A 71,449-nucleotide genomic window follows, 5' to 3' on the forward strand; every position below is an offset into this window, starting at 1 on the left:
CCTTATATATCTTTAAGGTGAAATCTTTTCAAACTCCAACAACTTATATCTCATAATTGGACCATCCAAAAAAACCAAATTTTTATATGAAATATTGATATACTTTCAACAACTACCATAATAAAAAAAATTAACTCTAAATTCATTATAGATCTTGAAATATTGCCAAAATTCTAATAGTAGCTTCAAATCCTTGCTTATATACACTTGTGTACAATTTTCTTTATATTTTACAAATGAAGTACTCAAATACCATATAACTTTGATATATAGCTTTTTAGTCTAATAATATTTATTTTTAGAAATTTTGAGCCAAAAATCTGTTCAAAATTCTAAAATATGGCTCTAATTATTACTATCATCAAAATGACTTACTTATTGCCTTAGAATTACATGTGCTATCTTCAATGTTCTATAACTCCATAAAAAATTTAAATATAAAAATTCTTTTACAAAAGATATAGGATTTAAAATTATCCCTGTGGTTATATCTTTTGATTTCCAAAAGCTATCATAAAACTCCTTGTATCTTCAAAAGAGCAATAGTATATCTTTAAAAGATACCTTAACTTCAAATGGCTATAATTTTATCACCCTAAGTCCAAATCTTCTATAATTTTTGTACAAATTATAATCCAAAGCCTAAACCATATTACTCTTACTTCTAATTCTTACATACTCCTTTTGAAGTTGCCAAAATCCTTGTAATGGTCGTAGATAGCTTCTTAAGAGCCTATTAGGTATGATTTTTGATTGATAGGAATGAAGAACTTCATTCCTTGCCTTCATCTATCCATACCTTGCTTTCATCCTACCAAATAAGTTTTTTTTAGAGGTTTGAATCTTTATCTTTGAAATCCAATCATTTCTTTAAATTTTATATTAAATATCTAGATCCTATATAATTTAAATACTATAATCAAATAGGTAAATTTAAAATAAATTTTCTTATATCAACTTTCTTTAAATTAACTATTAATCATTCTAATGTGTATTAATATTTATAAATATATAATATATTTAAGTTAATTTTTACATATTATAAATAATTACAGTATGATAATGCAATGACAAAATGAGAAGCATGATTGCTAAAGAAGATGATATGTTAAAAAATGAGTTTTTTTAGGTACAATAGAGATTATGTGGCTTAAATCATGTACAGCATCTAATAAAGGTCATATTCTTTCTTTAGATTTCTTACCTTGTTTCACAATAGTATTTCATTTAGGACCAAAAAATTACAAAATCTTAGCCTTGTTAGATTCAAATGCCTCAAACTATTTATTAAAAAAAGACTTTATCAAAAAAAAAGAAATATTTTTAGTCAAGAAAATTAAATCCATATATATAAAAGTCATTGATGGTCATTTGATGTCTTTTAGAAATATTATTCATAAAATTATTCTTTTAGATATATCAATTAAAAATCATAATAGCATAATAATATTTAATGTAATAAGATCTCCCTCTAATTAAGTTATTTTAGGATTATCATGTTTAAAAAAGTATAATATTTAAATAGTTTGTATTTCTTATAACCTTATTTTTTCTTATAGTTTGATCCAAAATTTTGTTAGTTAACTAGAAATATATAAGTCTAATATAATTAAATCATTAGTAGTAAGTACAAAAACTTTCATTATTATAGCAAAAGAAAGGTCATCTTTTGTTATATATGTCACTCTCATTTCTCATTGTGGAAAGATGTTCAATGGTATTTCTAGCTAGTATTAAATTTTTAAGGATTTTTTTGATAAGAAGAATGCAAATATTCTTTGAAAATATCTATCTTATAATTTTTTAATTAATTTATAAGGAATTCAACCACCATTTGGACTAATCTACAGCTTATTGCAAAATAAATTGGCTACATTAAAAGATTATTTTGATGAGAATTCAACTAAAAAAAATATATAATATATAAATTCTTCAATAAGAAATCTTATCTTATTTATGAAGAAAAAAGATAGAGCTTTGTGGATGTGTGTAGACTATTGAGGAATTAATAAGAATATCATCAAGAATTCAAAAGGCATGAAATTATATTTAATACATCAATTATTTTTTAGCATCTCATGAATTATATTTTTTGTGAATTTTTTAATGATTTTATTGTTTGTTATTTAGACAACATTCTAATCTACTCTAAAACATAGAAGAACATAAACTTCATATTTTTTGTGTATTAAAAAAATTTAAAGATATAAGATTATATGCTAAGATCAAAAAGTGTATATTTTATATTATTCAAGTTGACTTCCTAAAATACATCATTTCCAACAAAAGAATAATAATAGATCCAAAAAAGGTCCAAACTATTATAGATTGGAAGATCTCAAAAACAACCAAAGATGAGTAATATTTTTTAAAATTTGCTAATTATTATACAATCTTTATCAAAAAAAAATTAATTATGGATCTTTTTATATGTTTGATATGTAAAAACAAACTTGAATGGAGTAATGAAATTAAAGAATTTTTTAAAGCCTTGAAATCAATATTTATTTTAATATAAATTTTATATTGCATTGATTTTTTGAAGGCATTGTTCATGAAAATAGATGCATTAGAATTTGCTATAGGTGTCATTTTGTCACAAATAGGAGTAAATAACAAGCTCTATTTGATAGCTTTTTATTCCAAGAAATTTTCAACAATCGAGATTAATTATGAGATCCTTGACAAAGAACTTCTTGGAATCATGGATTCATTTTACAAATGGCATCATTATCTAGAAGATACCTCAAGTCTAAATACCATGTATAAAAATCATAAGAACTTTGAATATTTCATGTTGGTATATGTTTTGAATCATTGCGAAGCTTGTTGCAACATATCTTTATCAAGATTTGAGTTTAAGATTATTTATTGACTCAAAAAATAAGAAGGTTTGTTACAAGCCCTTTTTAGATGTTCTTATCTTGCATTAAAAGAAAAAAATACAAATTTTGATTAACAAAAATTAATTCTTTTGAAGCCAAAATATTTTCATCTTTGAAAAATAAAATCAACATTAACTATTGATTCAACCATTTTCAAGTAAGTTCAATTAAATATGTCTTCTAATCCTCTTATTTATGATATGAAGAATAATTCTTTCAAGTCTCATGATACCTCTAAGTTTGAGTTAAAAAATAATCTATTCAATTTTGAGAGACAATTATACATTGTAGAAGGCAAAGCACAATTATATGTTTTTTAAGCTTGTCATAACTTTCTAACAGTTGCATATTTTGGATATAATAAGACTTTAGAGCTAATATCTATAAAAAAAATTATCACTTCAAATGCAAAAGATAGTCAAAAACTTTATACAATCATGTGATGTTTATTTATGATTCAAAATTCTTTGTCATTGAGCTTAACTTCTTCAACTATTATCTATTTTGGAACAATAATGGTCTTTAGTTTCTATGGATCTTATCATAAATTTTTTAGTCTCAAGTTTTTATAATTTTATATTTGAGATAATAGATTGTTTTATCAAGATAGCATATTTTGTACTATGTATAAAATCTATCACAAGTAAAGAAAAGACTAAGCTTTTCTTAATAATATTTATTATTATTATTGATTATTCAAGGATATTATATTAGATAAGAAAATTTAATTTATATGAAGATTTTAAAATTTTCTTTTTGAGATTTTAAAAGTGAATATAAAGCTCTTTTCAACTTTTTATCTCCAAATTGGTGGGCAAATAGAATAGGTGAATCAAGTTCTAAAGTAGTATTTAAGGTATACCATCAATTATCATTAAGATGATTGGACAATTCTTTTGCCATTAGCAAAATTTGCATAGAATAATTTGATATATTCTTCTACTCAACAAACACTTTTTTTTATCAATTATGATTATTATCTATAATTTGATATTTTTGACTTTTCAAAAGTTGATAAGTTTATAAGTCTATCGTAGGTAAAGTTGATTTTAAAAATCTTCTTTGGCAAATCATTTGTCAAAGCTATATGTAACAATAAAGGCATAGTTAAAAAAAGCTTAAGAATAATAAAAGATCAATATGGATGCTTATTGCAAGAAACAACCATAATTCAATGTAAACAATAAGATGTGATTATTTCATTATAATATCAAGACCACTCATCTTTATAACAAGTAGGAATATTATAAGCTTGATATTTTTTTATTTATAAATAAATCAATCTTGTTGCTTATCAATTATATTTATTAGAATCTATAAAGATTTATCTTATATTTTTATATATCTCTTTTTGAGCCATATAAGACAATGAATATCTTGGAAAGAAGACAAATGCTATATCCTCTTGTAAAATTAGATAATAATCAAGAATTTGAGATAGAAGTTTTAGATTCAAGGTGGCATTGAAATAGGTTGGAACATCTTGTTTATTAGTAAAAATATGATATTAATGAATGTACATAGAAGCCAATAAATAATCTTATAAATGCAATAAAAAAGGTTGATGCTTTTCATCAATAACATCTATCAAAAAAAATGAATAATAGCAAGATCCAGAAAAGATAATGATTGCTTTTCATAGAATTTATTTCTAAAAAAGAAGATAATGTCATGAATATATACATATATATTCCAATAATTATCTATATAATTAGATAAAAATACATGAATATAAATTAATTTCATAATATCTTTTAAGAAAGCTTCTTAGAAGCTTTAGAGATGTGGTTTTGACTTTATATATATTTATAGTTGACTGATACATTAAAAACTTGATCAACAAGTTAATCACATGTAATACATATTGATAGCTTGTAAAACAAGCTAACTATGTAGTACATATATAGAAACTTATCTTGTAAGTTAAAACATATGTCTAAAAAATTCAATATGTATTGGAGGTCCTATAAAACATTGCCACATAGCTCTTAGTTAGATACTATATGAGGAAGTAAGAAAGAAGCCTTCTTTATTCTTGTCAATTCCTTTCTAATCTTTAGTCTTATTTTAAAACTTTCTAGTCTTTTTGTCTTTCACAATAGCCATTCCATTTCAATATATTACCATCTTAGAGTGATTTTCTAGTATTTTCAAGTGACATAAGAGTATATTAAGGACTTTTTTGTGAAATTCATGTCTTTGATAACTTGATGGAATAAAAGCACATAAAGTTGTTGTAAGAGCCTTCACAACTATTATTAATATTATTTCTATTTTTATTTCTAAACTTCTAGCCTTCATAACTATTATTGATGTTATTTCCATTTTTATCTCTAAACTTTTAGCCTTCATAAGTTGTTGCTTGGAAATGACACTAACTACTTATTTTAATTTTCTTCAATTGGTAATAATTCTATTTTTTTGTATCTCTTCTTGAAGATAGAGAAGCAATCTATTTTCTTATGTCTCATATATAGCTTGTAAAAAATACTCTAATTTTTTCACCTCCAAAAGGTACTTTTTAGATAATGGAATTTGTCAAAATATCTTTTTAAATTCTATTAGTAATTTGTTTGGTTTCATGTATTTACTTAGTTGTTGCTCTATTCAATCAAAAAATAATCTTTTAGATATCTTTTTATTATCATCATTAAAGTATTTACATCTGAATCTTTCTTCAAATCAAGTCCTTGTATTTACCTCTCAATCTTTCTTCAAATCTAGTTCTTATATTCACATAAATGCTTTCATATTGCTTTCTCATACTTTCTTTGATTTATAGAATAGCATCTAAATCAAAGGTCTTAATCATCTTGTATTTTGAAACTTGATAGATTTCTATTTCACAAGTATAGATCCTCAAAAATCTAGTAATTTTCTTTCCATCAAATCTTTTTATATTATCAATGACGTCCTTCAATGCTTTAGTTATTCCTTGTCTATTTGTATTGGTAATTTATTAATCCATAATCATTTACATAGCCCTTAAAAATTCTTCTATAAGATTTTGACCACCTCTTCTATTTAAATCTTGTTGCTTCATATATTCCATCTTATCTTGATCAATTTTGTAGTCCTAAAGATTCTCTCAATCAAAGCACCTAATATCAAGATAAAAGTATTTGCTTTAAGAAAACATATGGTTTGTGGCTACAATTAGATATAGTCAAATAGTATATTTTATTCAAATGAACTTGACTACTTCATACTTTCAATAATATGTAGAAATTGTCATCCATTCTTCATTCAACTAGGTACTATAGCTCCATACTTCATTAGATTTGAATATATTATGATTCTTTGAAGAGCTAATTAATCTACATGTAAATCATTAAATCAACTCACTGATTGTTTTGGAACAAAAGGATGCATTTAAAATATCAAATTAAAATTATTAGGTGAAGTTTAATTTAATAGCTTTTAGATGATGAAAAATTAATATGAGTATGAAAAATTGGTGATTATATTAACTTAAAAGATATATAAGCTCTAAATGCTTAAAATTAAATTCTTTCTTATGTAAAAATGACTATATTGGTATTAATTTTTAATTCTTATTTATTTAATTTATTTCTATTAATTGTTTTTTTCTATTTTCTTCTTTTAAACTTCTTCTATTGAATAGATTCAATCTTTTATTTTCAAAAGAAAATACTATCTTTTAGTACTTTTTTAATTTTTTAAAATTACTAGAATTTCTAAAGATTATATCATAGAGATATATATATTTACTTCAATAATTACTTATATGATTAGGTAAAAGTAGTTAAATATAGATTAATTTCATAAAGTCTTTTAGTTAAGCTTCTTAAAAGCTTCATAGACGTGGTTTTGACTTTAGATGTGTTTGTAGGTCAGAAACTTAGCCAACAAGTTAATCACATGTTGGTAGCTTATGGAACAAGTTAACTCCACATAATAGCTTATGGAACAAGCTAATCATGTCGCGCATATATAGATAACTTGCCTTGCAAGTTAAGACATGTGGCTAGCAAAGTTAACATGTTTTGGAGGTCCTATAAGACATCGCCATGTAGCTCCTAGTTAAGAGTATATATAGAAGCAAAAGTGAAGCCTTCTTCACTCTTATCAATGTTATTTTAGTCTTTAGTCTTGTTTCAAGACTTTTTAGTCTTTTTGTTTTTGGCAATAGCCATTCTAGTTAATATTGCATTAACTTTTGAGTGACTTTCTAGTTCTTTTCAATGACACAAGAGTGTATCAATGATTCTCTTTCTTTAAGATTCATATCCCTGACAAATTAATAGAATCATAATTTATCAAAGTCCATGATTCTTTAAAATAAAATTAATTTAATTTCGTGTTAAAAATTCCATAAGTTCTTTGATAAAATTATAATATGATTTGATGACTAATTTTTGGCATTGAAATAGCCAATTAACTTTAGATCATATTTTTAAAAAATTATATAAGTATTATATTTTGGCATGAATTTGGACAAGTAAAGAAGCAAAATTGGGATAAAAATATATTTTGAATACAATAGTTGCATTGGTTTTATTAAAAAATATATTTATTAGATAGTTATAAGGACTTCTAGCCCTAGAATTAGATTTAAATTTAGGAGGCATTGTAAACCATAGATCTTGATTAGAATTATGGAATTTTAATAAAAGAGATTTGGCTTCTATTATTAAAGCCTCAAAAACTTATAAAAAAGGATTGAATAGCTATGTACTTTTCTTTCTTTTTTTTATAGATGAACAAAGCCATGCCAATTTTTCCTTAAATTATGTAGATAGCTTGGTTGTTTTTATTTTTTAATTTAATTTTTAAAATTAATTTTTAAAATTTTAATTTGATAAAATCTTATTTTAGATAAAAAATCAAAGAATTTCAAAGAACTTATTTTTTTTAATTCTTTAGATATAAAAATCTTAGAATTTAGACTTTTTATAGAGAAAAAACCTTTAATTTAGTAAAAGGTGGTATTCTGCCTTTATTATTTGGTAGTACCATTTTAGGAGGCTCTTCTTCATTACTTATAAGCTATAAAGAAACAAAAATTATGTTTCTAGAGAGTTGAAAAAGTTTAGTTTCTAAAAAGCTAAGAATTAACTATATTAAAGTTGGGACATGATAGGAGTGTTGATTCTTTTGAAGAAGATTTGCTGCCTCTAAATTCAAGTAGCTAAATGAAGGCACAACTTTAGATGACAAAATAAAAGAAATTGGCATAGCCTAAGGATTCAAATTTCTATAGAAGGTGTCATTTAGAGTTAGAATTCTAATGAGTTTAAATTTACTAAAGGATAATCAAGGACTAAGGTGTCGCACTGAATTTGATAGAAGTGAATCTGTTGCCTTACCAAATTGAAGTATCAACTTTGAGAGGCGATATTAGATTTACACAAATAAATTTTAAGGTGAAATTTAAAATATGGATGAGCTTTTAAGTCTTCTTTTTAACAATACTATTTTTATTCAATTTGAAGCTTGCAATCAATCGTAGTACATTAAATTATGAAGATGGGTGCAACAATGGATTTAGGAATGCCAACTACCTTTGATCCTTATTTGGATAATATTTCAAGTCGATTAATTAACTATTATGGATGAATCATGTGGATTGAAATTGACAATAAAATTAAATCTCATTAGATAAAAATTATTGTATAGATGAAACTAGGTCAAATTGGATGAATTTTGATGAATAAAATTTTTTTTTAAGTAGATAAATTTTTATTTGTAGATGAATAATTATTCTTAGATAAAAATAGTTATTAGAAGTCTTGGATATAAATCAAATGCTAAGAAGATTTTTATTCTAAAACTTAGAAAATTAAAATTATTATGAATTAGATTGAATTTCTAATTTATAGGAATTTATTTTAATTCATACTATATATATATATATATATATATCAAATTTTACTTCTTAAATTTTTCTATTACCTATTTTATGAACAAAAAAAACTAATAATCATATTAACTCAAGGTAGTTGATTCTTTTTAATCCAAAAACTTATTCTATCTTCATATTAATTCTCCTTAGACCAAGTGAGAGATTTTTAAAAATCTAAGAAAGAAAGAAAAAAAAAAAAAAAAAAAAAAAAAAAAAAAAAAAAAACTTTTTTCAAAATCTGTGAATAAAATACTAAAAACACTAAAAAAATCTCCAAAAAAAAATCCTAAAGAAGCCTTTGAATAGCAATTATCTCTTTTTTTATTCATAAATAAATTCCATCTTCATAACAACTCTTCTTGGAGTAAGTGAAAGCTTTTTGAAAAGCTAACAAAGAGAGAAACTACTCTTTAAAAGATTTGAATAGAATATCAAAAATATTTTGAAAAAATCTCTAAAGAATAGCTGGCTATATATAAAGCAAGAGAACCTAAGCAAAGGAGAATAAGTGAAGGATCTAAAAGTTGATACAAGTCTATGTCACTCTACCTCAACCTATATCTCTTTACCTTAGTATTTTATCATTCCATTTCAAATTCATACTAATCTATCTTGATTTATCTTTAGAGATAAACTATGAATATCTATAATTATTTTTTTTCTATTTTTTTATTAAAAATAAAAATCTTATAATATTTTATGTTATTTTTACATATTATACCACTTCCAAGCATGATACTATTTGATTGACTTCAAATTTATAAAACATAATAAAAATAAGTGCAATAATAAACTCACGAAATTATACTAGTAAATTTGCTATAATATCCACAAATTCCTTAATTATATAAGCTTCTTATTATTTCTCAAAATCCAAAATCTTTAAATACATTTCTTATTTTGAAAAACTCTCAAAAAATTACATGCATCTAAATTACTAATAAAATAACTTTTTTAAAGTTTATTCTCAAATCTTGCTCTTTAATTGGCTAAAGAATCCTAGAATTGCTATAGATATGTATTTTTATGCCTCAATATTTGATTTTGATATTGATTCACAATCCATTCTCTTTAAATATCAATTCTTTATTTCTTAAGATAACTTCTCTTACAAAATATTTTAAACTCCCTTTTAAAGATAAATAAGTAAAATAAGTAAAATAAGTAAAAACCTTTTTTACAAAGAAATAGCATCAATACTAAAAAAAATTATTACCTTCCTATCTTTTATCTAAGTTTTACTATTATATCTTTCAACTATGCTCTTTTATAATAGAATCCATATTTTTATCTTTTATCATATACTTGAGTTATAATAAGATATTTAGAGGCCTTATTATCATATATGATCTATAATCAAATAATCCTATTATTATAAAGTACCATAAGTTGTCATTATATGCTACAAAAAGCCATAAAGAAATATCATTGCAACTAGTATTTATCACTATATGTTGCAATGAGCCACTACCTTTGCCATTGCAAGCCGTGGCTAATACCAAGTTATTTTTTCACACCAATGTGTATACAATATTGCCATAATAGTGTTGCTTCTTGTCTCTAATTTGTGATTCTTATTATATCAAATGAGCATTGCACTAGAATCCTATTTTAACAATAATAACATCACAAATACATATATATATATATATATATATATATATATATTCAAACAAAATATTCCACTTTTATTATATCCTTAATAAGAAAAAATATTGGAACTTGTGCCAAAATTTTAACAAGCACAAAAAGTATTCATCTAAAAGAATGCTTCACATTGCTCTATTAATTGGCCTCTATATTTATCCTATTGTACACCTACAAGACCCTTGCAACCTTTTCTCAACAAACTATTATAATTTTATATTTTTTGTTCTAACTTTTTACACTACAACCTCCATCTCTCTTTTCTTCTCTTTCTTCTTATAATGCACTCTTGCTTAGCCTTTTACTTCTACACAAGATAATAATCCATATATACACTACAAGCTTAACATGTTATGATGTTGTATTATCACACAATTAATTGAAGGAAGATATAATCATAAATATTATTATTGAATAGCCTAAGTAAAAAATATAGTAAAAAAAGATACATAAACATAAGGACGTAGTAAAAATATTTAGTGTTAATATTTTTTTTTTGTAGATTGAAGCATGAGTTTAAAAAAAATTAAAAATTAAAAATTAAAAAATTAAAATTAAAAGGGTTTTTTAAAAATTGGTTATAGGAGATTTGGATACAAATTGAATTTTTGAGAGCTTTGTAAAATTGAAGATGTATGCAATGATATTGGATTTTGAGAAATAATAAGAATCATACATATTTGAGAAATTTGTAAGTATTATAGCAAATGTACAAGTGATGTTTTGTAGATTTGTTAATATATTTGTTTTGAATGCATTTTGTAAATTTGAAGTCAATCAAACAATAAGATTGAAGGTTATGGGAGTTTAATTGGAATAGGAACTTAGATATTTGAATTTTAAGATCCATTAGATTTTATATGATTCTAAAAAATTTCTTGATTCAATTGAAGGAAAATTTTATTAGAACATAATAGACTTCAGTTTTCATACTTTTATTAATTCAAACAGGAATTATATGATCCAACAAGGAGCAATTGTTCCTAAAATATCAACCTCTAAATTGAAGAAAGAGGATGGCCACACCTAAGAGTATTAGAAGTTCTTTCTTTCAATTGGTAAATTTAATTTATTTTTTTTCAAATTTTAAGTGTTCTTTTTTTTTTTTTGCTTAAAGATTGAAATTTAAAAAACAAAAATAGTAAAAATAAATATTTAAATTAATATTCATTGGAATTTTAAAAAAATTATAAAAAAAAATTATTAGAAATTACTTACAAATTTATTTAGAATTTTTTAGGATTTTTCTTTTTAGTATTTATTTAAATTTTTTAATTTAATTTTTTTAATTCTTTATTATTTCTATAAGATTTTTATTTTTAGTATTTTTTAAATATTTACTTATGATATTTTTAGGATTTTTATTTTATAAAATTCTTCATGATTTTTATAGAAATTCTTTAGGATTTCTTAATGTTTCTTTTATATTTTCTTTAAGACTTATTTTGGAATTGATTAAGATTTAATTAAGAATTTCAAGATTTAATTGGAATTTATTTAAGAATCTATTAAAATTATTAGAATCTTATTGTTGCAATTTCCAATTTATCTTCTATATCTAAGTATCTGGTGCATTTTTAAGCAAGGCTTCATATAATACAACACTACAAGTAGTATTTTGGCACTCCAATGCTCTAGTATTGCAACATCGTCAGTAATGATTTAAACCAAAATAATATAATATCCAAAAAAATCCAAAATTTTTATTTTTATTTTTATTGTTGAACAACTCCTTTTTAACTTGTTAGAGAAATAAACTTTTACTTGATCTTATCAGAAAAATACACTTTTACTTATTTCTCCTCATTTAATCAAAAATTAAATTAGAAGAAACATTCTTATCAAGTAAAAGATGATGAATTTGCATACAATTAAGTCAAGCTATTTTTTATATTACAAAAGGAAAATATAAGAATATAAGTTTGAGTAGAAAATGTCTTAAAGCTCTATTAAATGGTTAAATCACTATAGCCAATAAAATCCTTATAATACAAGCTTTTTCTTTCAAAAATCACTTATAATACTTGATTTAATAAGAATATCAAGTTGATACTAACAAAGTCAATTAATAGAAAAAACTAAGTCGATAAGAAACTACTAAACAAAATTAAATTATGTACATGAGACAAGATCTTACATCCAATATTATAACATGTGATATAAGTGAAAATCTAATTAAACAAAGTACGGTTAATTTTGTAGTATGTAATAAAATAGCTATATCATCTAAGTGAGAATAAAAAAGATATGATACTTTAATACCTATTATTGCATCCATCTTCTCAAATTGATGCACCATAATTGATTTCAAGCTCTAAATTAAACTTAATTGGTCTTGTTGGAAAGGAAACTTAAAGATGTATCTATTTTCTATATTTTATCTTCAAATTTGGTTGTATGCATCTAACATTGTCTACCATAGTTGATGCTTTAATTTAATAAATAAAAAAAAAAAAAAAAAAAAACTCTTCTTATAAAAATGAGTGTCATTTCTTGGTTCTTAATTGTCCTATGGTATAATTAAGTTTATTGAAATCTCAACTTCAAATGACATCTTCTCGTATAAGCTGAATCTTTGAATTACTTTAATTGATCTAATCTTGTCTTCTAAAGTTGTGTCTTATTTTGGCTCTTTAAATTTGGAAGTAGCAAATCTTTTTCCACAAGAATCAATGTTCATAGAACTTTTTGAATCCAACGTAATTAAATATTAGTTTTTTCAAAGCTAAACTTTATTAGATTTTTTATTGCTTTCTAGCTTATGAGTAATAAGAGGGAGTCTTCTAAAATTTAGGTACTAAAAAAAATAGAAATATACCATATTTTACTAAATTAGATATTTCTTCTTTTTTAAAACTTTAAATTCTTAAATTTTTATGTCTAAAAAATTATAACAAAGATTCCGACCTTTAGTTAAGTTTTGACAATTTGATTCCAAAAGATGAGAGAGAAAATTGAAAAAAAGACTAAAGCTCCTTGCAAAACCTTGTAAAGAATTGGCATAGCTTTACTTGTCATAAAAAAAAAATACAAAAAAAATAATAAAATAAAATAAAATAAAACAAAACAAAACAAAAAACAACTAAACAAACAAACTCATAAAGTCTCTTGTATTCTTGCTCTCAAAATTAAGGATGACGGCTACATCTTCACTCTTGAATTACAAAGAGCTAAAATTAAGATCCATGGCCCTCATTGATCCAAATATCAAAACTTGATATTAAGGCTAATAACCATCAAATGTGCCTTATAAATGATTGCATAAAAAAAACAAATTATATACCTTGGTCTAAAAACACCATGTGTGACTTTAAAATTAAAGTTAAAAAAAAAAACTATGCTTGAGTAGATATTGAAATTGATAAAATGCTTGCAACTATACCTAAAAGCTCTACAAATCAATGTTTGAAGTTTGATGAATATTTGTATTTTGATGGATATATACACACCATTAAAATGTAAAAATAAATATAAATATAAATGAAGTCTATAAATGTGTGTAGAGAAAGAAAAATAAGATCTAATAGGTATCAAAGAAAAAAAATCATATAATAAATGGAAGAAATCCTAGGATTTAATATAAATGTAATCTTTCTTACAAGAAGTTTTTTTATCAAAGATTTTTTAATACAATTTTATTAATTTAAGATATTTTTTGTTTCCAATTATTTCAAAAAAAACAAGAAAATTGCAACCATTAACTTAGCATGATTTAAAGAAACACTCTTTCACAACAGTATATCTACATATTCAATCCCTACAACATGCTATTCTCTACACAATAAGATTTTTTTGTCACAGCTATTGAAAATCCTACCAACAGCAAGCATTAAAGAAATAAATTCCAACTACCTAAAGCATCACCTAGACAACATCACTACCAAAACACTCATTACTAATTTCAATTTTTTAACCATTCTCAGTACTTAATTCCAGTTGGATAAGGAAACAAATACTTACATCTCTTAATGTCAGATATAAAACTTACACGCAATCACATTTTGCAAACTCTAAGGCGCTATTTCCAAAACAATTTACAATTTTCATTGAAGATTCCAAAATGACAGTGGTAAGTTGTTTATATATATATATATATATATATATATATCTATATATAGTGAAATGAGTTGCAAAGAAGGAGTCAATACCATATATTACTACCGAATCATAAGCAAACGAAGAAAGGAATATAGAAAGAAGAGAAACGAGACTTTATTGAGAAAGTTGGACTTCAAGTGCTGAGCGATTAAGGACGAGGGAATCCTGACGAAAGCAACAGTGGCTCGCCCTACTCCGTCGACTTGGTCGCCTGAGGGCCCTCAGGCGATGGTTGATACTGCGAACTTGATTGAGTTCGGCGTTACATGCCTCGACCACTTGTGTTTTGCACCAGTGTGCTTGTTCTTCCTTGTTCCGAGCCAGACAATCTTCCTAGTCGGAATGTTGACGTTTCTATCACATGCTGGATTCTGTGGTAGTAGCGTGCTGAATGAAGTGGACTTGTAACAACAGCTGATATATTCGTTGTAAAATCTGCACCCGATTCTTCTCGGCTATTTGGATGAAACGAGGGTGACCTAGACTCTGAATGTGCAGGAGTCTTGTTCATGTGATAACTGCAGTTTTGGGTTGTTTCTCGTGCTACAAATGATCTGTTACTGAAGCAAGCCAGCTGTTTCAGTTCGGAGTAATTGGTGATCAAGGTGATGAGGCGGAATTCTAACGCCTTGTATGGCTGCAGATCCAGGTGTAGCACCAAGTATCTCACAGTAGAGACGATGTGATGGAAGCAACCAGGGGTTGGTGTTTTCGGGTCGACAGAGTTGTAAGTGGAGAATCACAGAGATATTTAGCGTCCTCAGAGAAGAGAACGAAGACGCGGTGCTGACCACGCCAAATCAGACATTCAGAGCAGCTCTGGTGCTCCACGGAAAGGACATATCAGGGAAAATGGGCTATGACAGATGTATACAGATTCTATCGGTTCTTCTTTTGTGCGGGGCGAGTTGGGCGCAGGGTCCTGTAGCGGCGCCAGCCCCGTCTTTTACACCTGCTGATGCAATTCGTATCGCGTGTGGCTCAGCTTCCGATGTCAAAATTGGTACCCGGGTTTTTTTAGCTGACGTTCAAGGTACTGGACAAGGGGTTGCAGGAAGAACAAATCAGAATAACGGTGCTTTGTCGGCGTACGCTCCACTTCTCACCTCTGCGAGGTTCTTCACTTCTGCATTTAACTACAATTTCACGGTTAGTCCAGGGAGACATTGGGTTCGCCTGTTCTTCTATCCATTTGCGTTCTCATCTTTTCAGCCGAGTAATTCATTCTTTGACATAAGTACCAAGGAGGTCGGTCTTCTCTCCAACTTCAGCGCAGTGACCTTCGTCACCGCAGACAGCCCTTATTTTGTTCGAGAGTACTTCCTGAACATCACTTCAAAGGACCTCGTTCTTACTTTCATTCCACGGTCAAATTCGTATGCTTTCATAAACGCCATAGAGATTGTGTCTGCGCCAGATGGAATGGTACAGGGTGGCGCGCCTACACTGGGTGGAGGCAGTCTTACTTACCCTGGCCTGAGCCAGTCGGCCCTGCAGACTATGTACCGTCTCAATGTTGGAGGAGGCACCGTTGCACCGGATGATGATTCAGCGAACCTGAGCAGGACGTGGATTCCAGACACACCCTATAAACTTCTCAACACTCCAGGAGTGTCGGTAGAGGCAAACGCTACAAAGATTACGTACACCGATGTTGCAGAGTAAGTTGCAGCTTGCCCTTGCATGAACATGTAACAGGTCTTATCACTACATGTGGGTTTACAGTATCTACGATTTGCATCATTATGGTGCAGTTGCCAGAAGTTTGTACAGTTGGAGACATGAGCCATTAACTCTGACGGGTGCGCTTTTCTTTTGGTCTGAGAAAGATATATTGCTCCTGCTACCGTTTATGCGAGCGGGCAAGCGTTGGAAGATAATGATGTGGCGAACGCAAATGCTGCACTCAACTGGAATTTCACAGTCGACAACAACTTCACTTACTTGGTGCGTTTGCACTTCTGCGAGCTTCAGTACCAGCGGCTCTATGAGCGGGTTTTCATTATTGAGATAAACCGTGTAGCCATTTACCAATTTTTCGACATCATAGAAGAAGCCGGAGCTGCCTACACTCCCTTGTACAGAGACTTCATGGTGCCCATGATCAATACCTATCCGAAAATAAATGTTAGGATCGCCCCTGACCGTAGTAATCCAAATGCCAAGAATGTTCTGTTGAATGGTCTGGAGATTTTCAAGGTTAACAACGCGAACTCCAGTCTTGCAGGTCCCAACCGTATTATAGAGCCAAACACTACCTCTGGTGGTACACAAACTACAAATTCAAGCTCGAGCTCCAACTTAGGTGCCATCATCGGTGCGTCCATCGGAGGCGTAGCCGCTGTTCTTGCGGCGGCTGCGTTGGTCATCTTTTGTTGCTACAAGAAGAAGACCAAGTCTGACAAGCCTGGCGCACCAAGTCATTGGCTCCCGCTGCCTCTGCACGGCAGCAGTACTGACCACAGCAAAGTGTCGACTAGTTCGGCGAAGAGTGGGAAGAGTGGTGCAGGAAGTTATGTTTCTTCAGTTCCATCCAACCTGGGCAGGTACTTCAGCTTCGCGGAGCTCCAAGAAGCCACGAACAACTTCGACGAGTCTTTGGTTTTGGGAGTGGGTGGATTCGGCAAGGTGTACAAGGGTGAGACTGATGATGGGTCGAAAGTGGCGGTGAAGCGGGGAAACCCCAGGTCAGAGCAGGGTCTAAACGAGTTCCAAACCGAGATAGAGCTTCTGTCGAAACTCCGACATCGGCACCTGGTGTCACTGATAGGGTACTGCGAGGAACACGGTGAGATGATTCTTGTATATGATTACATGGCCAACGGTCCGCTCAGGGGTCACCTGTATGGAACAGACGAGGCTCCTCTGTCGTGGAAGCAGAGGCTGGAGATTTGTATCGGTGCAGCACGAGGATTGCATTACCTACACACCGGCGCGGCGCAAGGGATCATTCACAGGGATGTGAAAACCACGAACATCCTTCTGGACGAGAACTTCGTTGCCAAGGTGGCTGACTTCGGGTTGTCGAAAATCGGGCCCGCGAATGAAGTCACGCACGTGAGCACAGCCGTGAAGGGCAGCTTCGGGTACCTGGATCCCGAGTATTTCCGCAGACAGCAGCTGACGGAGAAGTCAGACGTGTACTCCTTCGGTGTCGTTCTCATGGAGGTGCTGTGTGCACGACCGGCAATCAATCCGGCCCTTCCTCGAGAGGAGGTGAACTTGGCCGACTGGGCAATCAAGTACCACAAAGCTGGCATGCTGGATAAGATCGTGGATGAGAAGCTGCGGGATACAATCAACCCCGACTCGTTGAAAACATTCGGCGACACCGTCGAGAAATGTCTGCAGGAGCGAGGTATCGATCGACCTTCCATGGGTGACGTCCTGTGGAATTTGGAGTACGCCTTGCAACTACATGAAGCATCTGTGAAGGGCGCCATGTCCAGCCTTGATCAAGGGAACTTTAGCACCGACTCTGATAACAGCCACATGATCTCCGTGCCGTTGGTTGCACCCAACCTTTTCGATGACTCGTTGACGATGGACATAGAACGAAGAATGCTGGAGGAGACCGCGTCCGAGGACCAATCGGCGAGCGCCATATTCTCTCAGTTGATCAACGCTCAAGGAAGGTAAAGCACAGACGATAGGGAGTTGATAAACCACAAGATGAAGGAGGCGGCGAGTATCCAGGAAGGGATTGTCTGACTGCTGTAGACCGAACAAATGTAGTTGTAGTTGATGTGGTTTTTTACATAAAAAAATAATATTTATGTATCGCTTCATTTGGCTAACTTCGAGTTTGATTGGCATTGCGCGAGGTCATCTGGAGTTTGGGTAGTTCTGGGTTTATCAACAAAACTCTGTTGGCTTTGTTTGTGTTGTGGACACGTTGTAATCCGCTTCGTTTGTAATATGTGTGTGAGGTGTACATTACGAAGTTTGTCATGAAAGTTAAGGTGGTTTCACTGATTCGATTCAACGTAGGCGAAGTAGTCAAGAATCTGTTGGCACAGCAGGGTCCAATGACTGAGCGTTGGATGGCTATCAATCTCGTGCACCATCTTGTGAAGTAAAATGCAGGTTCGAATAAAAGTCACTGCTGGGGTTGTTTCTGTGTTTATGTTCCAATGAGATATTAATATGCGAGTGCCTGTTGTGGCTCGATCATAAGCATCTTTCAGCAATGTACCTCACTCATTGTGGTTTACATATTACAGATCTTCCAACTTTTTTATCCACATTTTAAGCATCTCTTTTTAACACCACCCTCCGCCAATTTGAGCCTCACAAACTGTTTGGTGCCTATGCATCTCGTGTGCTGCATGTAGGTGTGTGTGATATTTTCCGGTGTGCTCTGTGGCATGGAAATGGCTGTACTTGAGACTGTAGCAGGTTGTGTTGATTGTTCTCTTTGGGAGCTGCCCGTCGGCCGAAGACAGAATACGGGGCATTTTGATCGCTCCAAAAGGAAGCATCGAAGGGAAGGGCATTGCTCCAACGACGCAAGTCTCTGGATTATCAGATTCCACAAACACACCTGATGAAGTCACAGACGAGGCTGGCACTCTTGTTGGACACGGATTTTGTGTCCTGAAACTAAAGGTAGGCATGGCAGACTTTGATGAACTTCGGTTGAAGTAATGATCTACGAACAGGATCTGTACGAGGCAGAGTCCTGTCCACACTATTCACATTTGGAACAGGTATGGGGCTCACAACCCAATGACATCAGCAGACCAACGGCATGATGTTTTGTTGAATGTAGATGCTCAGCCGACGCATTTTGTCAGCTGCGGCTTTGGGTGATTTAATGCGTTTCTGATAGGGTATGGCTACTTGAATGTCTATCCAGATTGGTCGGCGCGCTACTCCACAATAGGATGCACCAGTCACACAATCAGTTAGAGAGGGTGTAGGAGCTGATGGAAAGGTCTGAGCAGACGCAATTCGGAAGGGGTCTCACTAACAGGCCACTGAGTTTGCAAATCTTGTTAAGGAGTGCGACATAGAATATTTAGAGGTACGGAATCGAACACTTGATCATAAGATGGTCGTTCACTGCAGCAGCACACATGTTAAGAAGACTCCACCGCAAAGAAAGTACAATTGTTGTCGGTAGTTAATGTCAGAGTCGTTTGCATTAACAATTATTTCCCGAGACTCCAGCAAACGTATATAAATCTACTCTTTGACATCCTTTATTCGAGTTACTTCGTGCGAATCAGCGATGCGTAATTTATGTTACTATCTCCTCTGCACAAGAGCAATAGTTTCATTGTTTTATACTGGAGTGTTAGCAATGTTCGCTTTTTAAACTTATTGGAAAGCCTGGAAATTTCATGATACTCGCAATGTGTACGGGCATGGATTTCAGGTGGATAGCACTTATCACCATGTGTAATCTGAAGCAGTTATGTCAGTTTTGAGAGAGCATATTCGTTTCAGAGGACTTCCTCAAATTTTTCTCAGGGTGTGGCATTGTGCAGGAATATGTTAAGATCTCAAAAGATATACCGAGATTTTGTAAGGAGAGTGGGATACCTATTGCTTTAGATGAAAGCGTTGACGAGGATACATCGTTCTGGAGTGAAATGCTTGAAAGAATTGCATCAGAGGGCGTAATGGCTGTTGTAATTTTTCCTGGTCGCGTGGGATCGTTTGAACAAGCTGTGTCATTGCGGAGTGGGCACATAGCCGAGGCATAGTAGCTGTTATCAGCTCAGATATGAAAACAAATATTGGTTTAACTGCTTATGCCCATCTAGTTACTTCTGGTGATGGAAGGTGTCTATGGACGCACACATCGAATCAACAGAAAACCTCACGGGATGGTGCTATTACGCATGGGCTGGGTACTTACAAGTGGTCTGTTGGAGACCAGTGAGAGGAAGGGGATCGTAAAAGTTTTACACTCATGCACAGTGGACAATGAAGAGGGCCGCGAATTGACCGAAGGCTGCTGGGAGTGTGTAACAACCACAACGGCGGGCACTATTTTGAATGAATGGAACTCACTTGCTCCAGATGTTCACCAGCACTGCTTCCACCACGCTGATGAATGGTATTGGTGCCCTTCTCTGTGAGTAATGTTTACTTTGGTAATGTTAGGATTTTGGTATTGAAGCACTTTGTGGTCTTTCAGTGATCTTTCAGCTCCTCCACGTCGTTAATCCAACTCCACCATCTTTCGGTTTTGACAGATGTATGCTCGCCTGGATCTCCAGCGATTCGATCAATGCGCGTGTCTGCATATCCGACGCCCGAGAAGTACCATTCTGGGCACGGTATGATTGTTTTGGTCACAGTAGATGCTATTGAAAATCCAGCCATTTGCGAGGATGAGAGAAATGAACCGAACCCACCTTCATGTATCACCTGAGCAACAGCACTCCCAAGATTCCCTTCACTAATTTCTATCGTTGAAACAGTGCCAATACTTGCTTCCAATATGTAAACGATAGAAGAAAAAAAATCCACGTATCTCAATGCTGAATATAAGACTTCAGAACAAAAACGTGACTTTCACACATAGGAAACTGAATTGCATTATTCCCATCGGCAAATTTACATTTTTCATGGAAGATTTTGAGAAAACTTTGAGATAGTAGCAAAATCTTTTTGCTCTATATTATCTCCTACATGGGTCACAAAAAATTTGCTAAATTCCATGTCACATTCAACCTGGAAGCATTCGAAGGGATGGGGGGGAGATTCTGACGAAAGCAGCAGTGGCTCCGCCTACTCCGTCGACTCGGTCGCGGGAGGCGCACCCCATGACCGCGAGCACATGAGCCCCATTAACTTTGCGCACATTACGGCACGGTAACAGGAATCCCACCTTAGAGGCAGACGCCGGTAACAGCGGTGAAGGGGGGGAGAGCGGGACTGGCGAGGAATGGGGATTCATCCAGCTTCATCGTCATCGCCGAGCTGAAGCAACTGCACAACCAGCTGTGTTGCTGCTGTTCGATGCTGGGCAGGACAACCACGCAGCTCACCTGCCTGCCTGTTGATCTTTTGCTAGGCCCCTCCGAAACCCCGTCCGTCCGTATCCCGTCAATGGTCACTTGCACTTGTGTGAAGCCATAGCCACTGACGCCGTCGCCGCTGCTGCTGCTGCTGCTGCTGCTGATGGTGTGACCGATCAAATGGTTTCGTGACAGTGCCACAGCCCAGGTACTTCGGATCTTTCCTTTCGACTTACATTTGGGTTTCAATCGGTGGAAGGACTGTATGCGGAGAGCGCGTTTACCGTATCGAGACTGTGGGGGGTTGTGTTTAGTAACCGGGTGGGTCTCAGAGTGATCTATGAGGACTGGGATGGAGGTCGGATATGGCTCCGTGAGGTGAGAATGCCGGTATTGTAGCTTATATTTGTGCCTGTCAGGGTTGGAAACGAGGGTTAAGGGTTTCGTATTTGTGTGTGTGTGTGTGTGTGTTTCGGAGAGCTGCCCGGAGGCGACGGGGTGTCGTGTTTCGCTTGAAGCCTTACAATGTTCGCTTCAGCTCTTCGGTAGAGCATATGGGTCATGATGGAAGTGAGGAAGGGTTCCCAGAGTTCACCACGATTGTTTCTTGACCATAGTGATACCCTCAAATGCTTCGCCGCGACTGCGAGGGGCTGGTTGTGGAACAGTAGGTTAGAGAATGTGTCTTGTAATGCATGCGATAGGCCACATTCATTTGCCATTCACGATACGACAATGGCTGGCATCGTCTGGTGTCTCGGAGAGTGCTTTGTACTGTTCGTAAACGATTTTGGCCCGTGCGTTATCATTGAAATGCTCACTTGTACTCTGCTTTAGCGGTTCTTATAGTCATCTGCTCAGTGTCGTTTTCTTAAACCAGGGCAAAAATGCCTGCAACCTAGATGGTTGATCCTGCGAACTTAACTATGTCCAGCGTTGCAAGCCTCGGTTTTATGTGTTTTGGACCAGTGTGCTTGTTCTTCCTTGTTCCGAGTCAGACAACCTTCCTAGTCGGAATGTTAACATTTCTATCACACACTGAATTCTGTGGTAGTAGCGTCCATGCCGAATGAAGTGGACTTGTAACATCAGCTGAAATATTCGTTGTAAAATCTGCACCCGATTCTTCTCGGCTATTTGGATGAAACGAGGGTGACCTAGACTCTGAATGTGCAGGAGTCTTGTTCATGTGATAACTGCAGTTTTGGGTTGTTTCTCGTGCTACAAATGATCTGTTACTGAAGCAAGCCAGCTGTTTCAGTTCGGAGTAATTGGTGATCAAGGTGATGAGGCGGAATTCTAACGCCTTGTATGGCTGCAGATCCAGGTGTAGTAACGAGTTCTGCACCGTAGAGACGGTGTGATGTAAGCAACCAGGGGTTGGTATTTTCCGGTCGACAGAGTTGTAAGAGGAGAATTACAGAGATACTCGGATACATTTGAGAAGCAATCGGAGGCGTGGTTCTGACCACGCCAAATCAGACATTCAGAGCAGCTCTGGTGCTCCACGGAAAGGACATATCAGGGAAAATGGGCTATGACAGATGTATACAGATTCTATCGGTTCTTCTTTTGTGCGGGGCGAGTTGGGCGCAGGGTCCTGTAGCGGCGCCAGCCCCGTCTTTTACACCTGCTGATGCAATTCGTATCGCGTGTGGCTCAGCCTCCGATGTCAAAATTGGCACACGGGTATTTGCAGCTGACAATGTTCCAGGAACAATAAAAGGAATTGCGGGAACGACTCTTCAGAATAACGGTGCTTTGTCGGCGTACGCTCCACTTCTCACCTCTGCGAGGTTCTTCACTGCTGGATCTAATTACACTTTCACAGTGAGTCCAGGGAGACATTGGGTTCGCCTGTTCTTCTATCCATTTGCGTTCTCATCTTTCCAGCCAAGTAATTCATTCTTTGACTTGACTGCCAACGAGTTCGGTCTTCTCTCCAACTTCAGCGCAGTGACCTTCGTCACCGCAGACAGCCCTTATTTTGTTCGAGAGTACATCCTGAACATTACTTCAAAGGAACTCGTTCTTACTTTCATTCCACGGCCAAGTTCGTATGCTTTCATAAACGCCATAGAGATTGTGTCTGCGCCAGATGGAATGGTGCAGGATGGCGCGACTATACTGGGTGGAAGCTCTGTCGGTAACTTTGGCCTGAGCCGGTCGGCCCTGGAGACTATGCACCGTATCAATGTTGGGGGAGTCACCGTCACACCGGATGCTGATTCAGCGAACATGAGCAGGACGTGGATTCCAGATAGTCCGTATTTAATTTTTGGAGCCACAGGCAAAACCGAGTATACCCAAACTCAAGATATCACGTACACCAATGTTCCTCAGTAAGTTGCAGCTTGCCCTCGCATGATCATGTTACAGGCCTTTTCATTATAGCTGAGTTCCCAGTATCTTTGATTTGTATCAGTATGGTGTAGAAGTTTCTAGAGTTGGAAATATGAGCCACTAACTCTGACGGTTGTGATTTCTTTCTTGCCGGATGAAGATATATTGCTCCTGCTGCCGTTTATGCGTCTGCGCTTACATTATCAGGCAGTGATGTGGTGAACGTCAATTACCAACTCAACTGGAATTTCACAGTGGACCCCGCCTTCGCGTACTTAGTGCGTTTTCACTTATGCGAGATTGTGTACCAGCGGCTCAATGAGCGTGTTTTCAATATTTACATCAACAACCAGGTCGCTTTTCCAGATCTGGATATAATCGCTAAAACCACTACTCCCCTCACTCCCTTGTACATGGACTTCATGGTGCCCATGTTCAATAACTATCCAGAAATAAATGTTATGATCGAATCGAGCAAGACTGCTCAAAATTACAAGAATGCTATATTGAATGGTCTGGAGATTTTCAAGGTCAACAACTCTCGCTCCAGTCTTGCAGGCCCCAATCGTGTTGTAGTGCCAGATAATTCCACTGATGGTACACAAACTACAAATTCAAGCTCGAGCTCCAACTTAGGTGCCATCATCGGTGCGTCCATCGGGGGCGTAGCCGCTGTTCTTGTGGCGGCTGCGTTGGTCATCTTTTGTTGCTACAAGAAGAAGACCAAGTCTGACAAGCCTGGCGCACCAAGTCATTGGCTCCCGCTGCCTCTGCACGGCAGCAGTACTGACCACAGCAAAGTGTCGACTAGTTCGGCGAAGAGTGGGAAGAGTGGTGCAGGAAGTTATGTTTCTTCAGTTCCATCCAACCTGGGCAGGTACTTCAGCTTCGCGGAGCTCCAAGAAGCCACGAACAACTTCGACGAGTCTTTGGTTTTGGGAGTGGGTGGATTCGGCAAGGTGTACAAGGGTGAGATTGACGATGGGTCGAAAGTGGCGGTGAAGCGGGGAAACCCCAGGTCAGAGCAGGGTCTAAACGAGTTCCAAACCGAGATAGAGCTTCTGTCGAAACTCCGACATCGGCACCTGGTGTCACTGATAGGGTACTGCGAGGAACACGGTGAGATGATTCTTGTATACGATTACATGGCCAACGGTCCGCTCAGGGGTCACCTGTACGGAACAGACGAGGCTCCTCTGTCGTGGAAGCAGAGGCTGGAGATTTGTATCGGTGCAGCACGAGGATTGCATTACCTACACACCGGCGCGGCGCAAGGGATCATTCACAGGGATGTGAAAACCACGAACATCCTTCTGGACGAGAACTTCGTTGCCAAGGTGGCTGACTTCGGGTTGTCGAAAATCGGGCCCGCGAATGAAGTCACGCACGTGAGCACAGCCGTGAAGGGCAGCTTCGGGTACCTGGATCCCGAGTATTTCCGCAGACAGCAGCTGACGGAGAAGTCAGACGTGTACTCCTTCGGTGTCGTTCTCATGGAGGTGCTGTGTGCACGACCGGCAATCAATCCGGCCCTTCCTCGAGAGCAAGTGAACATGGCCGAATGGGCAATCAAGTACCAGAAAGCTGGCATGCTGGATCAGATCGTGGATGAGAAGCTACGGGGTTCAATCAACCCCGACTCGTTGAAAACATTCGGCGACACCGTCGAGAAATGTCTGCAGGAGCAAGGTATTGATCGACCTTCCATGGGTGACGTCCTGTGGAATTTGGAGTACGCCTTGCAACTACATGAAGCATCTGCTGAAAGTGCCATGTCCAGCCCAGATCAAGGGAACTTTAGCACCGACTCTGATAACAGCCACATGATCTCCGTGCCGTTGGTTGTACCCAACCTTTTCGATGACTCGATGACAGCGGACACTGAACGAAGAATGCTGGAGGAGACCTCGTCCGAGGATCAATCGGCGAGCGCCATATTCTCTCAGTTGGTCAACCCTCAAGGAAGGTAAAGCACAGACGATAGGGAGTTAATAAACCAGAAGATGAAAGAGGCGGCGAGTATCCAGGAAGGGACTGTCTCACTGCTATAGACCGAACATATGTAGTTGTAATTGATTTTTCGTTTTTTATTTTTGTTTCCATTTTTTTCATTTTCCTCGTCATTCGGTTTACTTCAAGTTTAATTGGCATTGCGCAAGGTCATCTGGAGTTTGGGTAGTTCTGGGTTTATCAACAAAACTCTGTTGGCTTTGCTTGTGTTGTGAACACGATGTAATCCTCTTCGTTTGTAAGATGTGTGTGAGGTGTACATTACGAAATTTGTCACGAAAGTTAAGGTGGTTTCACTGATTCGATTCAACGTAGGCGAAGTAGTCAAGAATCTGTTGACACAGCGGGGTCTAATCACCAGGCGCTGGATGGCTATCAATCTCGTGCACCATCTTGTGAAGTAAAATGCAGGTCCGAATAAAAGTCACTGCTTGGGCTAGTCGTTTCTACGCGTCCTTGTGGTTCTCATGACATGTCAAGAAATGAGTGCCTATTGTCATGGAATTTAATGTAGTTGTTTGGCTGTATTCGTTTCCTATCCAATTTTTTGGGGGATAGGTGACTATTTCACGAGCTGTTCTTTGCGTAAGGACACACAGTAGAGGGTGACGACTATGTCTTGCGAATGAGAATACTACTTTCAAATTATCCTGTTTATTTTAATTTACACCACAATCGTGTATTCTTTGCTACATTTTACTACATCTACCTCAAGCTGTGTTATCTCAGTGTATGGCAGGGGCTAGTGTTTAGGTTAACAGGGTCTAAATCACAAGAATAAGTAGCTGTAGGGACTACACCTCAATAGCCAACATAAAGTTTTGGAACGCCTTCTGTTGTCAGAGATAGTGATCAAATACCTGCGTCTAGCCAGAGTGGCCATCAATTTGAGATAAGTCGTAACAATATGAATACAATGGAGAAGAGATGCTTTATGCATTGATTCTTTGTAGAGGTCTTAAGTTGGGTACATCTCACAAGGATATTTGGTAGACTGAACTCAGGACTGGAGTAAGAATTAGTGTTAATGACTTGAGTCGCAAACTTGTTACACTTTGTCGTTCTGCGTAATTTTTTATTTCTGTTTTTTATATGAATGAAAGAAATGTGAGTGTTTCCTACACAAGCAACAAATTATATCAAATGAAATAGAAGAGAGAATCAGAGCAAGAATGGTTGAAAATACAATATCCTGTTGCGGATTGTAGGTATCAAACAATTATTTTTCACTGCACCAATGTCAGTGCCAGGACATGTAAGGCTCACAGTAAGTTAAAGAATAAACACGTTAATTAGGTTCTGAACTAGGTAAAGAAATATTCCATGAAACATGCTTCGATTCAGTCACATGGCAAATGTACATCAAAACCTAGCATGATCAATTGGGTCTTGGAGAATAAGGAAATTATTGCTTACAGTCATTTTGTTTAATAAGAAATGCAGATAAGAACACGAGTATTATGAATTATAGCTGGCTTAAATTAAACATGTGCAAACATCTTTAAATTAGAATGACTCGAAGAGAAATCTACTGTATCAAATTTTACACCTACGTGGTTAAACTTCTGAAATAGAGTGCGATGTAAATCACCGATCAGTTTCTATGCACTAATTAAAATCCAAATGTTTGTTCAATCATCTGCTATTTTATGTAGGTTGCATTCATCACCTGCCTTTTCGTGAATTTTGGTTCACACCGTTGAGTTAGACCAACACTAACTCAGTTAACATCAATTTTAATTTTTCTGACTAAAAAATTTAAATTGAACTATGTTAGAAAGGAGAAAACTTTGAAACATTCTCTCAAAACCAACACAACGAGAATTTTCAAAAGTTAACTATTGAAACAAATCGCAGGTGTGAAAAGAGTTGTGGATAAGACTGAGAACCTATGACCGACGGGTCGGTGGGACCTATACCCGTCTCTTATTGTACAATGTATAGTGTACAGTACAGAGTACGATGAGGACCAGGTGCAGACAGGCGAGCTCGGCCGGGCCCCGGCGAGGCTATGTCCGAACCCGTTCCGAAGAGTAGTGGCGGAAGATCAGAAGGTGCTGCTGCTCCGACGCTCAGTGGAATCACAGAATTGTCATCGTCGTCGTTTCGTTCTCGTTGTGTTTCATCTTGTGCACGTCAATCAGCGTTGCGCTGTGTAACGAGGGATTTTTGCCTTCGACATCAATCCTGGCTCTCTGGGAGTTGGGTCCCGAAAACTAGCAGGGAGGGAAGCGTGAGGTGGTACACCGAGGTACTGTTCTCGAAATGCGCACTACCTTTGTTGCGTTGATTGGGTTTTAGGATGGTCGTGAGTTTCTGCGGTTAAACTCTTAGGAAGAATTGGGCACTTGGGTTGTTACGATTTTCCTGATACATGCATTGGTTTTTAGCGCACATTTAGACCTATTTCGCTGAGGCGGTGTTGATGTAAGTGGTTTCTGTAAGGTGCTTAATTGCCATCGGTCTGTGGAATCGGGATAGGGCGTGTGTTTGGGGGGTTTCCGCGAGCAGAAAAATTTATTTGGGATTCTCTGAAGGAAAAAGTGAATGCATTGCAAGCGAGGGACGATAATTACTCTAGAAAATGGGAAGTGTGTTCTTCTTTTTTATCTAGCCGGAATTTTGTAGGCACTTGTTTTAATCTTTAAAAAAATTATATAAAATGAAATGCCCAATGCTGTGATAATTTTTGTCTGTTTTTTCAAGAAATGATGTTCGTGGATTGTTGGCTGGAGAGCTGATGCCATCCCGATCCTATTCGTGAGTATATTGTAGGTGTACCTCTTAGTGCAAGCAAGATTTTTTTTTATAATAGGTATCTGGAAAGGATCAAGTAGATGTATTGAGTTCTTCTCTTCACTCCTGGAACTTAACAGCTGTTGCAATCAGGTTCTACGATCTGAGCATCGAACTGTCCGGAAACAGTCTTCCGTATTTCAAACAAGGAAGATATCAAATTCGTCGCTATCATAACCTCAGACTTCTTGTGGAAGTCCTCCTTAGCAACCCTCCCTTGCGAGTTCAGCTAGACATCTTCAGTGAGCTCAGTTACTAGCTTGGATACTCCGTCTGCATTGAGACGAGCGAAGACCTAGTCAAGGAGAACAGGAATGACGAGCTTCCGGGAGTTTCGAGGAGTAGAGTCATGGGGAAACGATGCTTGGAAGGCTATGTGTAAAGTCAGAGAATCGCAACCTTTGGTTCAGTGTATCACTAACTTCGTAAGCATGGATATCATGGCGAACACACTTCTAGCCGCTGGTGCTTCGCCAGCTATGGTGCACGCGGTGGAAGAAATCACAGAGTTCACTGCTCTTTCAAATGCTCTCTGCATCAACATTGGGACCTTGTCTCCAAATTGGATTTTTTCCATGAAGGTATGAGATTTCAGTCGATATATTGCAGACTACGACACGCAATCGCAGGAACTAGATTGCTAGGTTTGGTGCTTTTAGGCGTTTAGATCAAGTTCTATGTTGATGAAATTACCTCTGATTCTTCAAGATCCTATGTAGTGTCAAGGGTCGAACAGTCCAGCAAGTACAGATCAAATGCTTAATTGCAGTGCTTCATTCCTATCAAACATACTTTCATAAATGCTTTGACTCAGCTAACCACATGAAGCTAATCCAGTGGTTGTTGTGGCTGATGTTGTCGTAAAGGTTGCCGCTACTCGTGCGAACGAACTCCAAAAGCCTTGGGTTCTGGACCCAGTAGGCGTTGGAGCAACACGATTTCGCACAGAAAAGTGCATTGAGCTCATCCACTTGAAGCCAACTGTTATACGCGGAAATGCATCAGAAATCATGGCTGTTGTCGGGGCCTCCACTGGTCCTACGAAGGTTCGCCCTTTCCAAGCTTCTGTTTTATGTGTGTTATTTATTTATTTGCGTATATCAAACCTTTGTTTTGAACGCGACTTCCAGGGCTCATTGCTTAACATTCCATTCACAATAGTGAATATGCTGTCAGCTCTATGGTAGCATGTTACGTACATTGCTGCAATGAGCTACTAATGGTTTCATGATCGCGTTTGATCCAGGGTGTGGATAGTACGCAAGCCTCTACGGATGCAGTGGAAGCGGCGAAGGAGCTTGCTCGCTTGGCCCATTGTATAGTCGCTGTCTCTGGGGCTGTGGACCTGGTAACTGATGGCAAGCGGGTCCTCGGTGTGAGCAATGGCGTTGCATTGTTGCAACGAATCACTGCTACAGGCTGTGCTGTCACCTCCCTCATCGCTGCTTTTGTGTCTGTCAACCCCGGTCGTCCCCTGGAAGCAACAGCCTTCGCTCTAGCATTGTTTGGACTTGCTGCTGAAATTGGTAATGAGAGAGCAAATGGACCTGCGTCTCTTCGGGTTAATATGCTAGACGCACTGCATTCTTTAGATGAAACTTCGGTTACGTCTCGGATTAGGATAGCCCAAATATGAAAGTATGTTTTTTTTGTGGGAACCATGTTTTACTGTAATTATGTGACCATGTTTTCCTACTTTCTCTTGCAAATCCGGATTCGATTCAGTTGTTTCTCTTAGCTCATCTGCTATATGGTTCATTTGAAAACAGAGTAGCATCTCTTTTTGGTCCGCTGTGAATAGAAGTAAACTTTGTCAAGGCACGTATCGATCATTCGCATTGATAATCGTACTGAAGCAAGCGTCCTATTTTCCTAACTTGGATATAGACTCACATACATTTCAAGGTAGTGTCAATGATTGTATGTGGGTAAGCCTAAATGTGGAGTTAAGTGAATAAAGGCTTCCGAAAGACAGGTACTCAAGTAACTCAAGGGTACAGCATGTTTTTAACAGCTCAAGGACAACACTCACACATAATGAAAACCTTCTGTAAGTTCATTACTCTAGCCAAGAGGAGAGTAATGGCTTCTATTTGAAGATTAGGATGTAATATTTTATTCATTGGTCTTGCAAATACTGGCACAAAACCTGTACCACATCACCAGGTGGGTTGTGCTGCCCCCCCGGCCACACTACCCACACTACCCACACTTTGTATTGACGAATTAGATGTTGAATACGACAGGAAGTTTATCAATTAAACATGAAATTGTAGAAGAATGTTTTGGTTCAGGTACATCAATGAAGAAAATAGTGTGTGATGTGCATACAAGTACATTTCATGTGACTGGTTATTTGTATCTTTCTGCATGCATTTGCTAAAATGCATTATTGCCAGAATGTGTATCCAAAGGCTATGGAATGTATGTCAGAAAGTTTATCCTCTTATTCTCACATTTGATGTTCTTATTTATCATCGTGAGATTTACAATACCTTTTTCTAAGGTCACTTTACCGATTCACAAGCACACAAAAATTGTAAGTAAAATTTCAACATTAGGTACGTCATCTGATATTTTTTTAAGGACCCCCTTGAGATTTTTGATAGAAATGAGGAAATAATAGCTTGAACTTCTAGCTTTGATTATTCATAACCTCATAGCAATGCTTCCAAATGGTATTTTTAATTTATATTTTATGATTATACTAATTACAATTTTTTGTATGTCTTTTTTCTTATGAAGATGTCAATTTGAAATTACATTTTCTCTCTGGATATTATAGACATTCTTTGAAAAGAGTGGCATGATTTTTGTCACTATTAAATAATTTTAATGTCATTATTAATAGTATTGATACTAAATACACAGATTTCAAAATGTTTAACCTCTTTTAATTTTAATTTTCTCTTCTCTTTTGATTTAAAGTCAATAAATTATAAATTTTATTTTTTAAATATAATAGAATTATATAATATGGTATATTTGTTGATTTCTAATGGCAATTCCTCTATTTTAGTTCTATCTACTTCAAGATTATCATTGATTGTAATCCAATTGGCTTTTTTAATTATGATTCACCAATATAATTTTTATGATAACCTTTAGAATTAATCTCAATATTCTACTAAATTTTCTTAATTGCAAGCTTAGGATTTTGTTATCATAATTATTTCATGTAAAACAAAATGCAAATACAAAGTAATAAACAAAATTTGCACAACTTAGAGTTAATTTGATTCTTTGTACTTGTAGCTTTGTACATTCTACACAACAACTTGTACTACTTTGCAAATTGTACTTTTATAAATTTACACAATTATCTTCTTTCTCTCATCTTTCAAAAGATTTACATTTTTGAAAAATTATATCATTACCTTCTCTTCATTTGATCTTAACTTTGATTAACTACTTCATCTGATTTAGTAACCTGATTTAAATATCAAAATATTTTAAGATTCAACTACAGTATGACATAAAAATAAAATTTATTGTTCAAAATAAAATAGATACTAAAAATCAAATTAATACAATATACTTAATAGTCTACATTAATTTTTATTATTATTAAAATAGATAATAATCTAAAGTAACAAAATTTACCAAAGTATATTTATAAAAAATAAAAAATAAAAAAACTTACAACATAATCTTGTAACAGAATCTACAGCAATATTTCATAATGGTTTTAGCAAGATTTACAATGATAAGAACAATTCAACTAATATTTGGCAAATATATTTTGAAATTAATCATTTTTAAATATTTAAACAATATGAATTTTAATATTTTTATTTTGGTATTTTTTATTGTATTAAAAGGCATCTTTAAAATAGTCTACAAGAATTACTCTTTATATACTAATTATAACAATCTATAATCAACTTTTGAAATAATCTACAAGCATCATCAATTTCAAAATGACATTAAATACAAAAATATATATAATTTCACTCTGAATAAATTGTATATCAAATTAAATAAATTCTGATTGTTATCACTCTAAATTGTATCTTATACATCACCCTTTGCAATTTTTGATATTGATAATATGGAAAAGTTTTAAGTAATTGAATTAATGAGTTATTTTAGATTATTTTAATTCTTATAATTATTCACATTTTTCAGTTTATCTACAGTCAAATTAATTAGATTTCTCTTCTTTTTTCTTTTTCTTAAAGTTGATGCACAAGTTTAATCTTCATAGTTGTAAGTATGTTGTCTTGTATTTTTTTATTTTGAAGACTCGATTTTAGAATAAACTTCGAATATTGTAAATACATATTGATAAGAATTAAGAACTCTTAGTTAGATAATTCGTCTTAAAATTATTATATTTTTAAAACTGTTTTTTCTCTTCTTCTTTGAATGTGTCTTTAATAACAAAATTACTTTTCGGTATTTGCATCTCAAAAGCTTAATTCAGCTTCAAGATTTTAACAAAAATGGGACGTATTATTTATTATTTATTATTTATTTAATATTATAGACCTCGGATGGTCTGGTACATTGCATGTAGACACGTTTATTTTCTCGTTGGAAGCTTCTGGAATAGAACCTGGCCACCTTTACCGTGGGCCCTGTTCCGGCGCCGCCCCGTCCGAAAATAGAATGGACTCTCTCACCCTCTCGGTCATTCTTCTGGCCCAGGCCATGCGTGCACGACAAAGAAAAATAATAATTAAAATAAAGAAGGCGAACCTTAAACTTAATTTAGGGATTGATAAAATTATGTATATGTAATATACAATCATGTGGGATCATGCTAGATGTGACTAGAGTGACCATATTTCACTTTCATTGATATTAAAATGAAAACAATTTAAGAATGACGAAACCTAATTCGCCTCTTATTTTTATACATACGAATTCATCCATGGATGAATGCGGATGGGAATATGGAACCATATTCGATTCGATCCTCAAACTTGTAGCCGCATACTTCCAGGAAGCTTCAATAGCACTTCGGAGTGATTTCGGGTTCGAATCCAGACGAGTGAAGATGGGGATCGTGGGGTGCTGGTAGACCGGCGATGATGAGTGACCTTGTAGACTTCTATTTCAGTATTTGTTTTGCCTCGTCGTGACTTTTGTGTTTTTGTTTTTTTTTGCGGATTATGGTTGCTGCTGTCATAGTATGCTAGATGTGTGTTGTCTGAAGGTTTGAATGCTCTGTTTGTTTCTACTATTTTTCTGGTTTTACTCGGCAACGTCTCTCGTTCCTGGTTATGTTAATAGTGTATGTTCATGGCACACAGTTCGAAACGTGAAGATCTTCTCTAGTTCGAGGATTGGTTGCGAAGGGATTGTATTATCGAGTGTCCGGCTTTGAACGCAGTGATCGAAGTTCTTGTTTCACGTTCATTCGTCTCAGAGATCCACTCGTTTTCTTGCTGCTACAGCGTGAATTAAAGTGTCAGTCCGCTAAAATGTTTTACGATTGGGAGGAGTTTAATACGTGCTCTGGTAGTTCGACAGGCCTCGAGTCAAGGACATTATTATTGGCGACAGGATGGAGAGTCCTTCGGATTTGGAGAAGCAGATTGGGTGTACTTCTGTAAATGATCGAACGAAGGACAGTAGAATCGATACGTTGCAACGATGTGTTGAATCTACGACTGCATCTTTGATTTCTGAGCAAGCTAAGCACGCTGAGGCGATGGCACGCAACATGGAGCTTTAGAGAGAGCTCGAAGAACGAATTTTGCAAGAGCGAGTATTAAGCAAGCAGTTAAATGATCAAGTTATCAAGCATGACCAAAATATGAAAGACATGCAGACCTTGTACGAGAACAAAATTCGGAGATTGGTTTCTCTGGTCGAGAATTTTAGAGGCTGCAGAGCAAAGTTTGACTGCACAGCTTGGAGACATCGAAGTTGAAGCTCTGCAACAATATCGATTCTTCAACGCAGAAAGCACTTCACATTCTCAATCTCTCGCACAGAAGGAGGAAGAGCTATCAGCAGTTCAAGCTGAACTTGATTCAATACGCAAGAGGAAGGTTTCTGTCAAGGAACCAGTAACCATGAACGTCGCATAACATTTATCGAAGTCCAGGCATCAGGACGATAAAGCGAGATTGCAATCTAGGTCAATTAGTAGTGGTTTAGAAGGCAACTTACGAAGCTGCATCGATGCAGCAGGAGCTGCTCCTGGAAATTTTGGAAATATCCTTGCAACAGGAGTGTAAGACCATACAATAAGAGAAGATCAGAGTCCCCTGTCAACTCTGCAGATCGGAGAGTTTGGGTTTTGCTCTTTAGCGAAGGATACGACCTACTTCGATTGCTTCACAGGGTTTGTACTATGTGTCCTTTGGTAGACACGAGGCATGGCGATTAACAAAATAGGTTGCGCTGGAACAGATCTTGCGAATGCTTTCAGGAGATCGATCGCATGAGTCAGTATTTTAGTGTGTGGCTAGAACGATGGAAATGCTGGGGTAATTCTTTATTTTGTTACACCTTATCGATGTCGATTGCCGGACTAACTGCTCTATGACCTCAGAAGCAACCACCAATGTTTTGGTTTTCAAAACTGATGGAACATACACAATTTTTCGAAGTTGTAATTCATGCCCAAGATTTCAGCGATGGCATGAACTACTGGACATTCATTTGAAGATCGTTGCAGATATGGAAGGCTTCTGTGACGTGAATAGTAATCGATAGTTTTCGTTGAATGACCGAGTACATGCACCTCAGACTTTCTAAAATATGAAAATTAAAGATTGCGTAGTAGCGGGGTGAAAGGAATATTACGTTTTTGGCTATGTATCATCTATGTTTGCACTGTGAGACTGGATTTGCAGTAATAGATCTCAAAAGAATTCCCAGCTTGTAATAGAGAGAGTATTTGTCACCTTTGAGCTGACTGTGTTCCTCAACAAGGCTTGCCAAGACGGTATGGGGGGAATCCACTCATACATCCTGTTGTCGACTTCTTTGAACCCAGAAATGTATTGCTGTGGAGCGTTTTTTAAAAACCAAGTAGGTGATGAGAAAAATACCAAGGAAGTCTGGTTTATCCTATCAGAAAGTAAGGTGGATTTTTTACACTAAGATTTGAGTACTTCACTTTACACGTGTGAGGCTTGGGCATCTGCTCGGTAATGTAATGCAATTCCTCAAACAAAAAGTTCTATGTTCCAGGTTTTCTCGCGTGCCATAGGCAACATGGTATGGAAAACTCAAATGCCACGTCTAAATCTTAGGAGGAATGACTAGCTTCCAATCCGCCTATCAACTCAGAGAAAACAGATCTCCACAATGTCAAGGTCTTCAGCGCGGTGCTTATCAACACAAATTTCATTTCCCACAATCTAATACTCGATCAGGGGATCTTCTGGAACACAATCCGTGCACCAACAGCCAGTAAAGAAGAGTTCAATGTATCCAGAACTCCAGTCCTGCTAAAGCATCCACTTAATCTTCAACACTCAGGTGCGAGGAGCCATGGCTAGCTACAAGTCACAGGAAACCTCCAAAAACACACCTCCTCGCAAATGAATAACTGTTTCCTTCGTGTGGACAATATCAATACGCTACGCAAGCATCCAAATCGTCGAAACCTAGCGACGGAGCCTCAATCCCAGAGACCGAATTTTCCAGCGCAACAGTTCCGAAAGCTTCGATTGAGCGGGTAAAACACGTTCACGGACACCACATGGGGTTTGAAAGGGGGGATGGATGTTTCATCCATTTGTACGATGATGTAATTCATCATCCATCTGATTGAACGGGAACACTCTTGGAGAGTGACAAGTGTGCGCCCCCTGTGCACCATCCAATGGGAGCGCTATTCATCGCGATGGGGGGGGGGGGATGGGAACGAAGGAGAGCCACAGAGGAACGAAAGAGAAGAGAACGCGAAGGGAACGCTCCCTTTTCTACACTTTGCTTGCTCCCAATTCCGTCTACTTTCAAACTTATCGAAATTGGTCCACTTCTCGATCCGCGCACTGATGGCCTTGAGCTTCAAGGATTGATTAATTTGTTAGGGACGGAGAGTTTCGGATTAGGATTCTAATGAGAGTTTTTTCGCCGAAAACAGTGCCGCATAACCTGAATTAGGTTGTAATGTGTTGCGATGATTGTGAGGCGTGTTATGGTCTCTAGTGTTTGCTGCGTTTTGGCTTGCCGTTGAGGTTTTTAGTATTTCTGAGAAGGGGCTACTCGCACCCGAATTGGAATGCATAAATGCAAGCTTTTGCGCAGTTTTGTCCCGCTCAGTGGCGTTTCTGGTGATTTTGTAGGGTCTTGAGGTTTTTATGTGTGTTGTGTAGTGGTGTTGTTAGACGTTGCTCACAGTTATGATTTTAATGTTCTGAAAAAGCATCGGAAATTTGAAGTTTCTGCCACAGTTCGACTGGTCGGGTAGGTAGCAGTACCTGTGTGAGATTTTTGTTTGTCAGTGGAGGAAGGTTTTGAAGGAGATCCAAAGATCATTGCTGGAGGAACTGTTCCTTCAGAGTTTCAACCGGTGAGCTAAGTTTCTATGTGTTGTTCGGTCCGGTACGGCTTATAGTTATGCCCATTGGGGGAAATTATGAGAATTCCAAAGGGATCCTTGTGATAATCTTTGCTTTAGGGTTTTTCGAGTTATTGACTTTTTAATTAGTATAGGTTCTTCATTATCATTATCAAAATATGGTATTCGTTACAAGAAAAGTCTTCTCTGATAATCACTGGTCATTACGGCCGTTGCAATTTGTCAGGTTAGGGTTCGGACGAAGTTACAGCAATTAGAACCACTTGAATAAGAATTTCACTACATCTTTTAGTAGTATTTTGCTTCAAATTATGGCTTTTTTTTTCCCTTTGCTTCTATGCTAGAAATTTACACATCTGTAACCTGTTTCGGTTCTTTTAAGGGCATTGCTGCAATGGTGCGGGTTACAATTTCCGATTGTATCTGGCGGACTTTCATATTACAATTTTTTTAAGCCACTTCTGTTCTCTTTAAGATATAGTGGGAGCAGTAAGCAAGCCTCGATCGATTACTGAAACTTGGTCGAGGTGATGACCGATAGGCATTCAGTCACTTAAGCACTCTTCCACTTCAAAATCACAACCTGTTCGGGGAGGGATGGCCTTCAATGAAAATCCACTATCGCTGAGCCTCTCTGAGACAGCATTCGAGGCTTGGCTACGCGACAATGGGCACTTGGAAACAATCGACCGAACAGGATTGGACCATCATCTACGATTTCCGACACAGAGTTCTTTCAAGGAGCTCTCGAAGGCTGTGAAGTCTAATCCATTTATGACTTTAACACGTAAACTATCTGACTGCCGCTCATTATTTCGTTTGTTATTGGATGCTGTTATTTTCGAGAAGGAATGTTTCATACGGTTGGGTATCTTTCACAAGATTGATCTACCTAGGGTCATCTTTGCGCTGTCCCTCATTTACGGCAAACGTTGGGCTTGTTGTGCTTGTCATGCTTGATCCAACCCGTCCATGCTTACATCCCTCTAATTTTCTTTTGGATGGTCTGGCAGTCGACGATTTGCTGAAGAAACCAGTTCCATGGACGGGTGAGTTTTTTGATTGCGGATTTGGTCCAGGAGAAACATACTCATGGCCTAGGAGTATTGCTCAAGCGAAGCTACGAATGGATGAAAACATAAGGAGATACACCGGAAACTATGTAATTCTTGTCGCTGTTGTCTACTTCATTCTCTTGTAAGCATCTGAAGAGCTATATGCACATTCTCGTTATGGATGTGGGCGCATTTTACTCATTTCCGCTATTGACTGCAAGACATATTGCATGTATATAATTGAGATGATGTTTGTATTTTCTCACGTAGTACCTTTTGAAGATAATGGTGCGTTGAGCAGATGGCATCTGCACCTGGTCTTACAACACTCTGATATCTAAGGAGAAGTATCTAAATCATACGCAGGTATCAAATGCCGCTGGCACTAGTGGGTATTATAGCGCTGATTCTGGTTTGGGACTCTCTGAGGAGAGCAGGTGATGAATGGGGCCTCGATAGGAATGGTTATGGTTACCGAACACTTGCCTTCGTGGGAAATGGAGGTACAACATTCTGCAATAAATATATATATTTTTTCTGGTTTCATTTAGTATTTTCTTTTGTGATTGAACCAGTAAACATATTACAGGTTATGCGGGCTAAAGTTCTGCTGTTTCTGCTGTATGACGTTAGCTATTCTCTTAGTTTGATTCCGTGCGATTATCTTTGTTTTGAAACGTTTTGTGCTTGCTTGCTGCAGTGACTCTTGTGTTAATGGTGTATTGCAAAATAGCACTGGCGCTATTTTGGGCTGGAATTGTCAGCCTGTTAGGTGCATCTTCTCTACTCCTTTAACACTCCTTGCATTCTGAAGTTTCCTCTACCTTTTTACGTTCGTGATGTTATGAGCTATCACATTGATTCTAAAAAGACATCACTTTATTTTGATGTTGTCAGTGTAATGTGGGTCATGAACTGTTTTTCTTACCGAATGAAGGCAAGGAGTCAGTCATTGTATGTTTGAGGAAAGAAGCTTATTACCGTAGTTTATGATGCAATAAGATTGATGCATGTCAAGGTGTATCTTTGATAACGAGGTACTATTGTTACGATTTTGCAGTTGTTGTCGTGCATAGCTGCTTGAGGAGGATAACTCAACCCAAAGTTGCCAAGTATCCTGCTACCAATGTGATTGGACACCCTGCTCGGTCATCAGGTGAAAAGCCTCGTCGGTCGTCTACAGAAAGTAAGGAATCAACAGAACCACAAGCGAAGTCTCATCGATCATCTTCAGACACCAAACGATCAGCGGACGCATCAGTGAAGTCTGGACAGCAGTCTGCACAGAGCAAACAAGTACCAGGACTACCAGTGAAGGTAGTAAAGCTGAAACAATAGAATTGAGGTTCATGTTTGTTGCCAGGCTCTCAACCGTGCAGGACAGAGCCTTGTAGATTTACATGTATTATATGCTCATGAATATTGTCTCTAGGTACACTGGATTTCTGGGTATTTTGCTGTGGGTAGTCAATGAGAACCACGACTTAAAGCCGTGTGGTGTATAGGCGGTGGAGATTGTAGGTCGTACTAGGACTTTTACTTCAAATAGATCTGGATGTCTAGTGATAAAGCCCCACGGTGATTGTGTTAATGACCGAAGGGCAATTCCACCTGTGCTGTGCGGAGTGCTTGAACGGGGTGAAGACATGGTGCTCTTGGCGTAAGCATGTCGATTTTAAGTTAGATTTGTTTATTCTCTTGTCAGGTACCAGTTGCAAATTTTCGCAGGCTAGTGATACTGATGCGGGGAGTTTTTTATTATCAAGCATCTAAATGATAGTGTTGGATTAAAACTTTGGTATATGGTTTGTGTGATGAGATAGTTTGTCCTGACAGTACATTACGCTCTTGCATAAGAAACGTTCTTTTGTGCTTAGGTTGTTCTTGTAGATGGCCCTGTTCACTATGTTACATTAAAACGCTTAATGGAGCTAATCACAGTGCTGCTACGGATTGCACATCATGCAGTGTCACATCCTGCCGCAAAAGTGGTTGTCGTTTATACACCTCAAGCGCAATGAGAGTAATGTTTCATGACACGCAGAAGACGTACACTTGACTAAGATGATTTACAATGCAGGCTAAATGAATTGTGATCAGCAATGACAAACTCTGATTCATCAACTGTGCTTCGGAGTAATTGAAATACTTCAAAATCAACGCACTCAGTACTCAAGATAACGTATGACAATACCAAATAAGAGTGCCCGATAGTTCCCGAAAGTGGCATGAATTTAAAATTGAAAAGAACAGTATCAACCAAAAATGAATGTTCAGCTACATAACATGTATAACCATCGCTGCAGATAATTGACAAGGGAAGATAAAGTGATGGTTGCAATAGTACTGAAACCGTATAAGAAATCTTCATCACCAGCATCTGTAGTCTACTCGTAGAGGCCTTCTTGCTCCCATACATCGACAAGAAAATCCACCATCTCCTACAAATTTAGTCCAGTACTGGAGTTGATGAATCATACAAAAATAAATAAATCCATCAACATTGCAGCAGATTAGCATCACCATACTATTCTCGCAACAAGGCCTGCGTCAAGAAAACAAGGTTTCGCAGTTCACATGACGGACACAAGATTCAAGATCGGATGCCCTGACTTCACAAATATGAGACTCTTCATCTTGACACTCACAGGTAGAGGAATTGGTTGTGAAAATGGTCTACTTGTGCCAAGCAAGTCCTCGTATGTGGTACTCCAGCTGGCATTTCAAGTAAAAAATAACCACCTTTCAGTCTTCAAACATATCACGACTATTGCAGATATCATTCACAGTTAAGACTCTCCATGATCAGCACTTATTGTACAAGCATATAGAAGTTACAACTATACTTGGAGGCTCTTCCCGAACACCACATCCATTTCTGGTCTGCGGCCTGGGCTCTGCAAAGTTCCGAGTGTGGAGTAGGATATAGTCTAATGTGATGTCATATTACACCAGTGTAAAGACCATAAAAGAACTTAACTAGGCTATATCAGAGCTTCATATGGTTTCATATTGTCATACTAAAGTTAAGCGTAAGAGTTCTGACTTGTAAAATCTCTAGTATTAAAGGGGTGAAAAAAAAGAAAGACGCACCTTATTACTGGTTCTCTGTGTTGGGCAGGTCGAGGTCTCTCTCGATTTCTCAACCACTCCCGTCTTCTTTCTGTCCACATTTTCAACGCTGCATAAAGTGCAAACATACAGTAAACGAAATCATCACATGGAATACCAAATTCAGAACCAGTAATACAGCATCATCTTTCTGGTAAAAAAATAACGAGTTACGCGCTCACGAATAGGTGAGTTTGTACAAATGAAGAAATACTTCTAATTTTGATGTCACGGTTAAATACAGCATGTTCATGCAAGGTTATTCAGCTAAGAGTTTTCGTATTCTCAACATGATTGTTAATCATGGCGACAAACAAACTTTCGATGAATACTTCATTGATAACTGCTCCAGGGATTTTCATCTTGTGGCAACACATTGAGCATGCAAGATACGACATTCAACACATGAGATTTCATCACGCATAAAAGATACAGCACTGGTATAAACATTAAAAAATAAAAAAAAGTACCATGATTTACGAAAGGACTATTCGCGTCATTTTCAGCAGATGCTCGTGTCTCTGAAATATGGTGGTTGGCAGAAATTGAACTAGAAGGTCTCAAGTGGTGAGCACTGATGCCGTTGTTTTCCATCTCATTGGAACTCGAGGTTTCAAATGAATTATTAAGAGGCACTGTTTCACCTTTGTCTGCCCCCAAAGAATCCTTGGTTGACCCTAAGTCTAGTTTCTGAGACTTAGTAAATCGTCCAAAGCAATTTCCACACTGTTGCAAGAACAATGAACGTTACAGAAAAAGGTATGAAGTCGATGAAATCCATGTGTAAACTAGGCAAAAAAATAGAACTACTAAACAACTATGCAAGGCTACGCCATAACTCATAAGATTTACATAAAGAGGATGCAGAGCCACTAAGTATAATCTCAAAAGAGTAATTCACGTGCTTAGCGCTCTTGGTTAAAACTGCAGGACATGGACTTCGACATGAACTAAATAGGACTAACCTCCAACATATAAAGATTTTATTAGTTCTTTTAACATGACGAACAGAGTAACAAGCAGAAGAGAGGGAGATACGCACCCCATACATACAGCGCACGCAGAGGAGTGAAAGCTTTATCAGCCAAGACCAATCAAGCATACTATATACTCGTTGATGAGCCTTCTGTTCTAACTGAGGCCACGTTTAGCCCAATTATTGTATCAATCCTCCATACATAGTAAAACACTTTTGTCATCCTACACCACAGCAATATACCTGTCACCACCACATAAAGCTTCCAATACAAAACTAAGCAATTTAAGGGTTTAACTGCGTGGATCTAAGAGCAACGCACTGGTCACAGATCACTGAGGAGGAGTAAAACGAAGTCTAAATAGATTCAGGAACCCTGCTGCAAAACAGAAACATCATAAAATATGAATTCTTGGTAAGAAGATGAACATGAATGTTTCTCTTCGAAACACTTACGATCAGCACTGCCCACAACTAATGCCGGTCAGGATGCTTAAGTTTAAAGATAACATGTAGGACCACACACCATTTCCTTTTGAAGAAGAAGACTCAGCAAATTCAGAAGCCAAAATCGTGCCTGGCCAACAGAACATACAAAAGCCAAGTAAAACATTAGTTTTTAACAAAGCTTGGTAAAAACAGCAAAAAGCACTCCCCTTCAACAGTAAATATATAAACATATATATATATATATATATATATATGCTTTTTCTTTTCGAGAAGAGAGGATCTAATAATTACAAGGCTGATCGATAGACAGCTCGAAGAACTACTTCGCTGATGTGATGTTGCAGTAGAAGCTATACAAAAGAGGATCTCAAAAACAGCATATTATACAAATAAACGAACACGCGATATATGAAGGAGACTTGAGGTATCCACAAACACGCTGCAATAGTTAGCCAGACGAGACTCTTGGAAAGATGAAGAACCAAGGGGAAAGGCAAAGAGCAAGGAAACACTGCCAACGTTGGTGCAAAGCGCCAGCTCATTGCCCAAGAGAAAAAGAAAAAACACGAACCTTCACAACGACTAATTTCAAGCTCTCGGCCTGTCGTAATTCCTTGGATGCTCCCTTGCTCCCTGAGATCGCAAAGATCGTAGCACATAGTACCGTTTAAACTTAAACAAACTTTTTTCACAGCAGGGAATTCTTGGAGAACCAGAAACGATCACCACCGGCCAGGCACTCGGAGAGCAAGAGCTGTCTATTCGGCGGAGCCGCAACACCCACAAAACAAAACAAAGGGAAGGGATTCGAAGGAAGCTTCAGAAAACGCACGCACCCCCCTCATACGTGGATATCCACAAACACATGGAAAAACAAAACAAAATAAACAAAAAAATCCCTCACATGAAAAGTCGGTCACAACAATTACGGTGAAAAGTTAAAGTAGGGTCTTCCTGTCCGTCAGTTGTGCGCGTGAAACACGATCTTCGAAACTGGGTCTTGAAAATTCCCAACAGCGTCACCAAAATCACAAATCAATGAGTGTATGTGTATAGCGATAAGAAGTACCGAAGCAGTCGGGTTGTAAATATACATTTCTACGTTGTTACGAAACGGTTTTTTACGAATTTTGGAGTTTGTTTGTTTGGAACCGTGAATCGTCTGCTTGCTCTAGGTTTTGGACGCGATTCTCTTGAGTGCTGTGATGCTGCTGCGGTGATATCCTTGATTGCCGGTGTCTTGAATTAGCCTAGTTCTTTTTAATATATTACATGGATGTTGACGAATTGCATGCGTTTACAGGTTCATACCAGATGTAATGTGTATATTTTTTCTTTTTCTATTTTTTCCCCTACTGCTCACTTGTCGAAGCAAGTTACCAAGTCTGAAGATGTCGCATTTGGCGTCACAAGATTTAAAAATATATATATATATATATATATATATATCAAAAATAAATAAACAATCGACATCTGACCTGACTGTGACTTGTAGACTAGCCTGGATGCAAGGCATGGATACAACAGTGTTACTGTTTGTTTGTGAGGGAAATATGTTGTCTTTTTGCTACAAAGAGGGGTTTACTGTTATCTGGGTTTGTAAGAATATTAAGGGGATTCAGACTTGGCCTTTTTGGGTGATATTTCACCTGTGATAAGATTTTGAAGCATCCAATGATATTTTGGAATATCACTTGATACTTCACCAAATCACCCACCTTGTGAGGTGGGTGATTTTGAAATCCAAATATCAAAAGAGGGGCCAATGAAATATCAAAAACCTTGTTGCTTGCCTTAACTCTCTTCCCTTTTTGACTCCATACCACACTACTCTTTGATTTAAATGATACTTCAAAAACTTGAAGGCGGTAATAAAGTTTGAATGGTGATATTTTGGATTTGATATTTCAAATGATCTTGGAAATATTAGTATTGAACCCCCAATTTTTTGGTTTTGCAAATACTTCAAGTCTAAATCCACTTATTTATTGGGTTTAGGATGATGTTTTCATCAGTTTAGGACAACCATCTCACACTTGGTTAATTTATGACAAATCCTCCCTTAGAATATTATTTTTTGGATCAAGTTGGAATTGATGATTTTGCTTCATCTCTTTTTGGGCATAAGATAAAGTTATTCTTTTTATTACATAAGCTTATGTTTTGTTTTTGGAAGCATGTTTTCATAGAGTAGTCACATGTATTTGCAAAGTCCAAAGATTGAATCTAGATGGTAGTAAAGTTGATTATTAGTAGCTTCTTTCTTGTGTTGTCAATTCAAGTCATGATATTTTTCAGCTTTGCATCTTTTTTTGGGCTACTCTCACTTATAAGCTACCTTCTTTTGTACTATTCTTATTGTCCTTGAGCTATGAGCTACCAAATCATGCGAGGATGTTGAATTTTTTTGATCATACTTCAAATCTGTATTTAAGTAAATATTTATTTTAAATTTTAATTCTTTCTTTCACGTGGTCTTAGTGTCTATGTCTCCATGTCAAGTCCAATTACATATGATTTAGTAATAATAAATGATTATCATCTTTTAAGTTTTAGTCTATTGGATCACATATTGTTTTGTTGTTATTCTTGTCTTTATATTCTAACACAAATGTAAATAATAAAACAATGATGGATATTTATAACTATGTAGATATTTCATATGATAAATTTATTAATAGAATAATCTTAATAGCAATAATTTTTATAAAAAAATGTGATTTTGAAAAGTATATTATGTAAAATATATAAAATTGTATTAAATGATGTATACATTATATTCTATGTATATATATATATATATATATATATATATCATTTAAAGAGAACATTTTGCATCCTTTTCTATTTATTTATCTTTGAGTGTTGCACAAATTTTGCCATGATGGATAGAAAATTAAAATAAATTATTGAAGGTAGGTTGTAGCAAGATAACTCATATTTTATAATAGTTTGTCAAAAGTAATTACCAGCAATAAGAATCTATAATTTCAACTCCATGATAATACTCTTCACTAATTCATCATAGTAGGCTTGGGTATACTGAAGGTTGAATTTCACTACCTACATTGACATTATAGAAGCAACAACGTCTTGACTACCTGCTACTAATCCTACACCATTTCCTTCTTTGAAGAATGGTTGCATATGGAATTGTTCCAGTATTGAGATCTTTTAGGAATGTTGTTTTGAAGATCTCAATGTATGTTTGTTAATGTTATTGACACATCAAATCTACAATAATAATTTCCAAAAATCAAAGCTACTATGCAATAGTGTAGAAATTTGTGCTCATGAAGTGTTGCAATATTTGATGAATTTGTCAAACAATGCCTTTGATAAAGGGCACATTCATAGACAACACACTCATCAATTATCTTAACTATCTATTTCTTAACTATCTTTCACAATAGGAGCTAATTTAGAATTTCAAATTAGATGTATCACCTTCACTTTAATTTAATGACAACCAAAAATGGTTTCATTGATGAACTTGGTTCCTTGGAATTATATTAAAGCCAAAAAGTAGCACAACAAAACTAGTGCAGCAAAATGTGTGTAGCATGTAGACATTGACAAAAGAAAAGGAAGCAAAATGGGCCGAAAAGGCCTATCCCAAAATCTACGTAGCTTGTAGTTAGGGCCCCAAATGCACCTCAAAAAATAAAAAAGTAGTGATACCTTATCACCTTCATTTGTTATTATGAAGAATACATGGATATTCTTAATATTTCAGTATATTTGAGGGATACATATGATATTTTTCCTATATTAATTGAATTAAAAATTTTCTGAATCAAATTTATCATTTATCTTAGAATTATGAACATTGTATCAAATACAAATATATTAAATTATTAAAATAAGTATATTATCATTATTTTTTGCTAATGAAATCAAATATATATAAATTTATTACTAATATATTTTACAAAAGTAAAAGTATAAATTATCTTTATAAAAAATATTTATGTTTATATTAGAATACAATCATAATCTAATATTATATAGTTTGCAAAACAAACACAACAAGAATAAAAGATATTATATATAAATAGTAAGTAAATAATAGTCTATTTATATTAAAAATAAAAATAAAAATATTTTATAATATAAGTAGTTTTATCATAGCTATAATAATCTGTGTACATGTATTGTTGCATTTAGATGCATAATAACAAGTGACCTTAGACTTTGATTTTTTTTTCATTTTTTTATACAAATCTTTCTAATGTAATAAGTTTGAAAGAAAAGATTATTCATGAATACATTACCACTGACATGAATATTAATATTATTTTTCTTATTTTAATCTTTGAAACAATAATCTCAAAGATAAATATTATATAAAGTATAGTACATTTATATCTACATGAGATTACTATATAACTTTACTTGTTAATTTATTAGATTTTAAAATTATTCTTGTAATGTTTTAATGCAATGCTCAATTTTTGTTTTTATAAATCTAATGTATGTGTCAAACTATGCAATATCCAATTGTGCAGCTTGATAATGCTTTTATGGTTTATTAGAAAAATACAAACAACCAATTAGAAAAGTTGTTGAATAATCTATATGTATATAGGGAGTGCAAAAACTATTATTGAACTTAAGTTGTCAAGGCATGATTTTTGCCATGTTTTACAAATGTATATGTAAAAGCTATAACAATGACAACTACGGTTCTTGTAATCCAAGAGGAACCACTAATATATTTGAATCCACCATTTTTAATATAAAAACATTTTATCGCCTTTCAGAAATAGCAAAAAAACTATAATTCTATGGATATAAAAAATGTATCATTTAGTAGCAAACACCCCACATTTTCTACAACACTAACTCAATATGTTATATTCCTATATCAACTCAATACCACAGTCAATTAGAATTTATTTTTTGAGAAATTCAATATCAGCACACATGTCTACAATATTGGATTCTCTCCAAAACTATCTAATATTTTATGAAAAAAAAATAAAAAAAAAAATAAAAATCCTAGAACATGTACAATCCCTCCCAAAGTCTTTTTCAGGACCAATTCCAATCCCTCTCAAAATCTTTTTCTTACCCAAGTATGAGGGATACAGAATATCAAAACATTTCTCTCAACATGATACTTGTGAAACTCTAAAAAATGTACCAATCAAATATGATAAAATTAACTATAGTCCGGACACAACATACTCAACACTTTAGAAAACTCTCCTATAATCTTACCACAATATGAGATGGGTGAATTCAGATTATAAGTAGCACAACATTTCTTACATGCACAAAGCCTTTCAAGAAAAATGGAAAAATGAAAAAATAGATCATTCCTAACACGGCATTGACAACTTTGAAACTCTGGACTTATCACTGATCTGAACTGGCATCTATTACCATCTACAATAACGCGCTCATAGCGAAGCAAAAAAGACGAACAAAGATAAGTACTAAGATGTGTTGGAATATTAATCGAAAATATTCGCATACACAGTTGAACAGTGGAAAAATTGACATTCTCTTCCAAACACTTGTAGGGATTGCTTACTACACCGAAGCTAACGATCTCACTTTCAATGAAAATGGATTATTAGTAATTTTATTAGATTGAAGCGTTAAAGATACGCATGTAGCAAATCCTGCCTACATTTGAGAATATATGCAGCTTACAAAGGGACGGAGAAGAGCACCCATTAAAACTACTCCATTAAAATCCTTCACTTCATGATTGAATATTCAAACACCGCATTGAAAGAGCGATGCCATCTGTTGCGCTCACGTATCTCATATTTCAAATCAAACTCGCAATGCCTCCAAGTTCAAGCAGTTCAAGCTCGTATCAGTGAGGATCTCAACTGACAACTGCGGTGCTAGGTCTCGACACGTTATGGCACACAGAAAAATACGACCTGGATAAGTGGAGCTCTGCAACTCCTCCATTCCCCTTTCCCAGCCACCTCAACGAGCAAGAATCTTGGCATCACAAGCAACAATTTTCACCCGGTCCACAGCTGTAACATCGTTATCTGTTTTAAATGATGCATTCTCCAAGATGAAGGTCCAAACGTTGTCACAGAACCTGTAAGTGTGAAGATGTCCCTGTTTCGCAATAGAGAATATTTCAAAACAGTTGCGACGAAAAATTGTTTTAAGAACAGAAATATTTAAAGCGACAATGTACGCTGATAGAAAATGACCGACACGACGTACGAATGTTAATCATATTTCTATTCACGTACTGCAACGACTTGAATAGTGTTAGGGTTTTAATTTCGTGAGACCACTAGCTACGGGATGCAAAAATGTACAGTACACACGTTTGGATATGGACTCAATGCAAAGCTAAGTACTCTCTACGCACTGAGAACTACGTGACTGAGAAACAAAAGAAGCTGAGAAACTGTACCTTGAAACTGGTCTTGACCTTCACTTTCGTGCTCAAAGCTTCATTCATTGACTGTTCCATCCAGAAATGCCGTGCGTCAACAATTCAACTCTGGACGAATAGAATAGCAACAGACAAGCGCAACACCAGACATCAAGGAACAAACCAGCGTGCTCCTTCACAGCACAACCACATCCTAAGCATGGAAGAAAACCAAGAGAGAACGAACTCTTCGTCAGAAGCAGGAAGAGAACGACATCCTAGGGTTTAACGGCAAACCCTATCAAACTGCATGAGCACTTTGACAGCGAGCAGAGGAGAAATCGTGCCGTTGGTAACGAGCTCGTCCAAGGCATCCGTGAGGCTCACTCCGATGGAGGATTTCCTGTACAACTCGTAGCTAGCCATCTCGCTCGCTCACCTCGTGAAGTTGGCAAACCTACACCGCAAGCTGACTCAGAACTGTCGATACTCCACCAGACCCGTCGTCCCTTAGCTCAAAATGACCAGCAGCAGACGACGAACCCACTGGCAACAAAATTCGACGGCTCCGACGGCGAAGTCCGACACAGCGAGGCACTGAATTGCGACGCTGGGGGTACGTCCAGACACGGTTGGGCTTTCGTTCCGAAGTAGCTCGAAGTGGTCTATTTCGCAGTGACAGCTCAGCGCGTCATTACGGCGGCTTTATACCCTAGAGGCTCAAGACCTCTACGCAGTTCGTAGATTCATCCTTCTATGACTTCTCGTAGATACTACTTTCAAAATTATTGAAGATGACTGGTGCACTGCCTTGTCTATTTCTTCACATTCAATTAAAGTTTTATGTCTACTTTTAAAGTTTCTCTTGGAGAAGAGAAACCAACTTTTTTTTAACTTTTTTTTGGGAGTGTCGTGGTTTATTTTCTTAGATGACTCAAAGACTGTGTTGTGCGATGTGGCTCAACAAAAGGTTCTGTGAATGATTATTTCAAATGTTTAAAATTTAGAGGTTTAAAATTTTTTACTATTATTACACTGTAAAATTTGATTGTATTTTAAAGAGAATCAACATGGTCCATCTTTTATGATAAGATCTGAATTCTTAGAACTTTTCATTAGATTTGAATCGTTGCAAATTGAAGGAAAAATTGATTTTTAATATTTTTGTTATTCAATAAAATCTTTGCTACAACCCATCAAAGTAAAGATATTATTTTTAAAATTGTGAATATTCATACATAATTTCAAATATCTTTTTCACATGTTATCATTGTATTTTAAAACATTTAGTTTTTTCAAACTGTGGAATATTTTTAGTTGCTATGGAAAATGTACCTCGAATCACACCAACAAATAAAATATTGAAAAAAAATAGGCTTCTTTACTTTTCAATATTTATTTAGTTTGTTCTACTTTACATAATAGACCTAAATTTACTTTATAATTGTGTTGGATTCACTAACTATTCCTTTTTTTCTGTTTGCAATATGGCCTTGAACATGTTTAATCTGTGTGATTAATATTTCTATAGAAAAAAATTTTGAATATAAGAACGAACAATATTTAATATATTCAGTAAGTATTGACTTTACATTATATTTTTAGAATCCATAGACGGTTGGTTTTACAATGATTTATGTAAACTGCATCAAAGATATTGGATTGACAATTTTGTATCCCTATTCTATTTTAAACCATAAAAATATATGTATTTTAAAAATGAGGATAAATATCTTTTACAAATAATAATTTAAAATTATTTTTCTTTTTTCTTTTTTCTTTTTTCAAATCTGTGCTCTTGGTTGTTATTATCAACAAGTCTTTTGCACTATCTTTCAAACCATGCCAAGATCAAGTTGTAAATATTATTATTCTTTAAATAATATTTTGTTAAAACGGATTTCATGATGGTCCAAAATTAGTATTTATAAAAAAAGGTTATTTTTGACACACCTATTTTTAAGATTGAGATTATGTAACATTATATAATTTTGTTTTAAAAATTAGATCCAGAATAGGATTTATTTATTATTAAATGAAAATTATTAAACGTGATAAAACATTCAAAAGTCAATAAAATAAAAGAATATAACAAAAGAACATAAATTTTTATTATAAATTAAAATATTTTGACTACTTATAATAATTTATATAATATCTACAATATTTTCATATCAATTCGGCATTTAAGACCAAAATTCTACATTGTAACCTACACAGTCTAAGTTTATTAGCTCCTTGTATCATTTGAACAACCAAATTTGGGTTATTCCAAAAGATGGGCTACTTACACTAAATAGCCCACCCCAAGAAAGACATGTTGAAGGGTACTTAGTTTCATGTGTACAGATGCCCAATTGGTTAGACAAAACCAAACTCATATTAAAATCATGTATAAATACAATAGAGTGGCTTGTCATATGTAGATGATTTTGTCCAACTTATTACTCTAAGGCAACATGAGGGTTGGCAACACACTAGGCAAAAGCCTTCTTCTAATAAATACTAATTAATTTTATTTATTCCTCATCAATTGCAAAGGCTGTGTGATTGGCTAAGGTCTTTTTTCTGGAATGAATAAGATTCTAAGTTAAACCTAAGTAGTATTGTAGAAAATTAGGGACATTTATATTTTGAGCATTTATTTATTTATTATTATTTTTTATCTCTCTTTCATATTTATTCACTTATTTTTTTAAAATATTTTTCTCATTATTTTTCTTTAGCTCATTGAAGTTTTTTTTTACTTTGCTCATAGAATCTTTAGAATGATGTAGATAGGCAAGAAGAAAAAATCAAGTATGTCTAAAGTTTCTAATGAAATGAAAACTTAAATTTACTAATTTGGAGATGGATTTGGTGTAATAAATGTCTAACTTCTATGATTCAACTAATAAAATGGATAAAGTAAAAACTATGAATTCAAGTTCTTAAAACTATGTGTATTATTAAACTATACATTACTTTATATTGGATCTATTGACAACTTTCTAAGTAATTTCATCTTCTTAATTTGCACACAACATGAAACTCTTTCAATAAGCCATCAAGCATCATATTATTTATAAAGATTGTCTTTGGCTCCATATCTTTGTTAGTAACAACTATAATATTAGCATAGATAAGAGATTTATTAATTAGGATTTTATTAATCATCTTTACAAGTGATTATTTTTTAAAAAAATTCCATTAACAAATTGATTTGACAAACAAACTTCCAATCTAGACTTTTCCCCCATCCATATATCTATTAATAGACGTGTTTCATCCAAGAGAACAACCCAATGTCAATTGTATGTCTTGGGATGCCCAATTGGAATTGCCTCTATTCAAGTTGTTTTAGGTGGGACAACTACACATTGTGTTGTTGAAACCATTTTATTATTATTTTTAGATTGAAAATATTATTCTCTTTACAAATTTTTCATTATGATTATAATTATAATATTTTTGTTAAGGTAGATCATTGATGCCGTAGTTGCAATGTGCAACAAAGCCACTTTATTACAGCCTTTGATGCACAATTAGATCAAAGTATTTTACTATCATTTTTATTTTGTAGCTTACAGCTAAAGCAACTAAATGTATTTTATTGTAGCTTGGGTTGCAATGTGCACATTCCTTTGTCCTAGGAAGAATCAAAGACACAACTCGTATTTTTTTTGCTCATTGCAACCAAATCACCAACAATATTTGAAATTATTAATGTTTATTTTGCCCCAAATTTTCTATAAAATAGCATTCCTCATCAATAATATGTTCTGATATCATAGAAACAAAAACAATAACAGAAAAAATTAAACCACTTAAATATTATAACAAGAAATGCATGGAAGAAAACATTGTCGATTTTCTTCATGTAAAAGTACGTAATATTGGTAAAAATAAAAATAAAATTTAAAAGAACTAAACAAGTGAATGTAGTAACACTCTTACCTTGCTAATGTGAAAAGCATATATATATATATATATATATATATATTTATATATATATATATATGATTTTTTTCATGATTTGAATATTATTTTTCAATAAATCTTAATTATTAATTTTCTATTATTTTTATTTTATTTTATTTTGGAAGTCCTAACATCAATCGAGAGGATATAGGAACTAATTAGAAAACTCCTCCGCAACTGCTAGCAAGTTCATTTGTGTCGGTAGAATTACAGTGCAATTTCCAAAACAATTAAACCTATTCCTTGAACAGATTCACACAACCTCCTCCGCTGTTTTCTTATGTCACTCTAAATTGATCAATTCATGTGCACCATGCCTCTTTTGAACACAACTTTTCAGAGAAAGCTCGACGAGAGCCAACTCCGACAAAGATTATCCAACAAAAAATATCACCCAACGCACTCTTCCCAATTCGTGGGGGTATAGCCGCAAATTAATAGCACATCCGCGATTGAGAGGTGGGTCACTCCGTGGTGGGCCAGGCCGTTCGAATCAATCAACTCGTGATTTGAAACAGGCAGGTGGCGGTCTCAGCAAGAGAATTACGCCAGACGGCAGCACGGCCGCTCTTTTCGCAAGCAGTGTGACGCATCACGAAGTCGAAGCTCACAAGTAGGGCTACTTCAGAGTGTCCCGTTGGCCTGTTTCGCAACGACAGCCTTCACATCAGTTTTGGAAGAACCTCATTCTGAACTTAGGATAGACCACAGCGATCTCGCACCGGGTTTTTCTCTTGGGTATGTAGGTGAAGAGCGTACAGTCCGTGACTGGCTAGTTTGGTTTCAAGTAGACAGAGATTTGTTCACAGCTTAGCAAGAATTTTCTCGCACTGACATCCTACAAGTTGGTGAGGGACGGGGTTTAATCATCTACCCCTCGGTTAAGGTTGTCGTTCGGGTCACTGGAGCGCGTGCGAGAGACCAATTACAGAGATTTACGATCGAAAGTTGTTCATAGAATTCGATTCAGACGCAACTCTGGCGGTTTTTAGCTGCTGGGTCGACAGTTAAATAGCCTGGTAGAGTAAACACCATCGTTTGGAAACAACCCGAACATAGAGGATCTCAGTTATTTTTATGCCCGTATCGAGTCTCCGTCATGTCGAGGAACCGCGTTGTGTCGCGCAGGACCCGTCAGCAATTACAGGAGGTGGTGGGGGGAGCACTCAACTTAGTGAAGACGATCTTCATCAATGGAGTGATGGTAATGTTGTTACCAGTCCTGGCGCCCATCTCGCTCGCCGTCCAGCTCTGGAACTCGCTCCCCAGTTTCCGGCAGGTTCGCAATGCGATTCCTCGGAGTTTCGGCGACCTCTGTAGAATCCCATCCGCAATCTGGAACTCAATCCCCTCTCTCAACCAGTTGTTGAACATGTTGGTCAATCTGATCCGGGCAATGGTGCGAGATTACACCACAAGGCTCAGTCCACAAGTCACTGGACAGTCCACACGACAGCCCGCTCTTTGATTCCTCTCAATCAAAACTGCTCGCACATCTCACGCGGTTACACACTCACGCCATCATCGATCAGAAGCAACCTACGCGCCTCTAATTTTCGATTTCTGCATCACCGACAGACTGCTCCGCCAACCTTCCAGTTCATATTCCAGGAGAGAGACTTTTTCCTTCCTTCACGAGGCGCGAGGAATTTTGAGTTCCATCTCCTCGCAGTCCTCGTGATCTCCGAAGATGGTCTGATGCAGCAAAAAATCATCGCAGCTTCTAGGTGATACCATTCTAAAGACCTGCTTGTGGTTCATGTAGAGGATTGAGTTTGCTAGTTTGCAACGTTTTGGGTTGATAAACTGTATATGTACAGCATTTTTATTTTATTTTATTTTATTTTTGGTTTAACATGCCAGTTGTGGTTACGTGAAGGATTTCATTGTTGTGAAGGGCCAACCGTGCACGCCATTGTTGCATTGGTTGGGGTGTGTATTCATTGATAAGAAGCTTTGGTGTAGCGGATGATGCAGATTATTTTAGTGAGCGTGTTTGTTGGTCATTTACTGGGAATTCCTGATGAATGTTTGCTATGTTGGTTTGAACATTAGAAGACTGGATGTTAAATGATAATCATCACTTATCCACATGCAAGCAACATTATTCTCCAACAATCTCACAACATCGAAATTCAACTCTAGAATTAAAATTCGTCCCCCTATTTATATGCTTTTTGAATGGTACCATACTCACCTGTATGCAAAAGCCATCTATGTCACAGGTGTTCCTGCAAGATGCCCAGAGTATTTATGCATTGCCTGTATTCTATTCCAGAAAAGCATGTCTTCTTTTACTCACAGAAATCATTCACAACAAATCCATGTACCACAAATAAAATGAAATTAACAATTCTCCACCTTCTTGACAACTTGAAGATTTTCTTGTGGAGACTGAACAATGGAAATCTTCGATCTATTAGAAACAAAGGCAACTGAGTCCCTGCATACTTGAATCTCATGCCAAAGAGTATTGAGGATGTTGATCAAGTAACACAAACAAAACATGATCTTATATCACCTGCTCAAATTCATAACTTCAACTGCAATATCAACTGAAATTGACACCAAATGTGAGAATCAAGAATACAAAATACATGGAGGGGCTACAGAAATGTTAACGATTAACATCTTGATCACCTTGGAATCCAATCAAAAAATGAACTTTCCTATTTCATCAACCAATAGTCCATAAATACATAATGTCTTAAGTTAACTGCCAGTTAAGTTTATCATCATTGAGTAGAAGTTTAAGGGGATTGTTGATGTCAAATCTATATTGTCAGCCAAGGATGCTTTGTGGTTGTCTTCCTAGATATTCAACATTCCTCCTCAACATGAACATATCTCTTATCTTTTGCAACCATGTTGCATGTTAGGAGCAGAGTCTTGCCATTGGAATCTATGTCACATGTAAGTTTTATACTTTCTTGTACTATTATTCTATCTCTTTTGTTACTATATATATTTTAATTTAAATTCTATGAATTGTTGCCTATTGTAGTTGTAGATCTTCTTTCTTGCATTATGGATGTTTGGCATTGCACTTAGTTGGTACAGTCACTCCAGTGTAAAGAGCATCTTGATGAAGAAAATTTCTTTGAGATAAGAGAGAAGAAAGAAAAGACACTAGACTATACCATTACTTCTTGACCTACAATTTTATGTTGTGTGATATGTTTATAAATCTTTGTTTCTACTTCAAGTAGCTTGATTATAAAAATGGATGAAAGATTTTAGTGGTTCTAAAAATAGAAGAATCAAATCTTATGAAGAAGCAAAGTAATGCTTAATAATAAGTTTTTCTAATTCTAGAAGAGATTCTATGTTATCAACTTGTAATAAAGATGTTTTTTATGGTAGAAACTAAATTCTTGAATTAATTAAAATTTCTTGGTAATCATTTTAAACCTCCTTAGTCTTTACAAATTGTTGTAATAAAAAGTTGACATAAATTTTTTTAATGTATCAACAACTGAGCATTAATTGGAATAAAGCTTATTTCTATTGTGCCATCTTTAATCTTTTATTGAAAATAATGGTGTATTTATCAACTTGATACAACTTATATTATTACTTGGAATTAAGGTTGGCATATTGATACTCATTTGCAACTCCTTATGTAACCTTCACAAATATGTAAGATCAGAAGGTCATTGAGAGACAATTCAATATCATACTTTTGTTCTTAATAGAACTATAGTATCTTGAAGGTTATTGCTCTAGTGAATTGGAGCACCTCTAAATTGATGAAAAATTCTACTAATTAATCTTCTATTATTTGGATGACAACTAAAATCAACATTTGTAAATGTAAATAATCCTTTGTCTCATCTAATGAATTACATAATATCATAAGCTATAATTTCTTTTAAGTATCTTAAAATATTTCTTATTGCTTGTAAGTGAGTTTAGCATACAAAGTATTATTGACTATCAAATTGGTACAAAATATTGTCAATGTATAATTCTCTCTATATGACTTTTTGCATATTAGTATTAGCTCTTAATTATTCTAGATTTATTGCTTTTTAAGGTGATATTAATTCTATCTCATCTTCTACAAAAAAAAATCAATATTATCATAGTATTTTTAATTAGTTGTAGGTCCTAACTCACATTACTTCTTGCTTACAAAAAAAAAATCAATAATTTTTTTTTGTGGGTTTTTAATTAGAACTATATGTTCATATGCTACTCGTGACTCATTGAAAATGAAATCTTTGCTTAACATTATTTTCTCACTTATTAGATCATATAATCAATAAACTTTACTTTTGTCATCATAACTAACACAAATATATTTGTGGATCTTAAAATCTAACTTGTATTTGTTATCTATTAAAATATGAATAAAATCAATTGATCTAATAATCCTTAAATGATCAACTACTGGTTTATTTTTAATATACTTTTATTTTAACATAATACCATGATTTGCTTTTGTTAGATTTTGGTTTAATGAATAGTTTATTGTGTTAATTAGTTTGCTTTAGAGAAACATTGATAGTCAATTTTCATATACCAAACTATATATTCTTTTTACTATAAAATAATTTCTTCTTTTAGCTATTTTATTTTTAGTAAGAATTTAAGCTTGTATTAAATGACATCTAATGTCATAAGTTTTTAGAAATATATTAAAATATTTTAAAAAAACCTCGCCTCTTCTTATATCTTTTAAGCCATATTTTTAATTTATTTTTTATAGTCGTATATTTGAATTGGTAGTCTAATATTTTACAATCTTTGAACTTATATAAACTATTGTACTAGTCTTGTTTTTTAAATACTACTATATTATTTTTGATTATATTATCCAATATACAAATATGTTTAGAATAAACATGATTACTTATTTTATATCAACAAAAAATCTATAGATATAAAATCATATTTGATAGAAGGTGAGTACAAAATATTTGTGATTTTTATTTCACCATCACCAACTTTAAACATTTTCTTTTTCCAAAAGTTTTATAAAACTCTCTTTCAATTATAATAATATTTTTTTTTATAATTGATTTTATATTTTTAAAATATCTTTTTTTCTAATTACATAAATATTATATTCAAAATATACATACCACCTATGTGAATTTATCAAATCTATTTCAAGATTTTTTACTTAAATTAAGTTTTTACTATTTAAATCATATTTTTTTGCTAATCATGTTAATTTTTTAAAAACTAGGTGGTTCTTTGTAGTAAAAATAGTTATAAGACATATGCGTTGGTTTATTACAAATAAAACAAAATAAGGTATTTTTTTCTTCATTTATTTTTTATATTTTATTTTTATATTTGCTATTTTTTCTACTACAATATTTATTACTATTATTACAAAAATTATTATGTCTCACTTATCAATGGCCAAATCTCCTTTCTTTGCTTCTTCTAAAGAATTGATTATAATTTTTGCATTATGTAATTGCTAATGATTTATCTACAATATCTCCAAAATATAGTACCTTCATTTGAAGCTTGTGGTTATCATTGATCATCTTTTTAACAATTTGATAAAAAATTAGAAATAATATCAAAGTATTCATATATATGATTAGTTCTTCAAATAATTGAAGTAAATAATTTGTTAGAATATTAACCATCATATACTCAAGGACTTTCTTTTTAATTAACTATTATTTAATGTCAATTTTTTGTAAAGTTCTTTTGCATTCTTCAAATATTTTTCAACATCATATCCTTCCTTCATCTTTATAGAATGAAGTTTTTTTGTTAGTAGAAGAATCTAAGAATGATCTGTACTTTGGAATGTATTTTGCAACATTTTCCATGCATTGGTTGGATTAGGTTTTTGAACTACTATATCTATAAATTCATCCTTTATAGAAACAAAAAGTCTTATATGAGTTTTACATATATTTTTTTAAAGAGAAATCTCATTCAATATTAGACCATTAAATATAGTAGCAAAAAAAAGAAGTATTACTTTTATTTTTATAATATGTTACAAATCTTTTCTAAAAAGAATAAATTTTATTTTTAATTTTTATACATAGTAGTTGCTCTCTCCTTCAAATTTCTTTGCTTCTTCAATATTAAAGTGTGTTTTATCTTCAATCATAATATTGTCAAAAAATATTTTTTTTATTTTTATTTATTTTTATTTTTATATTTTGATATCAAATTAGAAATTAACATCTTGATCATTCTAGAATCCAATCAAAGAATAAATTTTCTTATTTCATTAATTATTATTCCACATATATATATATATATATATATATATATATGAAGGACATGAATCTTAAAGAATTAAAAGATCAAGACATTCTTGTGTCACTCAAAAAGATTAGATAATCACTCAAAGATGATATGATATTATACTAGAATGGCTATTGCTAAAGATAAGAATACTAGAAAGTCTTGAAAATAAGACTAAGAAGTAGAAAGGCATTGACAAGAGTGAAGAAGGCTACACTCTTATTTCTACATATATTCTTAATTAGGAGCTATGTGGCAATATTCTATAGGACTTCTTAAATGTGTTGACTTTACAAGTCATGTTGTTATGTAGTAATAAAATTATATAATAAAAAATAAAAATATAGATGTTATTATAGAAGAGCCTAATTGAAAGACATAATAAAAAAATAAGAATAAATAATAAAAAGATAATAAAAGATTTGGTCATAATACCGCTTTTTGTAGAAGGAATTTTTATTTATTTTATAGATGCATAAATGAATCAAATCAAAGTAAATGAGATAAGAAATTAATATGTACATATTTAAAATAAAGTTAAAAATAAGTTAAAGCAAAATTTATCTCAAATTATCAAAAATTGATACCCGAAAAGGACCAATTGTCAATCTATATCAAAATCAGATCCAAAGACACAAAATTATATCCATATAGTGACTCTAAGGTTTTTATAGAAATCAAAGATTAAAATTTGAGAGCAAACTTAAGAAAAGATTTTTAAGCATTATTTTTATATTATTTGAATCAATATTAAGACTTTGAGCGATTTTTAAAATTAATAATGTTCTTCATGGATTTAGACTTTGAAAAATACAAATATGTTCACAAATTTGAAGATTTCTTGAGTTTTGTGGCATATATATAAATGAAATTTGGGTAGTTTGTTCGTGTGCTTATTATGAATTTGTATGCAAAATTTGAAGTCAATTGAATGGTTAGATTGAAGCATATGAAGGTTTTTGTAAATTGAAGATTTAGAAATTGGAGTCTGATAGTCAATGAGTGTTTTTAAGATCTTTAGAAATTTATCAATTAGATTAGAGTTAAAATCATTTATATAAATAATAGATTTTATTTTTTAATATTTATGTAAAATTTAAAAATAATTCAATGATTTAAAAAGGAAATATTGGTGCTTGAAGTTCAACATTGAAGTTGGAGTAGGAGGCTACCTTATATCTAATTGGATTATCTTGCATTCCTCTCAATTGACAAGTGTGATCAATTTCATCTTTCTTATGCTTATTTTCAACTAAATTATTTATAATTTTTTAAAATTTGAATTGATATTAATGATTCAATTATTACTTATTGAAGTTTAAATCTACTATAGGATTTGTTAAGAATTTGTTTAAGATTTAGAGTTTGATTAGGATTTGGTTAGAATTTGGTTAGGATTTCATTTAGGATTTATTTAGGTTTTAGGATTTTATTAGGATTTCAATTAGATTTTTATATAAGATTTGGTTAAGATTTATTAGGATTTTAATTAGGATTAAATTAATTTAATCCTAATTAAAATTAACCATTGTCCAAAGAAGCGATGCAACCATAAAATGAGGAGTACGGCGATTAAAGAAGACATCATGTCTGAAAAAGAATTTGTCCAGCTATAATAGGGACTATGCGGCTGGAACCTTGTACAACGCCTAGTGAAGGTCCTATCCTCTCCTTAGAACCCTCTCTATGTATTACAATAAATGTTATTCTATGACCTAAACATCTCAAAGCCTCTGCCTTGCTAGATTCAGGAGCCGTAGTATATTTCTTAGATGAAAAATTTGCTAAAAGACATAGCATATTTTTAGTAAAGAAAACTAAACTTGTTCATATAGAAGTCATAGATGGTTGCCAAGTATTACAAAAACTAAGAGATGCAGGACTCTATACCAAGATAAAAAAGTGTGTATTTCACACTACTCAAGTTGACTTCTTAGGATACATCATTTCAAATGATGGACTTATGATGGATCCTAAGAAAGTTCAAACTATTATGAATTGGAAGATCCCAAAAACGATAAGAGATGTCTAATATTTTTTGGGATTTGCCAACTACTATCAGATCTTCATCAAAGACTCCTCTCAAGTTGCATCTCTACTTACACATTTGACTTGTAAAGACAAACTTTAATGGAATCAAGAAGCAGAAGTAGTATTTGAAGCTTTGAAGACAATCTTTGTTTCTGCACTAATCTTGTATCGGGTCAATTTTTCTAAGCCATTTATTATAGAAACAGATGCATCAGACTTTGCTTTGGGTGTATTATTGTCACAAATAGGAACAGATGATAAACTTCATCCAATAGCTTTTTATTTCAGAAAATTTTCAAGAGCCGAGATTAACTACGAGATCCACGACAAAGAACTTCTTGCAATCATGGATTTGTTTCAAGAATGGCGCCATTATCTAGAAGGTGCTTCTAGCCCACTCACAGTGTATACGGATCACAAGAACCTTGAATATTTTATATCAGCATGTATTTTGAATCATCGCCAAGCCCGTTAGAGTATGTCTTTGTCAAGATTTGAATTCAAGATCACTTATCGAGTAGGAAAACAAAAAGATTTGTCAAATGCACTCTCTAGACAATCTTATCTTTCACCAAAGGAAAGAGATGCTGCTTTTGATCAACAACGAATAATTCTCTTCAAGCTAGAGCATCTTCATCTTTGAGCAATGAAATCAATACTAACTGTTGATTCAACTTTCATTAAGCAAGTTCAGTCAAGTATGCCTTCTGATCCTCTTATTCGTGATATGAATAGAAATCCTTCAAAGCCTCATGATACTTTCAAGTTTGAATTCAATAAGAATCTATTATATTTTGAGGGATTCCTATATGTTCTAGAATGTGAAGCTCGATTACAAGTTCTTCAAGCTCATCATGACTTTCCAGCAACATGACATTTTGGGTACAATAAAACTTTGGAATTAATATCCAGAAACTTTTGGTCCCTACAAATCTGGAAAGTAGTTAAAGATTTTGTACAATCTTGTGATCTTTACTCAAGATCAAAAATTCCTCAACCTTGCGGACTTCTTCAACCATTACCCATTCCAAAACAACCATTGTCTTCTATTTCTATGGATTTTATCATGGATCTTCCAATCTCAGATTCTTATGGCTTTATATTCGTGATAGTAGATCATTTTACCAAGATGGCACATTTTGTACCATATACAAAATCTATCATAAGTGAAGAAATAGCTAAGCTCTTTCTTGACAATATCTATCGTTATCATGGATTACTCAAGGATATTATATCAGATAGGGGAACTCAATTTGTATCAAGATTTTGGCGGATGTTAGGGACATATTCCTTAGAACTTTCTAGAGAGAAGTTTCTAGAACCTTCTAGAAAACAAGCCTCTAGAACCTTCTAGAAGAGAAGCCTCTGGAACCTTTTAGAGAGAAGTTTCCAGAAGCTTCTAGAAAGGAAGTCTCTGGAACCTTCTAGAAGAGAAGTTTCTAGAAGCTTCTAGAAAGGAATCCCCTGGAACTTTCTAGAAGCTTCCTAGTTAATAGAAGTAGCTCGAGAAGTTTCTAGAACCTTCTAAAAAGGAAGCCTCTGGAATCTTCTAGAAGCTTCCTAGTTAATAGAAGTAGTTCGAGAAGCTTCATAAGTAGGAGTATATATAGGAATCGAGGCTGAAGAGTTCTTCAGTCTCGACAACACATCTCTTGGAGTTCTAGCTCACTTTTCTTGTGTTGTTCTTGTACTCATCTATTTAATCTAGTTCTGCCACTTCTTCTTGAACTTCTTCTTAGATTTCAAGTCTGTATTTTGTGTCCGTGACAGTTTGTCGAGACTGCACTAACTTGAGATATCAGAGCTAGTTCTTTCTTAGTAGAGTGTGGATTACCCCTCTACTTGAAGGTATACTAGCATTTTTTAGAGGTTGCGGATTACCCTCCTCTAAGCTGATACTTTTTCTGTTACAATATTGGAGTCTTATTCTTCTTGGAGAGAGTGGATTACCCCTCTTCTTGAAATTCTTAAGGCGTTTTATAGGTTGTGGATTACCCTCCTATAAACCAATATTGCCTCTTATAGGGTCATTTTTGTCCTTCTTTTAGAATGGCTGGAGGTCAAGACATTAGTATGACAAAAAGTTCGGAGTCTAAGTTAGATGCTATTATGAATGCCATCGCTACGTTATCACAAAGAACTGCAGAGATTGAAGGAGTGGTGGCAAGGCTTCATAATGATGGAGTATCTGGGATAGCACAATCTAAACTACACTAGCCTCAAATTTTGGCACTTGGAGAAACAACTTTACCTCAGGTTCGACAAGAACCACTAGTTCTACAACATAAGGAGCCTCGAGTTAGCCTTCCAGATAAGTTTGATGGAACACGTTCCAAGTTTCGAGGATTCGTCAATCAAATCAGGTTAATAATGGTTTTACAGCCCGAACGATATCCAACGGAGGAGTCACGTGGTGGGCTTGTTGGAACCTTACTTACGGGACAAGCTCTATCATGGTTTGCTCCTTTGTTTGAGAAACGATTATCCATATTAAACAACTTCGAAACCTCTTTGGAAGCATTTGCGGAAGCATTTGGTGAACACGATAAGGTTCGATGGGCTACAACAAAGATCCGGTCGCTACGACAAGGGATGCGTTCTACATCAGTCTATGCTTCGGATTTCAGGCAATTAGTATGCGACATCAATTGGGATGAAGAAGCGTTGATGAGTCAATTCTATTGGGGTTTAAGAGATGATGTGAAGGATTTGCTGTTAACTCTTTCTGATCCACGAACGCTCAATGAAGCCATTAGTCAAGCTGTGAAGTGTGACAATCGCCTATTCCAACGTCACCAAGACCAACGCTCAAGACAACATACAATTCACCATGCTCCAACTATGTCGACAAGCGGTGTGAATTCGCATTGAGAGGTGGAAGACATGTAAATTGATGCGGTACGTATCAAATCTCTTACTATAGAAGAAAAAAAGCAACGTATGTAGGAAAATTTATGCTTGTATTGTGGTGGAGAAGGCCACAAAGTCGAAAACTGCCCCAAAAAGCAAAATCGAGGCATAGTCAAGACTAAGGGAGTATTTGTTCAGGAAAACGAGGATGCCCAGCCACAGTAGAAACCGTGCGGCTGGACAATGAAATATCCCAACAACAATCAGGTTCCTTTCTTTCTGCCCAACCTGCACTTTGTTTTACAATCCCTCTGTTTATCGGCCCTCAAAAACTGAGAACCTTAGCACTACTAGACTCAAGAGAATCTACTTATTTTATAGACGAAGAATTTGCAAAGCGTCATAAGATCCCTTTAGTACAAAAATCAAAACTTGTTCATGTTGAGGTCATAGATGGGCGACCTTTATTGTCTAGTAGCATCACCCATGAATCAAAACCTATAGAAGTAATGTTTAAAGACCATAGTAGTCATATTATTTTTAATATTATTAGAACCCCATCAAATCCTATTATTCTTGGTCTTTCTTGGTTGGAAAAATATAATCCATTGATAGATTGGAGGTTGCGGAAGATGACTTTTCCCACAAAACCACCTAAGAAAAAACCTAGTAAAAAACCTCGAAAAAAGAAATCCTTATTCATTGGAGCAAGAGCGTTTATAAGATCATCTAAGGAAGGCACTCCATTTGTCATTTATGCGGCTCCAACTACCGAGGAGAAGATCTCAACAGCAAGTATACCGGAGCAATATAAAGATTTTGAAGACGTGTTTCAAAAGAAGAACGCCGACATACTACCGGAACACCGACCATATGATTGTGCCATAGATTTGCAAGAAGGAGCACAACCACTTTTTGGCCCAATCTACAATCTATCGCAAACGGAGTTGGCAGAGTTACGAAAGTACATCGACGAGAATCTAGCCAAGAACTTCATTCGTCATTCAAAATCATCAGCTGGAGCACCCATCTTATTTGTGAAGAAGAAAGATGGATCATTACGGATGTGTGTGGACTATCGAGGCCTCAACAAGGTAACAAAGAAAAATCGTTATCCATTACCCTTGATTTCTAGTCTCTTAGAACAACTTGGACATGCGAAGATCTTTACAAAAATTGATCTAAGGGGAGCTTATAATCTCGTATGAATCAAGGAAGGAGATGAGTGGAAGACAGCATTCCGTACAAGGTATGGTCATTTCGAATATAATGTCATGCCTTTTGGTCTTACCAATGCTCCAGCGGTTTTCCAACATATGATGAATGACATCTTTCGAGAACACCTCGACGATTTTGTTGTCATCTACTTGGACGATATTCTAATATTCTCTAAAAACGAAGAAGAGCATGAGGAGCATGTTCGTTTGGTGTTGGAGAAACTACGCAAGCGAGGACTATATGCCAAATTAGAAAAGTGTTTATTTCACCAGACGGAGATGGAATTTTTGGGGTTCATTGCGACTACAGAAGGTTTGAAGATGGACCCCAAGAAAGTAGAAGCAATCATGTCTTGGGAGATTCCGAAGACGGTTAGAGACGTACAATGCTTTCTTGATTTTGCTAACTTCTATCGGATCTTGATCAAGAATTATTCTCAAGTTGCTGCTCCTCTCACTCGATTAACATGCAAGGATAAGTTGGAATGGGGACCTTTGGTGGAGAAGGCGTTTCAAGATTTGAAGACAACATTTACTACAGCTCCAATTTTGGTACATCCAGACTTTACAAAGGCCTTCCATTTAGAAACTGATGCTTCAGATTTTGCTTTGGGAGCTGTGCTTTCACAAATGAGTGAAGATAAGAAGCTCCATCCAGTTGCATTCTATTCTCGGAAGTTCTCTGCTGCTGAAATCAATTATGAGATCCACGATAAGGAACTTCTTGCTATAGTGGATTCTTTCAAAGAATGGCGTCACTTTCTTGAAGGAGCTGCACATCCAGTAACCGTATATACGGATCACAAGAATTTGGAGTATTTCATGACGGCTCGAGTTTTAAATCGGCGTCAAGCTCGGTGGAATATGTCGCTATTTAGATTCGATTTTGTTATCACTTATCGACCTGGAAGGCAGCAACGACTATCCGATGCTTTATCAAGGAGATCGTATCTTGCACCAAAGGCTGGAGAAGCAGCGTTTGATCAACAATGTACAACGTTATTGAAGCTAGAGAGATTTCAACTTTGTGCTACTATTGTATCATTTGATGGTGACTTCCTAAACCAGGTACGTGCTATGACCATTAAAGATTCAGTAGCCATTGATATCAAGCAACGTACCAATGACGACAAGTTCAAGGTGGAGGGAGATCTTTTATACTTTGAAGAGCGATTGTACATTCCAAAAGGACTAGCACGACTCCGAGTTCTTCAATCTCGCCATGATTTTCCAACTGCGGGACATTTTGGATTCAACAAGACCTTGGAGCTTATTTCCCGAGATTTTTGGTGGCCCCAAATGTAGAAGGATGTGAAAGATTTTGTCCTCTCCTATGATATCTGTTCAAGATCTAAGAATCCTCGGCATCGCTCTTATGGACTTCTACAGCCATTGCCAATTCCACGTCAACCATGGTCTTCTATTCCTATGGACTTCATCACGGACTCGCCATCATCAAACTCATTTGACAGCATCTTTGTCGTAATAGATCGGCTTATAAAAATGGCACACTTTGTTCCTTGTAAGAAGACATCGTCCAGTGAAGTCACAGCAAGACTCTTTCTCGATAATGTGTATCGATATCATGGACTACCAGATGATATCATATTAGATCGAGGTACCCAGTTCGTGTCAAAGTTTTGGAGATCTCTCTTTGATATATTGAAGGTGGATATCAAGCTTTCTTCAGCTTTTCATCCTCAAACTGATGGCCAAACGGAACGGGTGAACCAAGTCTTGGAGCAGTACTTACGATGCAGCATCAACTATCAGCAAGACGATTGGACTGCATATCTACCGCTAGCCGAGTTTACATATAACAACACCCTCCATGCGTCGACTCAACAAACACCATTCTTTTCCAACTATGGGTATCATCCGAAGCTTGATTTATTGAGTCCGTCAACAAATAACAATCCAGCAGCTGAAGGATTTGCGAAGCAACTATCAGAGCTTCAAACTATGTTGAAGCTTCAATTACAATCCACTCAAGAATCCTATAAGACGTCTGCAGATAGATTTCGGAATCCAGCACCTACTTTCAAAGTTGGAGACAAAGCCTGGCTTCTTCGACGAAATATCAAGACCAAGCGACCATGTGATAAGTTGGACTATCGAAGATTGGGACCATTTATCATCCAGAAGCAAATTAATCCAGTGGCATACCGGCTGGAGTTACCGGCCTCGATGAAGGTACATCCAGTCTTTCATGTTTCTCTGTTGGAACCTTATCGAGAGTCATCTTTTCTTGGAAGAGTGCAATGTCCGCCACCTAGTATTGAAATCGAGAACCACGAAGAATACGAGGTTGAAAAGGTATTGGATTCACGGCGAAGGTGGGGAAAGTTAGAATATCTTGTTCATTGGTGCGGCTATGACATTAATGAGCGAACGTGGGAGCCAGCTGAAAATCTTGCAAATGCGCCACAAAAGGTACAGGAGTTTCATCAACGACATCCCGATAAACCTAAATCAATTCGATGATAGCTTCTTTCTGAAGCTTGTTCTGCCAACAATATAAGAAAAGGGGAGAGCACCAGCAAAATTCATAGTTGATGTAGTTATTTTCTCCAAGATAGATCGTAGTTTGGTCTTTTGATATGGATAGCCAAGAGATAGATACTATGCTAGTCAGAGTATCGCAACGGAGTAGCTCACGAAGGCGATCCCGAGATGAAGAACTACATGTACCACGATGACGACGGAGGATACCGAGTAACCGATCACTGGTGATCGTATTTGAGATCGAGCCTACTTACGATGGTCAACTAGAAGGCGTGTTTGCAGGACAATTTCACAATGAGGACACGGAAGTTCATGCTTGGTCAGAAGTCGAAGGCGTGGGCCACTACCATTGGCTTCAAGGGTCGATGAACCACTTGCCTCGTGAACAACAGTTGGAGTTCATAGCAGAAGTTATGCGACAGATCTTTATTTTCTTGCGTTGGTACTGATCAACAACATTGCTTCTCAGAGACCTCGAAGCTAAAGGAGGAGGTGATGTTAGGGACATATTCTTTAGAACTTTCTAGAGAGAAGTTTCTAGAACCTTCTAGAAAACAAGCCTCTAGAACCTTCTAGAAGAGAAGCCTCTGGAACCTTTTAGAAAGAAGTTTCTAGAAGCTTCTAGAAAAGAAGTCTCTGGAACCTTCTAGAAGAGAAGTTTCTAGAAGCTTCTAGAAAGGAATCCCCTGGAACTTTCTAGAAGCTTCCTAGTTAATAGAAGTAGCTCGAGAAGTTTCTAGAACCTTCTAGAAAGGAAGCCTCTGGAACCTTCTAGAAGCTTCCTAGTTAATAGAAGTAGCTCGAGAAGCTTCCTAAGTAGGAGTATATATAGGGATCGAGGCTGAAGAGTTCTTCAGTCTCAACAACACATCTCTTGGAGTTCTAGCTCACCTTTCTAGTGTTGTTCTTGTACTCATCTGTTTAATCTAGTTCTGCCACTTCTTCTTGAACTTCTTGTTAGATTTCAAGTCTGTATTTTGTGTCCGTGACAGCGAACTCTTTTCAAGATTCTAAAAGTGGATATAAAACTATCTTCGATATTCCATCCTCAAACTAATCGACAAACGGAGCATGTTAATCAAGTTTTGGAGCAGTATTTAAGATGTACCATTAACTACTAATAAGATGATTGGACAACTCTTTTACCATTGGCAGAGTTTACTTATAATAACATGGTACATTCTTCTACAAAACAAACACCTTTCTTTACTAATTATGGTTATCATCCATGACTTGATACTTTTGACTTTTCAAAAGTTGATAATCTTGTTGCGAAAGATTTGACAATTCATTTGTCAGAGCTACATGCAACGATGAAGGCATAGTTAAAAGAAGCTCAAGAACAACAAAAAGTCAATGCGGATGTCTATCGAAATAAACAACCACCATTCTATATGGGTGATAAGATATGATTACTTTGTCATAATATCAAGACCACTCGTCTTTGTGACAAGTTGAACTATCGAAGGCTTAGACTATTTTCTATTTTTGTACAAATCAATCCAATTGCATATCGTTTATATCTACCAGAGTCAATAAAAATCCATCCAGTATTTCACATGTCTCTTCTTGAACCATACAAGACAAAGGACATACCAAAAAGAAGACAAGGTCCACCTCCTCTTATAGAAGTGGACAATAATGAAGAGTTTAAAGTCGAAGAAGTCTTTGATTCAAGGCGACACCGAAATAAATTAGAATATCTTGTCCATTGGCATGGATTTGATATTAGTGAATGCACATGGCAGCCAATAAAGAATCTTATAAATACAGCAAAGGCGGTGGAGGCTTTTCATCGACGACATCCATCAAAATCAAGATGAAAACCTTCCTTTTAAAAGAAACAAGATCTAAGGAAGATAACATTCTACTTTCAATCCTTGTTTGTAGCTTCTTTGTAGTTGTGACACTCAGGAAATAGAGAACCAACAACCAGCAGATTCGACTCAAGAGCCTTTGTTTGCTGATCTGTCAGATAAGACATTATGATTGTCACAACCTTCAAGACGATGGAATTGAGATGAAGATCTTCAAGAACAATATGTTCTTCCTCGAATAGATGGCGAGATACAATGCATTTGGTATCACGACCTTGGAAGGGACTCCAGATATTTGGTGATTTTACTAGAAGTAGGAACAACTCCTGATGGTGTTCCAAATATTTTATTCGAAGGAAGTTATGAAGGCCTCAACAATGATCAAATAATTGGGTGGTCTTCTTGCCTTGGTATGACACAGTACCTATGGTTGAGAGGTCCTATCAATCATCTTCGAAGAGAACAAAGATCAAAGTATGTGGCGAATACAATTCGTCACATCATAGATTTTCTCAACATATGATTATCACTCCTCGAAGAACTCGTTCCTAGAAAGGGAGGTAATGTCACAGACATATGCATGTAAGCCAATAATTACATGTATAAATAGATAGAAGTAAGTAAAAGTTGATAAAAATAAGTTAATTCTATAGTATTTGGTATAGAAGCTTTCTAGAAGCTTCATAGACGCTGCTTTGACTTTATAGGTATCTTTAATTGACTTTTTGGAATTAGAAACGTGGTCAAAAAGTTGGCCATGTGCCACACATGTTGTTAGCTTGAAGACCAAGCTAACTATGTGGCCCATACATAGAAAAATTAGCCTTGTAAGTCAACACATATGTCCTACAAAATCAACACATATTGGAGGTCCGATAGAACATCGCCATGTAGTCCCTAGTTAGATAGTATATATAAAAACAAGAGTGAAGCCTTCTTCACTCTTGTCAACTCCTTTCTTGCTTCTAGTCTAGTTTCAAGGGTCTCTAGTTTTCTTGGCTTTTGGCAATAGCCATTCTAGTTTCTTTATTAATAATTATATCAAGTTATTTCTATTTTGTCATCTTTCTATGAAAGAAGTCTTACTTGTTTATTTGTCTTTATGATGTTCTTCTCTTTGACACCTATGGAAGAAATCCAGAGTCTACATTAAGAAGTTGTGCTAATGAGAGAAACAAGTTGGTCAGCCTTACAATCAAATTCAGGGGGTCTTACTTCTACAAGTTCAAGAGAGGCAAGAATATCTATGCTCAAGAAGTTTGATGAAACAAGATCAAAATTTTGAGAGTTTTTACAACAAGTTAAGTTCTACTTAAGGTTACATCCTTTCCAATATATAGAATTTACTCAAGTTGGCTTCATAGGCACACTTCTATCTAGAAGTGCTCCTTCTTGGTTTGCACCTTTGATAGAAAAAGATTCAGAACTTTTTTATGATTTAAATTCATTCTTAAAAGTATTTACAGCCACATTTTGAGAAATTAATCGAGAACGAGTAGCAGAGACTAAATTCTTATCTTTATGATAAAGATCATGATTAGCCACCACATATGCTGCTGAATTCTAAAATCTTGCTTGCGATGTGGACTGGAATGACAAAGCACTTATTAATCAATATTGATATAGGTTGAAGGATAGCATCAAAGATTGCTTATTAAGGATGCCAAAAGCAAAATCTTTGGAATAATTTATTGTTCAAGCTATTACATAGGACAATCAATTATTTGAAAGGTATTTAAGAGCAAAGACTTGGCTGAAGAGGAATAAGTCAAGTAATGGCA

At 35.2% G+C, this 71,449-nt stretch overlaps 6 protein-coding genes across 11 annotated transcripts; 4 read left to right on the top strand and 2 right to left on the bottom strand.

Annotated features, from left to right (window-relative positions):
- Positions 1–14,675: 14,675 nt before the first annotated feature.
- On the top strand, positions 14,676–18,293 carry LOC141045781 (receptor-like protein kinase THESEUS 1). Its single transcript, XM_073536306.2, has 3 exons — positions 14,676–14,924; positions 15,140–16,157; positions 16,326–18,293. Exons 2-3 carry the CDS (start codon positions 15,349–15,351, stop codon positions 18,133–18,135), a joined length of 2,619 nt encoding a protein of 872 aa, XP_073392407.1. The 5' UTR covers positions 14,676–14,924; positions 15,140–15,348; the 3' UTR covers positions 18,136–18,293.
- Positions 18,294–18,315: 22 nt separating this feature from the next.
- Positions 18,316–26,262, top strand: LOC112286666 (receptor-like protein kinase THESEUS 1). Of its 2 annotated transcripts, none has more exons than XM_090253053.1 (7): positions 18,316–18,582; positions 18,831–19,104; positions 19,355–19,522; positions 19,989–20,563; positions 20,703–21,678; positions 22,792–23,812; positions 23,974–26,262. In XM_090253053.1, exons 6-7 carry the CDS (start codon positions 23,001–23,003, stop codon positions 25,781–25,783), a joined length of 2,622 nt encoding a protein of 873 aa, XP_090109179.1. In that variant the 5' UTR covers positions 18,316–18,582; positions 18,831–19,104; positions 19,355–19,522; positions 19,989–20,563; positions 20,703–21,678; positions 22,792–23,000; the 3' UTR covers positions 25,784–26,262. The 2 variants fall into 2 exon arrangements, with proteins under 2 accessions (XP_090109179.1, XP_073392409.2); XM_073536308.2 differs by having other exon boundaries at positions 18,409–18,582; positions 18,831–19,205.
- A 1,538-nt stretch (positions 26,263–27,800) lies between these two features.
- LOC112286249 (hydroxyethylthiazole kinase) lies at positions 27,801–30,314 on the top strand. The gene is made up of 4 exons (XM_024527966.3): positions 27,801–28,074; positions 28,713–29,200; positions 29,486–29,665; positions 29,866–30,314. The coding sequence occupies exons 2-4, from the start codon at positions 28,934–28,936 to the stop codon at positions 30,253–30,255; spliced, it is 837 nt and encodes a 278-aa protein (XP_024383734.1). The 5' UTR covers positions 27,801–28,074; positions 28,713–28,933; the 3' UTR covers positions 30,256–30,314.
- A 6,198-nt stretch (positions 30,315–36,512) lies between these two features.
- LOC112286455 (PRA1 family protein H) lies at positions 36,513–39,966 on the top strand. 2 transcript variants are annotated; one of them, XM_024528358.3, is made up of 6 exons: positions 36,513–37,101; positions 37,493–37,897; positions 38,124–38,307; positions 38,532–38,668; positions 38,866–38,937; positions 39,226–39,966. In XM_024528358.3, the coding sequence occupies exons 2-6, from the start codon at positions 37,708–37,710 to the stop codon at positions 39,501–39,503; spliced, it is 861 nt and encodes a 286-aa protein (XP_024384126.1). In that variant the 5' UTR covers positions 36,513–37,101; positions 37,493–37,707; the 3' UTR covers positions 39,504–39,966. The 2 variants fall into 2 exon arrangements, with proteins under 2 accessions (XP_024384126.1, XP_090109180.1); XM_090253054.1 differs by having other exon boundaries at positions 36,521–37,897.
- A 413-nt stretch (positions 39,967–40,379) lies between these two features.
- Positions 40,380–43,484, bottom strand: LOC112286456 (uncharacterized). 4 transcript variants are annotated; one of them, XM_024528363.3, is made up of 7 exons: positions 43,274–43,484; positions 42,779–42,829; positions 42,319–42,476; positions 41,747–42,002; positions 41,259–41,346; positions 40,814–40,880; positions 40,380–40,606 (listed from the first exon to the last, which is right to left on the bottom strand). In XM_024528363.3, the coding sequence occupies exons 3-7, from the start codon at positions 42,376–42,378 to the stop codon at positions 40,553–40,555; spliced, it is 525 nt and encodes a 174-aa protein (XP_024384131.1). In that variant the 5' UTR covers positions 42,379–42,476; positions 42,779–42,829; positions 43,274–43,484; the 3' UTR covers positions 40,380–40,552. The 4 variants fall into 4 exon arrangements, with proteins under 4 accessions (XP_024384131.1, XP_090109181.1, XP_024384128.1 ...); XM_090253055.1 differs by having other exon boundaries at positions 42,709–42,829; XM_024528360.3 differs by having other exon boundaries at positions 40,498–40,880.
- A 4,757-nt stretch (positions 43,485–48,241) lies between these two features.
- Positions 48,242–49,727, bottom strand: LOC112286251 (transcription initiation factor IIA subunit 2). The gene is made up of 3 exons (XM_024527967.3): positions 49,358–49,727; positions 49,100–49,150; positions 48,242–48,792 (listed from the first exon to the last, which is right to left on the bottom strand). Exons 1-3 carry the CDS (start codon positions 49,484–49,486, stop codon positions 48,652–48,654), a joined length of 321 nt encoding a protein of 106 aa, XP_024383735.1. The 5' UTR covers positions 49,487–49,727; the 3' UTR covers positions 48,242–48,651.
- Between the last annotated feature and the right edge of the window lie 21,722 nt (positions 49,728–71,449).

This window comes from Physcomitrium patens, chromosome 9, assembly GCF_059467195.1.
Source record: "Physcomitrium patens ecotype Gransden chromosome 9, ASM5946719v1, whole genome shotgun sequence".
Taxonomy (NCBI): domain Eukaryota; kingdom Viridiplantae; phylum Streptophyta; class Bryopsida; order Funariales; family Funariaceae; genus Physcomitrium; species Physcomitrium patens.

Bases quoted from the DNA above. Each gene is read 5' to 3' on its own strand.
- LOC141045781 (XM_073536306.2), top strand. From the start codon at position 15,349: ATGGGCTATGACAGATGTATACAGATTCTATCGGTTCTTCTTTTGTGC. The intron at 16,158-16,325 runs GTAAGTTGCAGC...GGTCTGAGAAAG, and splicing joins ACGTACACCGATGTTGCAGA to ATATATTGCTCCTGCTACCG.
- LOC112286666 (XM_090253053.1), top strand. From the start codon at position 23,001: ATGGGCTATGACAGATGTATACAGATTCTATCGGTTCTTCTTTTGTGC. The intron at 23,813-23,973 runs GTAAGTTGCAGC...TGCCGGATGAAG, and splicing joins ACGTACACCAATGTTCCTCA to ATATATTGCTCCTGCTGCCG.
- LOC112286249 (XM_024527966.3), top strand. From the start codon at position 28,934: ATGACGAGCTTCCGGGAGTTTCGAGGAGTAGAGTCATGGGGAAACGAT. The intron at 29,201-29,485 runs GTATGAGATTTC...GTTGTCGTAAAG, and splicing joins ATTGGATTTTTTCCATGAAG to GTTGCCGCTACTCGTGCGAA. The intron at 29,666-29,865 runs GTTCGCCCTTTC...CGTTTGATCCAG, and splicing joins CCTCCACTGGTCCTACGAAG to GGTGTGGATAGTACGCAAGC.
- LOC112286455 (XM_024528358.3), top strand. From the start codon at position 37,708: ATGGCCTTCAATGAAAATCCACTATCGCTGAGCCTCTCTGAGACAGCA. The intron at 38,308-38,531 runs GTAAGCATCTGA...AATCATACGCAG, and splicing joins GTTGTCTACTTCATTCTCTT to GTATCAAATGCCGCTGGCAC. The intron at 38,669-38,865 runs GTACAACATTCT...TGCTTGCTGCAG, and splicing joins TGCCTTCGTGGGAAATGGAG to TGACTCTTGTGTTAATGGTG.
- LOC112286456 (XM_024528360.3), bottom strand. From the start codon at position 42,378: ATGCTTGATTGGTCTTGGCTGATAAAGCTTTCACTCCTCTGCGTGCGC. The intron at 41,347-41,746 runs GTACTTTTTTTT...CACTTTATGCAG, and splicing joins TAGTCCTTTCGTAAATCATG to CGTTGAAAATGTGGACAGAA. The intron at 40,881-41,258 runs GTGCGTCTTTCT...TTGAAATGCCAG, and splicing joins CACAGAGAACCAGTAATAAG to CTGGAGTACCACATACGAGG.
- LOC112286251 (XM_024527967.3), bottom strand. From the start codon at position 49,486: ATGGCTAGCTACGAGTTGTACAGGAAATCCTCCATCGGAGTGAGCCTC. The intron at 49,151-49,357 runs GTTTGCCGTTAA...TGGATGGAACAG, and splicing joins TGCTCATGCAGTTTGATAGG to TCAATGAATGAAGCTTTGAG. The intron at 48,793-49,099 runs GTACAGTTTCTC...ATTGCGAAACAG, and splicing joins AGGTCAAGACCAGTTTCAAG to GGACATCTTCACACTTACAG.